The sequence below is a fragment of the Rhizophagus irregularis genome, chromosome 17 (genome assembly GCF_026210795.1).
Source record: "Rhizophagus irregularis chromosome 17, complete sequence".
NCBI classification, from domain to species: domain Eukaryota; kingdom Fungi; phylum Glomeromycota; class Glomeromycetes; order Glomerales; family Glomeraceae; genus Rhizophagus; species Rhizophagus irregularis.
Genome location: NC_089445.1, coordinates 142,883 through 203,830, shown reverse-complemented (window position 1 = coordinate 203,830; position 60,948 = coordinate 142,883). Strand labels below are relative to the sequence as shown.

Sequence of the window (60,948 nt, the reverse complement as noted above, 5' to 3'; positions counted from 1 at the left end):
TAGGAATTCGGCTCCAACGTGGACACTGATATTCCAGTTAAGTTTTGAAACTAAAGTTTCGAAACTTTAATAAAACGTTTTTTAATAAAAAATGTTTTTTTTTATTAATTTTTGTAGGAAATCAGTTCCGGCGTAGATACTAATATTTTAGGTAAGTTTCAAAACAAATGTTTTGAAACTTCTTTAAAAACGTTTTTTTATATTAAAAAATGTTATTTTTTATTTTATTGTATAGGAATTTGGCTTCAGCGTGGACGCTAATATTCCAGATAAGTTTTGAACCATTTTCGAAACTTCTTTAAAAAAAAAACGTTTTTAATGTTTTTTTTATACTTAATTGTAGAGCTATCAGTTCCAGTGTGAATACTAAATCCCAAAGATAAGTTTCGAAAAATTTCAAAACTATAATAAAAAATGTTAAAAATTAACATTTTTTTTTATTTTTTTGTAGGGATATCAGTTCTGACGTGAATACCAAAATCCTAAAGGTAAGTTTTGAAAAAAAATTTCAAAACTTTTTTTAATAAAACGTTTTTAATAAAACATTTTTTTATGTTTGTATAGGAAATCGGCTCCTACTTGGATACTGAATTACAAAGGTAAGTTTCGAAATAAAGTTTTGAAACTTTAAAACATTTTTTAATATTAAAAATGTTTTTTTTTTTACTCTTGTATAGGAATTCGGCTCCAGTGTGAACGTCGATATTCCAGTTAAGTTTTATTTTCAAAACTTTTTTGAAAAAAACGTTTTTAACGTTTTTTTAAATATTATTGTAGGGATACCGTAAAGTTTCGAATTTTCAAAACTTTTTGACAAAAATTAATAAAAAACGTTTAATTTAACATTTTTTTATTATTTTTATTAATTTTTTTGCAGGAAAATCGGCTCCAATTCGGATACCGGAATCCTGCAGGTAAAGTTTCAAATTTTTGAAACTTTACGAAACTTAATAAAAAAAACGTTAAAGTAACATTTTTTTTATTATTTTTTATTATTTTTTTTGCAGGAAAATCGGCTCCAAATTGGATACCAGAATCCCGCAGGTAAAGTTTTGAATTTTCGAAAATTTTTGAAACTTTATGAAACTTAATAAAAAAACGTTTAATTTTAACATTTTTTTATTATTTTTTTATATTTTTTTTTGTAGGGAATTGGCTCTGATTTGGATACCAATCCTACAAGTAAAATTTCGAAGTTTTTTTTTCGAAACTTAATAAAAAACGTTTATTTTAAACGTTTTTTTTATTTTTTTTGTAGGAAATCAGCTCTAATATGGACGCCAAAATCTTTTCGGTCAGGTTTCGGGATGAGTTCAACATGGCATTTCGAAGGTAGAACTTCAAAATATTTCATTAATTTATCTAACGAACGTTACTAACATTTGTTCGTATTTAAAAATTTTTTTTTTCTTTTTTTATTTGAACGAAACGTTTGCTAACGTTTTCGTTCTTTTTTTTGTAGATTCAAGACGCCCTCAAAGTATAATAGGGGTTTAGGGTATGGAATGGTTGATGGTAAGTTTCAAAGTTAGTTTAATTTCGAAACTTTAAAAGAAATGATTTATTAATCTTTTCTTTCTTTTTTTTGTAGGCTTTCATTTCGGGCTGATAGATCAGGTAAGTTTTGAACTATTTCAAAACTTTTCGAAATTTTTTTTTTATAAAAGAATTAGTTTGCTAACTGTTTCTTTTTTTTTTTGTAAATTTTCCCCTTCGACTTTTTATTGAATGGGTAAGTTTTTCGAAACTTCATTTTTTATTATTATTAAAGAAACAAATTAACTGTTTCTTTTTTTTGTAGGTTTCCATTAACGAATTGGGAGTAAGTTTCGAGTATCGAAATTTTAACCTTTTTTATCGAAGAAACATTAAACTAATTGTTTCTTCTTTTTTTTTTGTAGGTTTCCCACCCTTCAGACTTTATTGAATGGGCGGATAAGTTTCAAATTTTTTCAAAACTTTATTTTTTTTATTGAAGAAACGTAAACTAATTGTTTCTTCTTTTTTTTTGTAGATTTTCTTCTTCGGACTTTATTGGATGGGCTGATAAGTTTCAAATTTTTCGAAACTTTATTTTTAATTATTATTAAAGAAACGAACTAACCATTTCTTTACTTTTTTTTTGTAGGTTTCCCCTTTGGATTTTATTAGATCGGGTAAGTTTCTTTTAAAACTTTAACTTTTTTTATTTAAAAAATAGGTTACTAACCATTTCCTCCTTTTTTTTTGTAGGTTTTCTATGGATTTTTATCAGGTTAGGTGAAGATGATGGGTGGATGATGGATGGTGGATGGTGATAGATAGCTATATATTAATTTAATATGTAATTTAAATTTAATTAATAAATTATTATAAAATTAAAATCAGTAATCAGTTAAATGTACAAAAATCGGTAATAAATTATTAGTAGGGTTCCGATCGGTACGGTTCGGTTTCGGTTTGAGTCATACCGAAACCGAAACCGAATTTCGGTATCGGTAATCGGTAATTTACCGAAGTTTCGATATCGGTAAACTGTATAACCGAAACCGGCCGGTAATTACCGATTACCGATACCGATTTACCGAATTTACTACTCCTCGATGTATTTATTACAAAACCTATATAAAAAATAACTAGCAAATAAACAAATATAAGATTGAGATCTTTGGATTTAATATACGCTAGGTGTTTATATAAAATTATAATCTATTATATGATTGTTATCAATTAATAATAAACGCGTTACTATTTAAAAAAAAAAAATTAAAAAAAACTATATATATATGGACTAAAAAAGATTATCAGTTTGCCAATCACAAAATAAAAAGTCAGATCGGTAAATCGGTTCGATAAATGATAAAACCGATACCGAAAACCGAAATTACCGAACCGATCGGTAAATTACCGAAGTGTTAGGTCGGTAATTTTTGATGTAATTACCGACCGAAAACCGAAAACCGATCGGTTCGGTTCGGTAATTACCGAAACCGATCGGAACCCTAATTATTAGGTTTATTAACAATCGTCAATTTGATTTTACCGATTTGTTGCCAATTTTTACTGATCGATTTGTTGACAAATGGCAGGCATTATAGTGCAAATCGTCTATATAATTAGTTGCCAATTTTTTTGGTACTGATCGGCTAAGGTCAGACCGAATTTCGTCCAACATTCGGCAATTTAAAATTTTGCTGAAATAGACTATTTTGACCAGTGGTAGTAACCAGATTATACATGAAGTCAAAATTAAAGCCCAAAAGTAGAAATATTTCGACTTGGGAAGGTCAAAAGTTGAAATTAAAGTCGAAATGGTCAAAATTACATCATAGTCATGTGATTTTTATAATTATAATTTAATATAAAATTTTAAACGTGAATAACTCCGTCAATATTGATGCTACAGATATGAAATACATATTATTGGAATCCTCTCAATGAGCTGAATCCAATTGCGTAAAGATCATAAAATCTAATCACTGGATGCAGAAATCGTTAACTTTGAATTTTAATATTATTGTTTACTATAAAAATTATAAAACTATTTAATACCAAATTTTAAACGTGAATAACTCCGTCAATATTAATGCTACAAATATAAATTACATATCATTGGAATCCTCTCGATGAGCTGAATCCAACCGTATAAAGATCATAAAAATCGAATCACTGGATGCGGAGTTCGTTAATTTTGAATTTTAATATTATTGTTTACTATAAAATCCAGTGTTCAGAAATGACCTGGTCATTTGACCATTTTTTGGATTAGAAGTTATTTGGTCAAATGAGGACCGGGAAAACTACTAATAAAGGTCACCGGTTTTCTTGGTTCGAACCCATATTTAATTTTCAAAAAGGTCACCGTAAAAATAATTAATAAAAGTCACGTGTTGGTTCACAAGAATAAGAAAATTTGAGTAAAGATCTTTCCTTTTTCTGTTTTTGGAGCGAAAACATGTGAATAAATAGCCAATTGACCAATCATAAGATGGTTCGCATATATATGATTTTCTGATTTTTTTCCGGTGACCTTTATATATAGTTTTCCCGGTCCTGTCAAATGACACCCCATCATTTGGCATATGGTATTTGAATTATTCACGAAATGACAAATAACAAATGATTGGGTATCATTTGACTGTCATTTGCATCCTTTGTCATTTGGTCATTTGTCATTAAAATATTTAAAGATTATTAGACAATTTATAATCACGTGATGTACAAAAAAGGAAGGACGTAATCGAAATAATCATAAACAGAATCAATTTTACTGTAATCTGAAAATAATAAATAATATAACCATAATCATTAAAGTGATAATAATATCTGATATGTTATTTATTATATATAAATTTATTATATAATTATATGCATAAATAAATGTTATGGCCATCTTATGATTAAATAAAGACAACAATTATATATAAAAATGGTGAAAAATGGGATCAACTACATGTATTACAATTAAATATTTTATTGCAAAATTAATTAACTTTTATTTGTGTGGAGAAAATGATCATTAGTGAAATAATTATAAGTGAAATAATACTGTCTAAAATAATATTATTAACAAATAATAACCTGTAAAAATAATAATAAATCACGTGATTAAAAAATCTTTACTACTATTGGAACTTTTTTGATTATATATATTAAAACCAATTTTGTTTTAATATTTTTGTTTTCTTAATTAAAATAAACAGAATAATTAATAAAAATTCTCAGAATATTTAATATTTTTCAAATGACTTAAATGACAGGTCATTTGAGTTGCAAATGACAAATGACAAATGACAAATGACTTGTCATTTGAGTCATTTGTTCATTTCAAGTAGTCATTTGCCAAACACTGATAAAATCATATGACTATAACGTAATTTTGACCATTTTGACTTTTGGAGGGGCTTAAGTCGAAATTATTTTAACCATTTTGACCATTTTAGAGGTCAAAATTAACCAATTTCAGTTTCATGTATAATCCAGATAACCCAGATTATTTAACCCAAAAGGCAAATTAGCAAACTCTTTTTATAATACATTTATTGAATACAATCTTTACTTTGATCCATCATCAGGAAATTTGTTTAGGCGTAATTTAGTGTAATATTTCGAAGGTGGTGTAAAATTTCGAAATATTACACTAAAAACGTAATATTACAAAAGTTTACGCTCTTAAATTTGAATAATTATAGTAATTTAAGAATATCTTGCTATCTACTGATCCAATCAAGACGATCTATAGCTCATTGGAATCAGCTCATCAAGACGAATCAAATGGTAGTAAAATCGCATTTCTACAGTTAATAGAACGCTCTATAGTATGCAGTAAAGTTTTAAATTAATAGAAAATCATTTATCGAACGTAAAGATATGATTTTACTACCATTTGATTCGTCTTGATGAGCTGATTCCAATGAGCTATAGATCGTCTTGATTGGATCAGTAGATAGCGAGATATTCTTAAATTACTATAATTATTCAAATTTAAGAGCGTAAATTTTTGTAATATTACGTTTTTAGTGTAATATTTCGAAATTTTACACCACCTTCGAAATATTACACTAAATTACGCCTAAACAAATTTTCTGATGATGGAATTTTTATATGGTCTTAAATGATTCATAAAAAATAGTCCAAAATTTTTTATTTTTATTATTTTCATTTATTAAAATTACTTATTTTTGATCTATATTCCATAATATCACTTTATATAATTGTTAAATCTGTAGGTAGAAATTTATTTTACTTCAGTTTGAGTTATAAAAGTTTATACTAGAAAATGGAACAGGACCTTCGGAAAATGCTTATATATGTAAGGTACCAAGGTGCTTAGCCAACATAGAAAAGTTTTATGATGTAAGAATTTTATAATGCTTAATTTTAAGAAAATTTTATACTATGTAAGATAATTAAATTGCATATTTTTGGTATTATTTTAAAATACTAAGAGTTTTTAGTTGCTTATTTTTCATATTTATATAACTTTTTAAAATGTTATATATTGAATTTATAATTAATTTTTATTTTATTTTTACTAACGGTGAGTGTTAATTTTGTACTACATTTCCCAATTTTATATAAATATATAAACAAAAAATTTTTTTTGATGAAATTTCATTTTTTTTTTCAATGTTTTATTAATTATCTGTTAATAGTATCTTTTTAATTTTTATTAAACTCAGTGTATTATTTTTAATATAAAATTACTATATTATACATGTTTATTTTGTTAAATAACATCGGGAAATTTTTTAGGGAGTAGATCAGGACCCTGAACAATATATATAAAGGTAGGTTTTGAGTTTGCTTAACCAACATATAAAAATTTTTCCTATATGAGATTTATTATTGCTTATTTGATAACATAATTTTTAAATAGTCAGATATAATTATGCGTAAAGATATAATATTTAGTAGTCGGATATATATTTGCGTAGCAGGATAGAATTTTTTAATATATATATATAATATAATATATATTTACATTTTCACATTAAAAAAATCTAATAAAATATGTAAACAAAGTTATAAACATGTTTGTATAAAAAAAATTTACTATTTTTATTACAAAGAATAAGTTAATTGTATATGTAATACAGGAAACATTTTTAAATGTGATCATGTAACATGTTTTTGATAAAACAAATACGTGTCTACGTATACATGCCACCCAAATTATTTTGGATTGCCGTAATTATAAGTAAAATCCCAAATTCAATTATGGCATCCCAAATTATTTTAGCACTTTACATAGTAAATTATATATAAACCAAATGAATTATGGCATCCCAAATTATAATTATGGCATCCCAAAATAATTTGGGCAGCATGTATACGTCTGCGTAACATTAAAATCATAAATCATATACGCGTCCGTATAACATGTAAAAAATATATATTTAAAATGAGAGCAACGGGTGGGTGAGAAGAGAAAAATAAGTGTTTTTCTGTTTTTTTATAATTCTACACTATAATTTTTGTAATAATCAATAAAAGTTATTTCATTTTTACTTAGAAAATTTTTTAAAAATATTTTTTTTGACAAATTTTACAGTAAATTTTAAAAATAAAAATTCCGCGTATTGGTGGCGTTACAAAAAACATGAATAAATCCATAAATATCTATTCAATTATGATAAAAATTTATATGTAAGTGGATTTGAACCTGCTGAACAACTTTACTTAAGAAGGTTTTGGATTTGGATGTTTCCTTTGACTAAAGTGCCTAAATTACGCTCTGAATTCACAGAACAGATATACGAAATATTAATAAGAAACATTTATAAGTTGTAATATTACAAAAAAATAATAATAGCTTTATCCATACATTATTTCAAAAATTTTTGTTTTTTTAGTTTTTTTTATATACAGTCAACTCCCTCTATAGTCACTCCTGTTATAGTCACATTCTACTATGTAGTCACACCAGTTGAATATTCAAAACACTTTATTATTAAAATCTATCCTATATAGTCACAATCTATCTATAGTCACTATCACACCTATCCTCAAAAATCTTATATTAAAAAGAACCGTTTATAATCACAGTTATATAAAGAATATATTAAATAACTTGGCATCTAATAATCGTACAAAGATGTAACATAGCTTGTTAGAATCGTCTCACTGAGACGAATCGAATGGTGGTAGTTTTATCCTTTTCCTTTGCAAGTATTTACGGCCAGACCACCCATTGCCTCTTATGAGACTAATCTCGGGTCTGCGTCCTATCATCTTTAACGGGCAACCATTAAACCGAGATCTAATTCCTCGTAACAGCACCACTATAAGAAACATCCCCTATCGGGCCATTTTAAAGTCCGATCTGAAGCAGTACACGCCGCCTACTCATCCTATACCCATTGCATGATACTGATCTTTCAATTTATTTTACGACCTTTAGAGAGCATCTACTTTCATGGAGGACTTTCGACAGGTAACATCAACTATCTAGTACCCTTCCATACCACCATTTTAGGTACTAAGTCTCACTCAAAGGCCACTATAGCCCGCGATTACCCAGCACCGATAGTACAGTTGTTTACCCCAAGTGGTATACTTTGTAGTGACCACTGCATATGAAGGTAAGTAACAGGCATCTGTCCAGGATCACCTTATAGTGGGTATCACCACCTTGGGGATCGCAAGGGGCTGAGTAGGGAATCGAAGCACTATAGCCATGCTACCTGTTCTGTGCACGAAGCAACTTTGGTTGTCAAGGCCACAACAGAAAGTCAACTACCACTAAGACATTGCACCTCAGCTTTACCATCTAGGACGACCATCTAGCCATTACTGACCCCAAGTGGTATCGTAGACGACCACCGAACAGGGAAGTCCCCCCAGTGATAGTAGTGACCTCAGACAGGACTGCGTACATACCAATGGCCTCATAGGGAACGCTAGAAGGACACTACGACCCTATTGAAATGTACGGCCTAACCGTACACACTAATTCACCATGATGCAGTCCAACTACACTAATCCCTGTACCTTCACGCTATTGGTTGTAGCGTCCGCAGTAAAATTCTTTTTATTTCCGTGGTCAAAAGTTTTATCCTTTTCCTTTGCTATTGTTTACGGCCAGACCACCCATTACCTCTTATGAGACTAATCTCGGGTCTGTGTCCTATCATCTTCAATAGGCAACCATTAAACCGAGTACTTAATTCCTCAGGTAACAGCACCATGTAGAAGACATCCCCCATCGAGCCATTTTCGATCTCAGTTTGCAGACACGCCGCCTACTCATCCTTAATCCATTGCATGATACTGGTACTCAATTTATTTTACGACCTTTAGAAAGCACCTACTTTTAGCTGGAGACTTTCGACAGGTAACATCAACCATCTAAGATCCTTCCATACCACCATTTGAGACGCGTCTCACTCAGCGCCACTACAGCCCGCGATTACCTAGCACCGATAGTACAGTTGTTTACCCCTGTGGTTGGTATACTTATTGCAGTGACCACTTCGGACAGGAAGTAGCAGGCTTCTGTCCAGGATCGCCCCTTATGGTGGGTATCGACCAAGGGATCACCACCAGGGACCCAAGAAAGTGGGGAATCGAAGCATCGCCAATGCTACCTGTTACGTGCACGAACATCTTGGTTGGCCTAAGACCTAACAGAAGGTCTAACTACCACTAAGACATTGCACCCTCAGCTTTACCATCTAGGACGACCATCTAGCCATTACTGACCCCAAGTGGTATCGTGGAGTGACCAGCCCAGACAGGGAAGTCCCCCCCCCCGAGGTATAGTAGTGACCTCAAGGACAGGACTGCGCACATGCCAATGACCTCATAGGGAACGTTAGAAGGACACCATGACCCTTAGTTGAAATGTGCGGCCTAACTGTACACACTAATTCACCATGATGCAGTCCAACTACACTAATCCCTGTACCTTCACGCTATTGGTTGTAGCATCCGCAGTAAAATTCTTTTTATTTCCGTGGTCATAGGAATCGAACCTGCGACCTCACCATACTCAGGCTTAATGAGGGTCTCAGTGACTAACCACCGAGATAGGGTGACCAACCAGTTTTATCCTTTTCCTTTGCAAGTGTTTACGGCCAGACCACCCATTGCCTCTTATGAGACTAATCTCGGGTCTGTGTCCTATCATCTTCAATGGGCAACCATTAAACCGAGTACTTAATTCCTCAGGTAACAGCACCACTATAGAAGACATCCCCCATCGGGCCATTTAGGCTGATCTGAAGCTAGTTTTATCCTTTTCCGATCACTGGCTGACGAGTTATTCAACAAAATGTTAAACATCGGCATTATAATATTTTTTGATTTACGTTTACTGCGCCATTTAACATTTTGCTAGATTTCTCGGTACCTAGTGATTGTAAAAAGACGATTTATAGCTCGTTGGAATCGCCTCATCGAGACGAATCGAATGGTAGTAAGCTCATCTCTCTGTGATTAATATTGACGGAGTTATTACTTAAAAACCATTTAATATTTTTTAATTTCGGAAATTGATCTAGTGATTGGATTTCGATGTATCTTATACCATTAGATTCGTCTCATCAAGACGAATCGAATGGTAGTAAGATCGTCTTTCTAGGATCAATATTGGCAGAGTTATTACACAAAAACCATTAATATTTTTTTAATTTCGGAAATTAATCTAGTGATTGGATTTCGACGTATTTTATACCATTAGAACCGTCTCATCAAGACGAATCGAATGGCGGTAAGATCAACTCTCTACGATTAATATTGGCGAAGTTACGATACAATAAAGTTTTAAGTATAATTCTGGCTAAAATTATGTTAATTTTTGGCCGGAATTATGATATATAAATATAAGAAATTTTTTATATAGTCACATCTCTTTATAATCACCAAATATGGACTGTTCCAAATGTGTGACTATAAAGAGAGTTGACTGTACATATTTTATAAAAAAAATCATATATAAATATATATATGTCATAAAATAAGTTGTTTAGCAGTGTAAAAAATTTATGGGTTAGATAAAAGTTTGCTTAGCAGACATGAAAAATATTTGCTTATTGACCTTAGTAAATTTTGAATTTTTTATCTGACCTATATATATATTGTTCGGGGTCCTAGCAGATCTGTGCAGATTTTCAGAAATTATTTCTGCGCAGATCTTATACCCTGGCGCAAAACATTAGAGGAAAAATCCAATAAAAAACTGCACAGATTTTATAAATAATAAAATTCTGCGCAGATTTTTAAATGAAAAACCTTCGAAATACCTCAGCAATTTTTTTCAGTAAAAATCTGCATCACAATAATACAAATTAATTTATTGCATTAATTACTAATTTATTTATATAATCAAAATTACTTTTTTATTATATATTAACAAGTTTACAAATACAATTGAAATCTATTACTAGTCATTACTATTCATTATCTCTTTACTGTACATTTACATGATGTTAATGGTTTGGAACATTGTTCCAGTTGGTTCAATTCTAACAAACAACGGAAACCTACAAATGAAAAAAATTTTTTGAAGCAAGCAGCTTCAAAATTTATAATCCAGCAGTCCAGGATCTAAACATAAAAGAAACGATCATTAGTATAACGATCATTAAAAAATAGAACTTTAAAGCATTTACCTTTGAAGTTCTTAAATACTTTAAAGTTCTTCATAATGGAAAACTGTAACCTAAAATAAAAGAAAAAAATGAACATTGGTATAACATTCGTTAAAAAAAGCAAAACAAAAAAAGAACTTCAAAGTGTTTACCTTCGAAGTTCTTCACTATTACAGTTCACTGTCCTAAGGACTTTCAGCCAAATGTAAACCTGAAACCTAAAATAAAAGAAGAATGAACGTTAGTTCACGTTCGCTAAATAAAATTAATAAAAAAAAATTTTATTTGAAGGAATACCTTCGAATTCCGTCTAAGAAGCGTCCAGAAAGCCGAGAATCTACAAAAAAAAAATGAAACGTTAGCTAACGTCTCGTTAAATAAAATAAAAAAAATACAGAATTTCAAAGTTTTACCTTCAAAATTCTGTCAAGAAGGCGCCCAGAAAGCCATGGACTTATAAAAGATAAAAAATCAAAACGTTAGCCAACGTTTCATTTAATTTTTTTAAAAAAAATATAAAAAAAATTAAAAAAATTTGAAGGTACCTGTATTTACCTTTGAAATTCTGTCCAATCCAGATGACGATCAGAAAACCTTAAATTACAAAAAAAAGATAAACAAAACGTTAGTAAACGTTTCGTTAAACAAAAAAAAAATATAAATATAATTTCGAAGATATTTACCTTTGAAATCCCTCCTCTTATTCCTTACATTCCAAGTCCGGTTCATCCAAAAAAGCCCGGCAACCTATAAAATGAATAAAGAACGTTAGAAACATTCTTTTATAAGAAAAAAAAATTATAAAGTTTCACAACAAAATGTTGCGAAATTTACCCTTTATCCGTTTTAGGAACCTTCGAAGTACCAAAACTACAAAAAAAAAGAAAAAGAAAAATGAAACATTAGCTACGTTTCGTTTAAATAAAAACAATGAAAAAAAACAGAATTTCGAAGTTTACCTTTGAAATTCTGTCCAAAAGGAGTCCAAAATGCCGTGTTCCTACAAAATACAAAAACAAAATGTTAGAAACGTTTCATTAAATAAAACAATAAAAATTTTCAAAGTTTACCTTCGATATAGAAGTCCAGAATTCATTTACAGCTTCCTTTAACTAAAACAAAAGGAAATGAACGTTAGTACATTCATTATATTAATTTAAAAAAAAATAATTTTTTTTTTCAAAGGTTTATCTTCGATATGGAAGTCCGGAATTCATTTTCGACTTCCTTTAACTAAAACAAAAATAAATGAACGTTAGTTTAACGTTCATTATATTAATTTAAAAAAAAATAATTTTTTTTTTCAAAGGTTTACCTTCGATATGGAAGTTCGGCTTGTAATCGGCTTCCTTTAACTAAAACAAAAATAAATGAACGTTAGTTTAACGTTCTAAAAAAAAAATTAATTTTTTTTTTTCGAAGGTTTATTTTACCTTTGATATAGGAGCCCGGAACTCAGTTTCAGCTTCCTTTATCTAAAAAAAATAAGACGAAATGTTAGTTAATGTTCGTCAATAAAGTTAATAAAAAAAAATATTTTTTTTTTCGAAGGTTTTACCTTCAAAGTAAAGTCCAGAGCCATTCTTTGGCATCCAGGACCTAAAAAATAATAGAAATGAACGTTTGTAACGTTCGTTGAAATAAAATTAAAAAAATATTTTGAAGGTAAACTTTACCTTTGAAATAAACATCCAGAGCCATTCTTTGGTGTCCAGGACCTATAAAATATAAAAACGAACGTTTAGTAACGTTCGCTAAATAATAATTAAAAAAAAATCGAAGGTAAAGATTTTACCTTTGAAATTAACGTCCAGAGCTATTCTTTGGCGTCCAGAACCTATAAAATATAAAAACAAACGTAAATTAACGTTCGTAGGTATAAATAAAATAAAAAAAATTTGGAGGTAAATTTTACCTTCAAAATAAATGTCCGGAGCCGTACTTTGGCGTCTAGGACTTAAAAAAAAATAAAAAATGAACGTTTGCAATGTTCGTTAAATAAATAAAGTTATTCAAAAGTCTTTACCTTTGAAATAAATGTCCAGAGTCATTTTTCAATGTCAGGACCTAAAAACATGAAAAATGAACGTTAGCGACGTTCATTAAACAAAAAGATAAAAAAAAAATTCAAAGGTAAAGGTTTTACCTTCAAAATAAGAGTCTGGAACCATTCTTCGGTGTCCAGAACAAGAAAATAATAAAACCGAACGTTAGACAACGTTCAGTATATAAAAAATATTAGTTTCGAAGTTTTACCTTCGAAATAAAGTCTGGAACTGGTACTTTCAGCGCTCTGGACTTACAAAAAAAAATGAAACGAACTTTAGCTAATGTTTTATTAAATTTTTTTTTTTTAAAAATGGAGTCCAGGATGTACCTTTTGTGTTCTAGACTAATAAAACTAATAAAACGAACATTTTCTAACATTCGTTAAATAATATTAATATTAAAGTAATAAATACCTTCAAAATAGAGTACTTTTGGCGTTTTGTAAAATGTATTTTTTGAAAGGAGATAAAAGAGTCTGACATCTTTTTAATCCAAAACTCCTGCATGTTGCAGATTATGTACCGAATGTTAGACGAATTTGCCTTAAAGATTCCGAACCTTACAAATAAATTTTTTTTTTAAAAAAAAATTTCTCTGATAAGCTTCGAAGCTTAAAAAATAATAGAAATATTTTTTTTTTGGAATCTTTAACAGATTATTTCCTAAAAGGTGTTGTAGAAAAAATTATTTCACAAAGTTTTTTTCTTTAGTAATAAGTATTATAGAAAAAATTATTTTTTTAAAGTCTTGTAAAGTTTTTTTTTAAAGAGTATTTATTGTAGAAAAAATCATTTAGGTATTAAATCAAGTTAGAGTTAATCAAAGTTTAAATATTGAATCAATGATAAAATTGCAGATTGAACTGATATTTTAATGAAAAAAAAGCAAAAATCTGCAAAATTGCAGACTTCCGCATAAATTTCACATAAAAAAAAGCAGAAATCTGCAAAATCACAGATTACCGTAAAAATTTATACATAAAAAATAAGAAACTTGCAAAATTGCACAACTTTGTAAAAAATAAAAAGCAAAAATCTGCAAAATCGCAGACTTCCGCATAAATTCACAAAAAAAATGCAGAGATCTGCTAATTTTACAGATCTCTGCAGTTCTGCATCTTAAAAAATTTCCCGATGAAAATTACTATAAATATGTTTTACTTTAAAATATAATTTCACTACTCAATATATATATATATATATATATATATATATATATATCTTTTATGTTTAAGTAAGTTTGTTCAGCAAGTTAAATCTACTTGTATTTTAATTTTCATAAGGCTAAGTATGATATTTATATAGAAAAGCATATTTTTTTTAATGGTAATAACTTTTAAATTTTTCACTTTTCCGTTTATAACTTCAGAGTGTAATTACACCACTTTAGTCAAATAAAATTGACTTTCTAAATTAATTGAAAGTTGTTCAGCCAGGTCAAAATACTTATATATTAATTTTCATGAGTGTGAGTATAATACTTATGGAAAAAAGTGCATTTTTCATAACGGTACTAACTTCTGAATTTTTTATTTCTCCGTTACAACTTCAAAGCGTAATTACACCTTTTTGGTTAAATGAAATCAACTTTCTAAATTAATTGAAAATTGTTTAGCAAGGTCAAAACTACCTAGATATTAATTTTTATGGGTGTAGGTATAATACTTATAGAGAAATTTACATTTTTTGTAATAGTATTAATTTCAAATTTTTTTTTTACTGTTTATTAACTTTATTAATTAAATATTGTTAATCTACTTGTATATTATGTTTAGTTTAGCTTCACAACATATTTAAAATTGGATTTAATAAAATATATTAATTAATAAATATATTTTATAAATTATATGTGTTATAATAAAAATTTAATTAGGTTAGAAGATTGATTTGCTTATTTTTATATAATTTTTAAGGTTAGATATCAACAATGCTTAGCGATCATAGTAAAAACCTATGCTTAAAGTTACTAATAAAAATATTTTGGGACTTTACCTATATAAGTATTTTCTGGGGTCCTAATGGAACCATTGTAAGTTTAAAGCGAAAAACTAAAACTTGCGAGTTGCGATTTCATTAGGTAACGATCATGTGGTAGACAAAGAAATTCACGTGATTTATTTTTTTCCCAAGTGTATAGACATATATTGTCCTTCGCTTCGCTCTGGACAATTATTGTGACAGCCACCATAAGAGACCAGAAATGATGTAATTTCCTAAGGGGGATTAGGGAGGAGGTTACAAAGTCCTTTTTCCGGAAGTCATTTAAAGCAGGGCAAATCACGTAATATGATTTTGAAATTAGTTGGAAATGTCAGTTTAATTCATGTTACCATTACAACATCATGCATTTATTTATTTATTTTTTTTTCAAAAAAAAAACATTTTTCAAATTTTTTCACTAGCCATGTCCGTCTCAGCTTCTTCTCCTCTAATAATAATATCAGCATTAAACCTTACACCAGACAAAAAGTGGGATCTTCTTTTTGATGTAGACCGCGCTTTAGAAATTCCAATAGAGGTTTTTAACGAAGATTGGTGGCCATCAGTTTCAAATATTTGGACAAAATAGGATTCGTATAAATATGTAAATGGTGATATTTGGAAAACCTTCGCCTGTTATTTTATGAAGCACCGCAAGTTAAGTACCCAACAAAAAGAAAATGTTCTGAATGAAAAATGCTGAATAACCAGGATACGGTCATCTAATATATATTCTGTGATAATTAAAGTTTTTTGGATAGCTTCTTCAAATGTAGTTCAAGTAGAAAGACATAAAAATTCCTCTAACCACACTCATTCTTTATCAGAAATTGATAGGTTAAAATGGCCAAAAGCTATTAGAAGTTTAGTTGAAATAGAAGCGGCTAAAAATTATTCAGCTCCAACAATCACATCTGCTGTCAAGAAATACGCAATATTGGAGTTAGATACGATTGGCATCTATTTACTCTTTACGTCCAGGATATCTATAGATGTTGGAGCATAGGCACCCATTTTTTCATAAGCAGTGAGAATGCAGATACAATTGTTGAAGCTTTAATAATAATCTGCAATAAGTATTGTCATTAGTCCCTGTTACATACTTTTAGATCATAGTAATATCGAAGCCAAGAGCATTAAAAGACATTTCCTAGCATAGCTGCTGGTGAACAAGAGTGCTAAGTTCTCCTTTGCATTATCCATGTTATGAGAACATGGATGCAAAAAATTCATGAAAAAAAAACCTGAGACATCATGATCACGGTGATGCATAAAAAAACAAAGATTGAATGCGAAAGCCTTGTTCAAGATGCTATTAATTCTTATCCTGTTTCTTCTATACAAAATTATATTAAAAGGAACTATACGAAAAATACTGAGAAATGGGCTTATGAGCTCGGCAACATTCTTCTCTGCTTTTTTACAAGTCACTTCAACGAATTCGCTAAAATCTTTTCATAGTGAATTAAAGAAAACGACATCTTTATCATATAAATTGATCAGTACATGATGATTTTTATTTGGCTATTTTGCCCATATGCCCAACTCAAAACTTTTATATTTTAGATGCCGTTCACAAAGTTATCAATGTTGATTGCAAAAAAAGATCTGAAGCCAAAAGTGCATCTTTTGATTTTTGTATCAAGAAAATATCCGCGTATGGTGTTGATATTGATATTCTTGAAAAAATCCAAAAGTTCCCATTCCCATTTCAACAATTAATCATTAGAGAAGCCTGTGTTGTAATGAATAGACTTAAAAAAGGAAAAAGTACACTAGGTCTTACTTCTCTCGATTGTTTCTGCTTATTTCGCCATTGATTTTGCAAGCATATTTTTCACAAATATATATACGGCAATAAATTATTAACTACTGACGTATGGCAAATGTTTCGCAAAATTTTGAAGAAAGCGGGTTTGAAGTGTATGAAAGTCAAGAATCATTTATAGAATATGTTTAGACAGAGCAACAGAAAAACGCCGAGAATCAAAGAATTGCTGTAGGAGAATTAACTGAAAGAATGCGTAATAGGTATTGGCGTGTTGAAGAGATGGGTGATGTTAAGAAGATGCAATCTTTTATTTCTATGTTAGAAGCTCTGTGAATCTGATTATTTTGCAATTTAATAATAATTTAAGCGGAAAAACTTAGAAATTAGAATTACTTATTAGTATTTTGATACTAATAAATGTACAAGGTTGTATTGGGTTCTGATTATTGTGCGGACTTGGTTTCTTAAATTATTACGAATTTTTTTTTATGTAGATAAAAGCTTTATGAATTTTTTTTTATGTAGATAAAACTATGAATTTTTTTTTACGAATTTTTATTAGAAATTTTTACAAATTTTTTATAAGAAAAATTACATTTTAAATTCAAATAAAACAATAAAATCAATAAATAGTGTGGGACTTTTTTATTTTAATTAATTCTTTTAAAAATTTTTAATTTTTTTATTAATTTATTGATATTTTTAAGAAATTTTACTTTACTGAAACACATTTTTTTAGCCAGCTATCATTTGGTATTTTAACGAAAAATCACGTGACCCTTCTGGTTAATCGCATTTACCCCAGTATCACCGACACTTTTATCCACCTCCACATGACCGGTGACATTTAAAGGGATGTGAAAAAAATAATTTTGTGAAGCAAAAAAATCTAAGTCCCTCAGATAAATATAAACAATGAAAACGCGGTGGGGTGTGATGCCGGTGATGAATTTTACAAAATCACGTGGGGTGGAAAAAGTGACGGTGATACTGGGGAAGCTGGTTAATCGCGATAATGTCACTTCCTGTTCTTCTTTCGGTAGTGGAGGGAGATCAGGCTGGTTCCAACGTTTTTAAAGAAGTTCGGGTCCGTCCTGGTGATGGATGATAGCTAGAAGTAGGATAACTCACGTGTGGTATATGTCCTGTTTAATAGTCTGTCCGGCTTCACATAAAATAAATAAAAATAAATATCGCGATAATGTCACGTGATTTGCCGCTTTAGACGACCTCTTTTCCCGGATATCCCGGATATAATATAATATTCGGGCCACCATATTTGGTGAGACACACGTGCCGTGCAACCGAAGGTGGTGTGATAAGATGTAATAAATCAGACATCGTTATCGTTATGAAAATTTTTTTTTGTACAATGTCTAAGCGCAAAAAATCATCGTCCTGGAAACATTTCATAAAAATATTGGAAAAACCTAACGTAACAAATCATCATCTGGAATACTTAAAAATAAACGCAAGACCTTTGACAAAAAAATGACGCATAGAGATTGGATAGAAGCCTTTACAATAATTCAAAAAAACACGAATCTGTTCAGATTCGGAAACTTGCAGTTGAAGCAGTCAAAAATTTAAGGTGATGATTTCGCTTTTTTTGAATTCTTTGTATAAGATTGAGCAGAAGCTGGTGTGCTTCCTCTGCGTTCATCCACTGCTTTGAATTCAGGGAAAGATCCACTGCTTTCGCCTCGTGGTATAATACTTACATTTCTGGGATTCTATCCTCTGTTGGACCATCCACTGCTTTGGTACCACAGCCGATCGAGTCCCTTGCGTTTCTTGCTCAACTTTGTGATTTTGTGATATTTTTTTGATTGCCTTCAACTTCCACCTTTTCACTCAATAGACTCAATAGAAAGAATGCCGATCCCAAATAGTTGTCAATTTTTGGCAAAATGTTGATGACCAGCGGAAGAGAGAGAATATCGGCAAAGATTTATTTTTCATGCACTTTGAAGGATTTACTGAGTTGGTAACATTTCTTTGATCAATAATTTATACTGTATTGTCGGAGTGGATTAATCATATGCATGTCGCCTTTTCTGAGAAGACCTTCACTTAAATAATTCTATTTTGCGCCAGGTCCAAAACAGAAATAATGATTCAATTCATAAGTCCGGAGATGATGAGTCCAAAGAAGAAGATGATGATGAGTCCGAAGATGAAGTAGATTATTCTCAAAAGGAGGATGATGTGAAATCCGAAAGTGATGAAAGTGAACTTGAAGAGTGAGTATTGGTGGTTTTTTGTAATTCTCCAATCGACTTCATTTCATATTTATTCCATTTTTCTGTTGGGCAGAGAATATTACGCTCATATAATTGACCTGGACAATGTAACGGAGCAACGCAGACCTCCATTCTGTTTTGCTAAGGAATGGTCCGTAATTATTTCTATATCAAAGCCATCAGTGGACCTACCTTCTTCAGTAGACTTAACAATTATTTGAAAAATCCCGAGATTAAAAAAATAAGGGAATCATTTGATTCCTATGAAGAAGTAACCACTGATGAAGATAAGTATGCTCGTAGAATCATCGATCATTAGTAAGTACTGTTGGTATGAGATTATTAAGAACCGAACTTATCATTGACTATATAATATCAATATAACAGTATTTTTTGTCTTGAAAACCGGCCGGAATACTTTGCTAAACGACCACAAACCGAGGCTACATTTCGTGTAAGGTTTATTGAACCAATTATAGAGCCGTTCATTTTCATTTTCAAAGACTTAATAGATATGACTTGGTAAGTAAGCACCCTTTTTTGACGGATCTTTTGTATTATTGGCTGTTTGTTACATAACAACAAAATATCGTACTGTAGGGGTGAAATCACGAGTTTATCATCGGCTAATCGTCGAAACCACCGACTTGCGAAGGGAACTGGATCAAAGCAGATGGTATTGGTTCACTTGTAGATGCCGACAATAAAGAACTTGTGATAATTGAATTATCCGGAGCACCAACTCGACTTCCGACTAGGCAGGCATCCGGAAGGGGACAAGTGTAAACTAGATCGTTGTTTGGTAGACGTACTTAATAATCTATTTTATGACTATAATGTATGTGAATTTGAATTGGCTAAAAAACTTAAAGTATTTGGGCTACAAACAAAAGGTAATATTTTACCTTCGTTATGCAATTAATGTAATTTTGTTTCAACAATATGATTTTCATAATTTGAAATTTACTATAATTTATACTTTTTATAGGATACAATTGTATCATCTCTGAACTATATATATTTGGTCGCGGGATTTATTGTATAAGAAAGTTGTCTCAGTTCCCTTTACCGACAAGAATATCTGATTTATGTTATTTGTACGAACTACTCAGAGCCATGTTTCTTCTTAGAGATGAATTGATCAAGTCATTGAGAGTTATTCAAGATCTTAAAATAGCAAAAGCCCGTAAACTTGAGGTTATTAAACCATTCAGTTCTTATATATTGCGAATACCACCGAGCTAAATCTGACTACATATTATATGAAAATTGTTGCATCATGAGCATGAGTGAGTTAAGGGAGGCGTGTAATAGACGTATCAAAAATTAGATATCAATAAAATAATAGTTGGGTGGAATTTGCTAAACATAAACATGTTCCCTTTACCCTTTATTGTGGTATAAACAAAGTGGATTGATTTTTCATCAAATCGCGTGAACTTTAATTATATACATGTGCTCTACATTTTAAGAGAATACGGTACCATTAATAAAAAAATTTGAATTTTTATTTTGAGTTATTAGTTATTCTTAATTAATTATTAGATAGAGAATGATTTAAACTTCTACAATTTTGCAAAAAAAAAAGGAAAAACTAATTATAAAACTTGTAAAGTCCTATCTCAAATTAATATAAACTTTCCTTTTTTAAAAAAATAATTAGCAAAAAACTTTTGGAATTATATTATATAAAAAATAAAACAAATTTGAAGTGTAAAAAATCGTATATTTTATTAATTTTTAGTTTAATTTTTTAGCTTCGGCCAGAATTTGAACAAAGTTTTGAATTTAGATTTAGCCGTGATTTGGAAATATTTTAAAATAATAATATTTTTAGTAAACCCTGTACTTAAAATACTTTCTATAGAGATAGGATTCTTCAGAAAAGACTGATAAAATTATTTATATTTGATATCGGTTTTCTTTACATCCCAAAGATTTTTTACACATTTGATTGACGTATTTATTTGCTCTAGTACATTTTGCGTCTGAATCTTGTTTCCAAGATAAGCAAAATATATAATATTCATAATGTCTTATATGTAGATCAATTATATTTTTCCGAACATTTATCTAAGATACTACTAGATTTGGCCGAGATTTTAAATTTTGGGCAAACCTTTAACCAATTGACAACATTTCTTTTGAAGTAAAAAATGAATCAATCGCGAAATGCAATTACAATTTTCACATGATTATACATGAAAAAAAAACGCCCTTTTGCTACGGATTATTTAAAAATAATAATTTGCAAGATTGTTGCAGATCCTTATTCGATTTTAAATTGTTGCATTTGCATTTGTAAATTGTTGCGAGATCCAATCTGATTCTTTTGTGAAGTTTCACTGCATTACTTTTCGTTATTTCTTTTCTTGTGAATTTTAAGGTTCTTTGAAAGAAGTTAGCTAGTTTCATCTCCAATTTGTATTAATGAAAATTATTAGTTTTTAATATGTCGGAGAAAAGTTACTTAACTAAGCTATTCTATATTTAAATAGTTCTCATCAATGATAATCATATTTTTATTGATAATGTTTGTTGTTTAAAATATCCGGCATAATAGGCATAATAGGCGTCCTTTTCAAACTTCCTTCAACATATAAGGTTTGTTTGTGTGGCGTTTCTTCGGCGTAAACAAATATATTACCATTCTTGTATGGAGAGTATACAGTTGAAAATACGTAATAAACTATTTAAACACAATTTTTACCTAAACTTGCAGTGCTTTTTTATAATTGCTGACTTTTTTTACTTGTCCGTATAATATTTATTTAGTATATTATGAAATTTGGTCATCACCTAAAAACTTCTCTTTATCCTGAATGGACTTTCTACTATTTAAGCTACGATGAGCTAAAACGAGAGCTAAAAACTCGAACTCGTGGTAATCAATGGAGTGAAGAAGACGAAACCATTTTCTTTGAATTACTCGAGAAAGAACTCGAAAAAGTATTTACTTTCCAAGACGTTAAGTCTGGGGAGATAAATAGGAGAATTCAAAATTGTGAGAAGGAAATTCATGACATAATGGAAGCAAATTCTGCAAACGAGGATGATTTTCTTGCGATTGAAGAAGAATTATCCATGATAATCGCTGACGTTCATGACCTTGCCAAGTTTACCCGTTTGAATTATACGGGTTTCTTAAAGATTATTAAGAAACATGATAAACAAACTAGATGGGTTTTAAAGCCCATGTTTATGGCACGGTTGAATGCAAAACCATTTTATAAAGAAAATTATGACGCGTTAATCGTAAAATTATCACGTAATTATGATATTGTTCGTACTCGTGGGAATCCGGTTAAGGGTAACGCCGCTGCCGGTGGCCAACAACAAAATTTTGTTCGTAATACCACAAAATATTGGGTTCATCCGGATAACATTACAGAGTTAAAACTTCTTATTCTTAAACACCTTCCGGTATTAGTATTTAATCCTAATAAGGAATTTGAACCAGCTGATTCCGCTATCACTTCAATTTATTTTGATAATGATAGTTTCGATCTTTATCTTGGCCGATTGGAAAAGTCCGAGGGGGCTGAAGCCATTCGATTAAGATGGTATGGAGGGATGGACAACAACGAAATCTTCGTTGAACGTAAAACACACCGAGAGGATTGGACCGGCGAAAAATCTGTGAAGGCGCGTTTCGGCATTAAGGAAAAAGATGTGAACAAGTATCTACGTGGAGAATATAAAAAGACATTTGAAAAATTGAAACAAAAAGGAAAGGGTGATAAAGAAATTGAAAGTCTTGAACAATTAGCTTCTGAAGTGCAATATCGTGTCCTTACCAAAAAATTAAGACCAGGTGCGTACACTTTCTATAGGAATCTTACACGTAATGGTGCAGAATTAATTCTCGTATAACATAAATTTAGTCGTTCGAAGTTTTTATAACCGTACTGCTTTTCAATTACCTGGTGATGCTCGTGTTCGTATTTCACTTGATACGGAGCTAAGTATGATACGTGAAGATAATTTCGAAAATAATCCGAGACTTCGATCCGGTAATAACTGGCGTCGAATGGATATTGGGATAGATTATCCATTTTCAAAGTTACCTGATGGAGAGATTGAAAGATTCCCTTATGCAATTCTGGAAGTTAAGTTACAGACTCAGTACGGCCAAGAGCCACCCGAATGGGTTCAAGAATTAGTGCAAAGTCATTTGGTACGTTGATAATTTAATAGTCACTTTACTCGCGCATTAGGAATTCTAATAAAATTAATCATACTTCAGGTTGAAGCTGTTCCAAAATTCTCAAAATTTATTCATGGTGTCGCAACACTTATGGATAGCCGTCAAATCCCACTTTTTCCTTTCTGGCTTCCACAAATGGATATTGATATTCGCAAACCTCCAAGTAATTTTAGACTTGAACGTCCTTCTGCAAGTAATCCAACTACACCAGCCAATGAAAGGGGTAATCCGTTTTCTGGAACTGAGGATATCGAAGTTCTAGTTGATAGTCTAGAAGATGACGAAGATGAGGAAGATGCATCTGAAAATACACCATTACTAAGTGAATCAAGCCAAAATACAAATACCCAACTACGAAGTACACCGCATATTTCTTCACTTGAAGAACTAGAAGAATATTTAGCGACAGTTACACCTGCTGGGAAGGTTCCTAAAACTTACCATGGGAAAAAAATTGCCATTCCTGTGCGTGTTGAACCTAAAGTATTTTTTGCCAATGAAAGGACTTTCTTGTCTTGGCTCAATTTCAGTGTGGTCCTGGGCGGCTTTGCAATTGGATTATTGAATTTTGGTGATAAAATTACCGTTACCGCAGCTTCTTTTTTGGTTTTTGTCACAATGATGGTCATGTTATACGCCCTTGGGACTTATCTTTGGCGTGTTAAAAAGATTAGAAAAAGAGAATCTGGGCCGTATGAGGATAGATACGGTCCCACATTCATTTGCATAATGTTGTTAATTTCTGTAACTATCAACTTTTGGTTACGATTACATGAGAAATCCTAAAATTTTTGTAATATTATATCACATCAAACCCTTTTATCACATATTCTATCATAAGACTGTGTGTTAAAAAATATGGCGAGAATTTAAATCTGATTGGTTATTAGGTTAATTTAAAAGTATTCTTCTACATATAGCACAGATTAGATTTTTTATTTAGCAGAATTCAGAGAATGAATTACAAAAAGGGTAGAGTAACCGGTTATTGACAGTGTTGCTTTGTAAGGATATAGTATTATTGTACAAAAGAAAACCCGCCATTATTTTATTGTTTTATTGTAACATAAAAAATCATACTTTATGATTGTACAGAATAGAATATAACGCGAGTGACACGTTTAGATTCGTGCAAGATATAAAAAAAATAAAGTTTTTTTATGTTGCACTATACTTATTAATCAGACTTACGCCAATTGACGGAATTACTTTTCTCAAAGGACGTCAAAAAAATTAAAAATTGTTTCTTATACACGATATTTCGGTCGTAGTACCAAAAAAATTAAAAATTTAATTTAAAATTTACCATATATATACAGATAAACATCTGCTCATTTAAATGTGGCTGTTGTTATATTAAAAACCGGTTATATGTAATTCCCTTTAACACGTTTTTTCCTGTTGAAATTCAACAATCGATGCAATCTAAAAAACTTGTATGTAACAGTAACGTTTAGATTAACCTATATTAGTACTAAAATTTTTTTTCAAATTCTCTATCACCAAATTGTACAATTTCTAAATATGTTTTATTAATGATAATTATAATTGATTTTTTGCTCATGACGTAATATTTTGACAGTGATTTTTAATTTTAATTTTACTGGTAAAACTATATTAAAGTTTATTAAAAAGTTGATAAAATTCTGAAGGAAAGTGAAACTTGATAAAACCTATAAATGCTAAAACTTTGCTGAAACTATAAGTCCTTCGCGTTGCTAATCTACGTGTCATATAGTGCCATATTTCAGGCGGCAGTCACGTGAACGTGACAATTAGCAGTATTTATTATTTATTAATAAAATAATATATGCATGCATTACATAAAATTAATTACATAAATTACTCCAGTTGGTTCGATTCTAACAAAAAACTATTTCTAAGTTTTTTCTGCCAACTTTACTGAAGAATTTCTTCTAAAGTAAAAGAAAAATAAACATTAGCAGTCAGTGGTCATGTCATTTCTCTTATTAAATTTTTTGTAGCGCTATTTATTAATTAAGATAGTAAAGATATCATGAATTTAAGTTTTGTGTAATATCACAAGATCTAGCTAATAAAAATGCGTACACTTGTGTCAAACAATTATATAATTCAGAATTATAATACCTAACAGATTTTGCAATTTTATTTTTATATAACATTTCATTAAAATTATTTTTTTTAATGGAAAATGAAAGTGATTGGTAAAATGATCGGCAAAGTGATAATATATAGAAAGCATGCTATGTTGTTATCATATAAAATCTTGTAAATAGGGATGCCAACGGTCGGTTCAGTTCAGTTTCGGTTTTAAAACTGCAGGTTTCAGCTGAAACTGAACTGACCGCAAAACCGACCGATAAAACCGAATTGCAAAACCGATCGCAAAATTACTGCAAAATTGAATGAACTAATGTTAGAAAGTGTTAATTATAATTTTATTTGATAATATTCCTTAAAATTATAATTTTTTTTACGATAATAATGTCAATTTTGCGATTTTTTTCAGCAGAACGAAAAATCATGTGATCGACTCATAAAAAATTTTCTTATTATTTCAAAAATAAGAATACTATATATATAAATAAACACCAAAATCATAATTTTTAATAGTATTCTCAATATAATAAACATTCTTTTCTTTTGGAATATATGATTAACTGATCAGTTTTTTTGTCAGTTTTTTTATATATAAAACCGACGGTTAACCGATCGGTCTTGGACTGAAACTGAACTGTAACCGAACCGATAAAAACCGGTTATAATCGGTTATAACCGAACTTTTGGCATCCCTACTTGTAAATAGATGTACTGAAATTGAGAATCAGTGGTCTGTTGCATTGAATAATGCCGGCTGAAACTAAGTTAATTCTGACCGGAATTAGTAAAGCTGCCACCTGAAATTATTTCCTAATTCCAAAATAATTTCAGCCAGAATTTTATTTTCAAAACTAATTCTGAAATCCCAAAATTCTTCCAAAATCCCAAAATCTTTCCAAAACTCCTGAAATTGTCCAAAACTTCTGATTGGCCTATTACAAAATCACATGACTTTATAAATTTGCTAAAATTTTATCTGTATTCTAATTTCATAATTCTGGTAACAGCTAGTACGTGTAATTTCATTTTAAGCATATGTTTACTTTGTGTAATATTAGTACATAAAGATGCATAATTTCCTTATATAGTATATATATTACACAAAGCAAACATAGGCTTAAATCGAAGCTACACGTATCAGAAAGATCACCACAGAGCCAAAATTATGGTATTAGAATACAGTTATAATTTTGGTAAAAATTTTAATTTTGGTCACATGATATTATAACAGCCAATCAGAATTTTGGAATAGTTTCAGCATTTCAAAATTAAGTATTTTTCCTAAATTAATTTTACCATTTCAGTTTCACCTAATTTTAGGTGGCAGCTTTAAGAATTAGTATAAATAAGTATGACTGGTTTTATGATTAACTTTATTATATGTAATATTGTAAAATTTATAACAAAGTTGATATATAGTGATTAGGGATGGCAATGATTACGGTCATAACCGGTCATAACCGGTTAATAACTATAACCGATATCGGTCAGTCAAAGGCTCTGACCGACCGTTTAACTGACTAGTTTTGACCAATCGTTTGACCGACCATTTAACTAACCGTTTAACTGATTGTTAACCGACCATTTAACCAACCCTATTAATTTAACACTTTTTTTATGAGCTGAATCAATAAAAAAAAGTTGTATAATGTTTTTGTTAGCAGATTTAATCAAAAAAAAACTTTTTAATATTTTTTCTTAATTAAATTCACTAAAAAAAAATGGTTAAATGGTCGGTTAAATGGTCAGTCAAATGGTCAGTTAAACGATCAGAAAAACAGTCAGCAAAAATAGTCAGTCGGTCAAAAATCTATAACCGGTTATGACCGACCGATAACCAACCGTGACTGACCGTTGCCATCCCTAATAGTGATATAATTGATTATATACAGTAAAATTTGATAAACTGAATCCACTAAAAATATTCAGTTTATCAGAATATCTGGTATAGAGAAAAAATTTTGATACATTGGAAATCTATTATACTGAATTTTTTTAGAGAATTCATGCTAATAAAATTAACATACACTATATCATTTTAATTTTTCATTTTAGTTTTAAGTTAAAAATGAATATAAACTATTTTTAATTGAATATATAAGTAATATATAATTTCAGCCAGAATTAAGATTTTTATAATTCTGGCCAAAATTAAGATTTACCGCATCACATTACTTAAATTTTATTGATTAATGATCATGTGATCCAGTTTATCAAATCATTTTTACTATAGTTAGTTGGAAAATTGATTCTTTATATCAAATATCAAACTTTTACTAGTAAACTTTGGTATATTGAAACTATTTTAATATACTGAATTTGATTCCAGCAAAAAGTTCAATTTAGGGTCAAATCTGGTTTATCAAAAATCTGATTTATCAAATTTCACTGTATAGATAGTTTTGATTTATGAAAAAAGTTTGTTATACTGTAGGTCAAAATTGGTTTATCCTGAATTATTATATCAAATTATGTTATAATAAAATAATATTTTAAATATAAAAAAAACTAGTCATCACACAGGTGATTTTACCTGATTATATGAATTATTATTATGACATCATTTGATTAAACTATTAATAAACTTTTTTTTTCACGAATTGCCTTTTTTAATTTTTTTTTCTTTTTTATTAACCTACCTCCTTTTCTTTCATTACACATTTTAATAATGGACTATTGTGAATATGTTAATGAAAATTCCACTTCTAATGATGAGAAAAATGAACTTCATATTATATTGGTTTTAGGTGTAAAGTTTCAGATATGGGAAGAACTAGAAGGTCATCTGGCATGATATGCTTTGCAAAAAGAATTTTCCTATAAAAAAACAAGAGTTGAGTATTACTTAAGTCCAAATGGAATGAAAGGTTTAACAATAAAGCAAAATAAGCATAAAATTAAACAAAAAATTTAGGGTATGGATTAGGGTAAGGATTAGAGTGTAAATTAGAGTATGGATTAAGGTAAAGATTAGGATAAGGATTAGGGTGTAGATAAAGCTCTGAACGGGTCAGTTTGGTCCGGATTATAGACGGTTCGGATTAGAGCTGAAATCCGTAAGAACTGAACCGAAAAACTGGCAGTTCGGTTTGGTTTAATCCGATTTTTATAAAAATGCGAAAAATCAAATAGCCTGCCATCTAGTGATCATATAAAGTCAAGCCATATATCATTGGATTCGTCTTGACGAGACGCATCGAATGGTAGTAAGATTATGTCTCTAGTATCGATAGAACACCCGTTAATCCACGCTAAATGATTTATCAATAATTGGAATTAGCAAGCTATCTATCAGTGCTAGAGACATGATTTTAGCACCATTCGACGCGTCTCATTGAGACGAATCCAATGAATATAAATTCGTTCGTGTATGACTACTAGATGGCGAATAATATCAAGTTTCGCATTTTTAAAAATTTTCGAGCGTTAAAAATTAAAAATTCCAATACATGAATTTATTCGTCATCCAATGGTCGTACAAATATGAATTAGGACTCATTGGATTCGTCTCAATGAGAATGACAAATAAATTCATGTATCAGAATTTTTAATTTTTAATGCTCAAAAATTTTAAAAAAATGCGAAGCTTGATATTATTCGCCATCCAGTGGTCGTACACGAACGAATTTATATTCATTGGATTTGTCTCACTGAGACGCGTCGAATGGTGCTAAGATCACGTCTCTAGCATGATAGATAGCTTGCTAATTCCAATTATTTATAAATCATTTAGCGTAGATTAACGTGTGATCTATCGATGCTAGAGACATGATCTTACCACCATTCGACGCGTCTCATCGAGAGGAATCCAATGATATATAGCCAGCACGGAAAAAAACCTTAGAAAAATTTCAGAAAAATTCTGGTTAAATATAAAAATTCCGGAAATTTATTTTTTCAACCGGTATGGAATTATGGAATTAAAAAAAATTCTGGTTTTAGATATATATAATAATCTTTTCTTTTTTTTATTCGTGCATATACAATATGGAGTAACCAGAAAAGACGTACTGGCTTTAAATAATCATATTGTAATAAACTACTGAAATAATAATTAATAAAATTAAAGATAAAAAACTTTTTTGCGATATCTGATATAAATTTATTAAATGAAATTTCCGGTATTTACAAAATATTCCAGAAATTTGCTACGCCACGACCAGAACAATTCCGGGATTATAAGATTTTACCGGTTTTATCAGAAATTTACCAGAAAAACTGGTTAAATTATAATGGATTTTCCGCGCTGTATATGGCTCGACTTTGTACGATCACTAGATGGCCGGCTATTCGATTTTTAACATTTTTATAAAAAATCAGATTAAACCGAACTGAACCGCCGGTTTTTCAGTTCTAATAGGATCGGGAAAACTATATATAAAGGTCACCGGAAAAAAATCAGAAAATCATATATATGCGAACCATCTTATGATTGGTTAATTGGCTATTTATTCACATGTTTTCGCTCCAAAAACAGAAAAAGGAAAGATCTTCACTCAAATTTTCTTATTCTTGCGAACCAACACGTGACTTTTATTAATTATTTTTATGGTGACCTTTTTGAAAATTAAATATGGGTTCGAACCAAGAAAACCGGTGACCTTTATTAGTAGTTTTCCCGGTCCTGTTCTAATACCCAAACCGAACCGAACTGAATTTTGAGCTAGTTTCAGATCAGTTCCCCAGTTTAGCCCGAACCGTTTAGAGCTTTAGGTGTGGATTAGGGTATGAATTATTGTATGGATTTCTTTGTTAAATATCACTAATACTTTTTTGCTTTTCACATTATTATAATACAAATTATGATGATCATAAGAAGAATTTCCGTGAAGATGATTATGAGGACCACAAACTTTACTCCAACTTATGATTAGAAATGTACAAAATGAAATGTTTATTGAAATTTCAAATGTTTATAGACGAAAAATAGCAAGAATTACTCCAAAAGGATCAAACTATTAATAAAGAAAATAGTAACAATCATCAAAGAAATGATGAATCTAATATTATTTGTTCTAATCCAGTAACTTAAAGAAGATATGGACATCCTTCAAATTGATATCTGAGTGAAGAAACAAAAAATGACTATAGATTTGAAATTACAATGTATTCTAGAAAATAATAATAATGAAAATAACAAGAAACAAGGGAAATGTAAGAGGTGTGAGGGTTTAGTTATGATTTACGTAATTGTAAAAGTAAGATTTTTAGTGAAAGAAATTAATATTGTATTTAGATAGTTACAGTTAACCCTCTATAATTGCATGCCCTTGGGACTAGGCATAAATGTGCATTTAGAGAGAGTGTGTATTTATAGAAATCACATGATTATATATAAACTAATTATATTATAATATTTATTAAGAATTATAGAAATTATAAAATAATAATTATCATTATAAAAAACCAAATAACTATTTAAAATATTGATCTATAGTAGTTTGTTGCATTGAATTGATTTGTTTATTTTTAATAAATTTTTCAATTTTACTTACCAGTTTAATTTGTTCATTCGCGTGCATTTTCCTGTTAAAGTAAAAATGAATTCACAATTTTTAAACCTTATAATGCTTTATTAACGCAAATAATTTCTATATCAGCACTATCATCTATTTCATTTGGATGATTTGTAGGGCCATTTTTAAATATATCTGCAAATTCTGAAATGTCATCAGGAATCTCATAAACTATATTTTCTTCAGGAATAGTTAAAAGTTCTTTCATCTCCATCATATTTGGTAAATAAAGAGTTTTAATGGCCTTGTTAAGTTCGTCATCAAGTATTAGTTTATCAGGCATTAGTTCATCATCTTCATCATCAATCATTCGTTCATCATCAATCATTCATTTATCATCAGTATTAGAAAGAATTTTGATATAATTCCAGTAATTTCTGATAGTATTAGCTGTAACTTCTTGAATAATATATTAAATTGCTTGCAAAACATTCATTTTCAGATCTTGTATGAACTGTCCAAAGTCCATCTTCAACTTATTCTAGTAACCATTTAATTTAAAAAAAAAAATGTATTTAAAAAGTTGTAAAATAATAAAATTAAAATCTTACTTACTTGATATGATGATATTGATAATGCTTTTTAAAGGACATAATTATTCTAGAATCCATTGGTTGAAGTTTTAAAGTTGTATTAGGAGGTAAAAAACAAACTTCAACATTTTTAAGAACTAAATTATTTATCTTATGGCTTTTACAATTATCAAGAAGTAGCAAAACACGTTGATTATTGTATTTTATACTGACTTGATAATTAAATTCCTGAAGCCTACTTGTTAAAAGAAAAGAGTTGTTAACATCCAGGCTTTAGCATTATTCCTATAAGTTATTGGTAAATTGCCGATATTAATATTCTTAAAGCACTGCAGATTTGCATATTTACTAATTACTAAAGACGGCAGCTTATTTGACCCATCAGAATTCGTACATAAAGCAACTGAAAGCCATTCTTTATTTTTTTTTCATCCAGAAAGCCGCTTTGTAACTAATGTTCGATCTAGTTCTAACTTAAAAAAGAAGATTATGATTATCAAATGCAATTTATTCAAATCATAAGAATATGCTAAAAAAGTACTGATAAAATAATCCAGTTTCATCCATGTTATAAATTTGATCAAAAGGATATTTTTTTAATGCAAATTAATATACTAATTTCAATTATTAGTATTAAATCATTATTTTTGGTGATAATTAGAAAAATTTTTAAAATTAATTTTAATAGTTTAATAAAAGATTTATTGCTTTTATAAAATTTATTGAATTTTTTTTTGTATTAATATTTTTAAAGAAAATTAAATAAATTTTTTTTTTTTGCAAAATAGTGCAAATCACTAGTCAAAATCAAAACTTTTGGTCATGTGACTTTCAGCTAAGTTTTGGCCAAAGTTTGGCTGTGTGAAGTTTCAACCAAAATTTTGACATATGATATCTTTACGAATATTATTTCTTAATGATCATCATATATATAACTTAAATTAATTTTTTCACAATGAAACTTTTTTTTTTCTTTTCAAAGTTTCGTTGTGAAACTATAAAAAAATTATTTTTATTTTAATTTTTTAAATTATTATTTTTTATTTAAAACTCTAAGTTTTACAACGAAACTTCAAAAAAAGATTTTTTTCTTTTTAAAGTTTCATTGCAAAACTATAAAAAAATTATTTTTATTTTAATTTTTTAAATTATTATTTTTTATTTAAAACTCTTTTAAAGTTTCACAACGAAACTTTAAAAAAATTTTTTTTTTTAATTTCACAGGTCGAAAAGTGAAAAATCAGACACCAATTGGTCACCAATCAGGTAGCTAATTGGTGACTGATTGGTGACCGATTGGTGACTGATTGATGCCTGATTTTTCACTTTTCGACCTGTGTTTTATTAATTTGTTTTTTTTATTTTAATTTTTTTCAAAGTTTCATTTCGAAACTATTATTTTTTTTTATTAATTTTTTTCTACTATTTTGATATTGGCTTCAATTCGGTAAATTTTGAAAGCTTTTGAAACTTAAAAAAAATTTTTTTTTCTTATTTTGTAAGTTTTGACTTCTGATTCTTGGGCTTTGTCAGGTGAGTTTTGAAGAAAACGCTTTGAAACTTTTTTTTTGTAGGTTTTGGCTTCTGATACTTGGTCTTTATTAGGTAAATTTTGTTTCGCTTGAAAACTTTTTTTAAAGTTTTTTTTTTAATTTTATTAATTTTTTTTTATTTTGTAAGTTTCGGCTTCTGATACTTGGTTTTTGTTAGGTGAGTTTTGAAGCTTTGCTTTTGCTTCGAAACTTTTAAAATAATTTTTTTTTTAATTTTATTAATTTGTTTTTTTTTTATTTTATAGGTTTCATTTTCCAATTTTTGGGCTTTGTTAGGTAAGTTTTGAAGTTTCGCTTTCACTTCAAAACTTTTAAAATAATTTTTTTTTAATTTCTTTCTTCTATTTTTAGGTTTTGGGTTTTGATTCATGGATTTTTGATGGGTGAGTTTCAAAGCTAAAAGCTTTGAGGTTTTTTTTTAAAAATATTTGTTTTTTTTTTAATTAATTTCTTTTTCTTTTATTTTGTAAGTCTTGGGTTTCAGATCATAGACTTTGAATGGGTAAGTTTCGAAGCGAAAGCTTCAAAACTTTTATTTAATATATATTTTTTTTAATAAACTTTTTTTTTGTTTATTTGTAGGTATTAGCGTCAATTCATGAGCTCTGATAGGTGAATTTCGAAGTAAACACTTTGAAATTCTTTTTTTTTAAAATAATTTTTTTTAAAAAAATTATATAGATTTTTTTTTTGTTTTGTAGATATTAACTTCGGTTCTTGGGCTTTGATAGGTGAGTTTTGAAGCAAAAGCTTTGTGTCTTTTTTTTAAAAAATTTTATTTATTTAATTAATTATTTTCTTTTATTTGGTAGGTTTCAGCTTCAGTTCTTGGACTTTGGATAGGTAAGTTTATTTTGAACACACTTCGAAACTTTATATTTTTTTAAAAAATAATTATTTTTTTCTATTTTGTAGGTTTTGGCTTCTGTCCTCAAGCATTCAATAGGTAAGTTTTGTTTCAAAACTTATTGTTTTTTAAAAAAAAATGAATTATTTTTTAATTTTTTTCTTTTATTTTGTAGGTTTCAGCTTCCTATAGTTTTTGGGATACAGGATAAATGTGTGGAGATCAATTCTTTTAAAGTTTACTTTGAAGAAATGTACTAACATTTCATTATTTTATAGGAAGTGAACTTTCTAAAGTATACTAACATTTACTATCTATTATTGGTATATTTTTTCATTTTTTTTATTCTTTTATTATTTTTTTTTTATTTTCACAAACAGCTTCTAATGATTCTTTTTTTACCTTATTAGGTGGTTTTTTCAGTCTCCTTGGATGTGATAATTCGGTAAATTTTCAACTTTTTATATCTTTAATTGTTATTACTTTAATAATAAATGATTTTTAATGGTTTATTTTTCTTAATTTTTTAGACAGCTCAGTTCTTTAGACATTTAGACGTGTGAGTCTATGGCAGAAAGTTTTTTTATTTATTTTACACAATAACAAAAAATTTTCTAATCTTTAAGACAGCTGTATATTATGTAGGCTGAAAATAGTACATACATTATTGTTAGTATTATATATATATACACATAGGCAAAATATAGTATATTATATAATAAAATTGTTAGTATTAAACAAAATACAATTTTATGAATTACAAAATGTTTGGTATAAAAATACTATTTGAAACTTATGCGAATTGTAAATCAAAACTTAACCGAAATTTAGATAAGTGGCAGTCTGAATGATAACATTCGATATAAACTTTCGGTTAGAAGATTCGTCCAACTTTGACCAGATTTCAGCCATAATTCAGGCCAAATTTGCCTATACGAAATCTGGCTGAATTGGACTATTTCGACTAGTGAATATGCAATTTATGAGTTTATTAGTTATATAAAAATACAGAAGTATCTGTTATGTATATAACTAATCTATTAAAACTCTAAACCAGTTTCCTATTCTATAAATTACTTCTGTACCCTATCATCATTAATATAAAATTTACCTATATCTTCCTAGTTATTAGATTATATAGGATCATTATTTCATATAGTTTTAGTATGTGCTTTCACTAATCACTACCCTCTAAACAAAAAGAAAAATTATATTTGTATTTGTACATCTTGATATTATTATATACCTTTCAAATTATCCTATTCTCTGATAAACTGATCTATATATTGTCTTATTTTTTCAAGAGTAATTGACCATTGTTCATTATATTAAAGAATTTTTCTTCTCTTTAGATTATATATATCACCTTCTATTTGTTGAGTTGGAATTCATTTATATGCAATATGTTGATGTGTTACTATCTTTTTCCTTAAATCTTGCTTTTTGATTCCTTTTGTACATTCTCATTCTATTATTAGGTTGCAATATAGTTGCAAATTAAATAAAATTTGCCTATAAAATAAATAATTTTATTATTTAAATTTTAAATTTTTTTACTTTTTAAATAAGTTTTAGTTAATAATACTTGTTTAAATTATTTTTGCAATAACTATATATTTCATTAAATTTTAAATTTGATTAAATATTTGTATTCTAAATTAATAAATAATTAAAATTTTAGTAATAATTAAAAATTTAAAATTTAAATTATTAATTAAAAATTATATATTTTTTTATTTATCTTTATTTTTTTTCAAATTTATATAAATAATATATTAGTTATTAATAATTTTGATAATATCAAATATTTGTTAAAATTTTTTAATTATTTATTATTAATTAAATTTATTTAATATAATTAAATCCATAGAAAATCCATGAAAAATTTATAGAAAATTAAGTTTTAGCATTTCATCTTTTAATTATAAATGATTAAATTAAGTAAAAATCAAAGAGATACTCAAAATTATAATATTGTATCAGGATTTTGACTCATCAGTAACTTGAACTTTTAGGAAATTTAAATTCTGGAGTTTAGGCCATCCAGGATATGATACTTTTGGGATTTTGATCATTCAGTATATTATCTCTATCAGAAATATGTGTCTTGGGATTTTATCATATTGGAATTGTGCTTATTAGGATTTCATAGTAAACCCATATAAATAAATATAATAAAATTGAATGTAGTATTTTATTTCCTTTTTAATGATAGTTAGTAGTGTATTTTATATATTTATTAAGAATATATTGAAAATGTATAATAATGATGGATTTTATTTTTTGGTTTTAATATATAGTAAAAGAGGTTATAGCTATTTAAAAATATTAATGGTTTTCTTGATTATAGCTTTATTAGATTTGTTTTATTAAGATAAATCCAATAATAGTAACTACATTTCTTTTGATTTAATAATTCATCTACAAATTATTTTATATATTTTTATCAAATAATACTACTCTGTTGACATTTATTACACTTAGACATATAATTGCTATTATTGGATTGTTATAATAAGATGATTTTAATAAGCTGTATTTAAAATTGCTTGTCAAAATAAAAAGATTATTGCTGAAATGGTAAAAATAATTTTTACAATTTAACATGAGAAATGGCAAAATTATTTTATTATTCAACAATTTCAACATAACAAAATCCACTAATTTCAACAAGCAACTTTAGCTTATTTTATCTTTCCATAATTATTGGATGCCTAAAAATTTTGCTTAGGAGTTAGCAGGCAAATTTGCCTGCAATGATATTTGTGATACAAATGATTTACTTATTACATTTTTGTCAAATTTTGCTGTCAAACTTGATACATTAGGCTCGTAGTGCAACATTATGACAATTTTTTCTATACTTAACACACTTATTATATAATTAGGTAAATATAACCTTTTGTGTTAATGGCATTAGCCTTTATGCACCTTATTGTTCTTCGCCAAAATGCTTCCAATAATCCTATTTGCCTGCTTTACAAATGAAAGGATAATTAATTAATTAAACTAAAGTGATAAAAAATTCCAAAGATATTCAACCAGTGATAACTTCATTTTTTCTGTAAAGAAATATCAATATGAGTTCTTGAAAAATCATCTAATTGGAAAAGAGAATCCTGTAATGCCTTATAAATTAAGGAAAATAAATTGTTAATCCTTAGCAATAAGCAATGATATTAAAAAATTATAGAACAATAAATATTATTTCTTACTTTACGTGCAGTCATTCTATCCATTGTAGGATATCTTAAGAATCCTGCAATAAAATCTACAATTTTTTGATTTGCGCGAGGTAAATGTTTAATTGTCAATCCCACTGAATCACTTTCGGCAAATTTAAATTTTCCATAATCGGAATATTCAACAACTTCCTATAGTATTTCAAATTGTTAAGTATAAGCTACAATCTTTTAGGTCTAATATTTACTTACTGGCCAATTCGATTCGTTTGCAACACCAAGTATTTGAAATATTTTGCACAATTGTTCAATATCACTTCCACCATCAAACAATGGATACCCTATATATTTGGTAAAAAATTCAGCAAATATACATCCAAGGGACCATAAATCAACTGCATAGGAATAATTTCTCGAAGAAAAAAGGAGTTCCGGCGCACGATAAATTCTTTAATAGAAAGAAACAAGGTTCAATTAAACAATGAATTACAACAAAAATGCAATAAAATACAAACCTTGTTCCTACTTCGAATCTCATTTCCCCCCTTTTTTCATCGCCATTATCTGATTCCATCCATGCATCATCAAAGTCGCCAATTTTAATTATTCCTAAATCGCTTATTAAAATATTCTTTGGTGATATATCCCGATGTATTACTTCACAATCATGTATATATGCAACTCCATTTAGTATCATCCACATGCACGATTTAATTTCTGATAAGGTCAATATATATTCATCAAGCAAAGTTCTTAACGTAAGGGGGCAAAAGGGAAATATTAGAGAATTTATATTAAGTTGTACGTTAAAACGAGATAATGTCGGCGATAATGAATGTGAAGTTTCGTCACAATAAATAAGGGATATAACCTAGCAAGTCGAGAAAGCTATTAAATATGATAAAATAAAAGATTATAAAGAAATTGATATTTCTACTTACATTTTCGTGTTTTACTTTATTCAAAACACGACGCTCATTTTCAAGTCTTTCGCGAGCTGGTCTTTCATATCTGACTTCAATACTTTTCTTTATTGCTACTAAGTCTCCCGATGGCTTCTGTCTTGCTTTGTAAACAACACCGAAAGTACCTTCTCCGTAATTGGACAATATTTCGTAAGAGCATCGTTCCATCTTATAATCAATTAGATGGTAATAGGCGTATCATTTCATCAATTGATAATCTGATTTGCAAAATATATATAATTAGATCACTAGATCATCAAATCTTTCAGCCTATCTCGTCTCCTTTCGATATTTTAATTTTACCTTAGAAATATACAAATGGACGAAAATCAGGCATTTCAAATTAACGCCGCGGCAGTAACAAGAAACTATTCAGTCACACCCCGTATAGGTTGGTCTTAATATTTGTTTTATTTCTCCTTTGCTTTTCTTTAAAAACTAAGGTTAATTATGCCTTTGGCCGTATATTCAAGTTTCTGTTTATTTTGCTGGAAGTCTTAGTACCAGCCTCATCATAAGAAAGTAGTCACTCAATAATTTTATTATTAAAAAATACTCAGATTATCGAACGGTTGCCAGTATAAATGGTCCTCTTGTAGTTTTGGACAATGTTAAAGTAACTTTTTTTTTTATTATAGAAAAATTTATTTTGTTTTTTTTTATATCTAACCCTTTTATGTTCATGAAAGTTTCCAAAATATGCTGAAATTGTAAATTTGACATTACCTGATGGTTCTCGTCGTGCTGGTCAAGTTTTAGAGGTTCAGGGAAAGAGGGCTGTTGTTCAGGTTATTTAAGAATATTTTATTTATAAAATGTATAATAACCTGATTTTATAACTAATATTTGTTAAATATTTCAATTCATTTTGTAGGTTTTTGAAGGGACATCTGGTGTTGATGCCAAAGCAACACATGTAGAGTTTACCGGTGATACTCTTAAGATTCCGGTTTCTGAAGACATGTTGGGTCGTATATTCAATGGATCTGGTAAAGCTATTGACAAAGGCCCAAAGGTGTTTGCTGAAGAATTTTTAGATATTAATGGTAAGAACAATAAATATTAACTTATGCGTGCTATCGGTTGAACAGTAAATTGATTCAGAGTTTTTCTAGGATCTCCAATCAATCCATTTTCGCGTATTTATCCGGAAGAAATGATTCAAACCGGTATTTCAGCTATAGATACTATGAATTCAATTGCCCGTGGTCAAAAAATTCCGATCTTTTCTGCAGCAGGTTTACCACATAATGAAGTAACGAATTGAAATTTCTTATTATCTAAGCTGCCTTCGAATTATTTGATCTATTTTAATAAAACTAGTGGCTTCCTTATAATTTAGATTGCCGCTCAAATTTGTCGTCAAGCTGGCCTTGTTAAAAAAATCGCCGACAAGGGAATATATGATGATCATGAAGATAATTTTTCGATCGTATTTGCGGCTATGGGTGTCAATATGGAAACTGCACGTTTCTTTAAACAAGATTTTGAAGAAAATGGTTCCATTGAAAGGGTCACTTTATTTTTAAATTTGGCTAATGATCCAACGTATGTACCTTGTTTGTTATAGTCAAATAAGAAAATTTTATTATTAACATATATTTAAATAACGAACTCTTAGTATCGAACGTATTGTTACACCACGGTTGGCTCTTACTACTGCCGAATACTATGCTTACCAACTTGAAAAACACGTCTTAGTCATCTTGACTGATATGAGTTCATATGCTGATGCGTTACGTGAGGTAAATATTTTGGGTTATATCTTATCATTGTGAAGAATCTACTTTTTCATGAAAAAGTTCGGGATGTTTATTAATTTTTTTTTTTGATTACCTTAGGTTTCTGCTGCACGTGAAGAAGTACCAGGTCGTCGTGGTTATCCGGGTTATATGTATACCGATTTATCTACAATTTATGAACGTGCGGGACGTGTCGAAGGAAGGAATGGTAGTATTACGCAGATTCCCATCTTGACTATGCCAAACGATGGTAATTATTATAATCTATATTTATCCTCGAGTTATTCTATGAATTTATATTCTAATCTATTATATTCTTTTTAAATTATTATAGATATTACTCATCCCATTCCAGATTTGACAGGTTATATTACAGAGGGTCAAATTTTCGTTGACCGTCAATTACATAATCGTCAAATCTATCCGCCTATTAATGTCTTACCTTCTCTCTCTCGACTGATGAAATCCGCTATTGGTGAAGGAATGACAAGGAAAGATCACGGCGATGTCTCGAATCAGTTGGTAATTGATTTTAACGAAATTTATATCTTTCAGTTATATTAAGGAAATATTTTAATATAAATTAAAAATTATATCTGTTAGTATGCTAAATATGCTATTGGTCGTGATGCTGCGGCCATGAAAGCTGTAGTAGGTGAAGAAGCTTTGAATCAAGAAGATAAACTTTCTCTCGAATTTTTGGAGAAGTTTGAGAAGACGTATATTTCTCAAGGTAACGAATGATTGATTATTTTTTTTTTCTTTGGTAAACCATATTAATTTTTCTTTTTTTTACAGGTGCATACGAATCGAGAACAATCTACGAATCTCTAGATCATGCTTGGTCAATTCTTCGTATATTCCCGAAAGAAATGTTGAATCGTATACCACAAAAAGTATTGCAAGAATTTTATCAACGTGACAGAAAAGCAAAGGCTACACAGAAAAATAAAGCTGTGGTTGATACAACTGAAGCGTGAATTTTATTAATAATTTATAAATCTGAAAATTTAATTATTAATATATTTAATTGTTAGGTTATTATATTTTATCTAGACATTATTTATTCAAGAATTTTAAAATAGCATCAATTTTCCTTTAATAAAATATGAAATAAACTACATAATATACATGTTAACGAACACCTACATAAATGACTTTCTCTTGTAGAATTTATTACTAAGTTAGATTTCCAATATACGATTTAGTAATGATCAGACAATCAAATTGTACTTGAAAAACGGATACAGTCTATATCAAGATGCTCTACACGTAAAAAGAGATATTTGCATATGAACAATTCGAAGCGAAATTAAATTATATAAACAAACAGTCAACGCCCAAATATAGATTGACTTTTTCATTTTTTCAGTTCGATAAATCCTTGTGATTTATGCATGATATCAAATTAATACGCCGTGAAAGAAGCATGATCGACAATATTTCGATTAAGAGATAAATCACGTGATACGTGTAAATTACCGTATTTTATTTATTTATTTACTTTCCTTTTACAATAGACAACAATTACCTAGTGAGCTTCATTGAATTCTCACCTATATTCCTACTACTGAAACCCTCAAAACATAAATATTACACTCGCCATTCATCTAATAAATAAAGGTTATACAAGCGACAGAACAATGAGCAATGGATATTATGGCCGACGGTCAATAATTTCCCCGAATGGTGGTAATGGTGTTAATGGACGTTATAATGGCAATAATAGTGGTGGTGGTGGTGGTGGTGGTGGTGATGATTATGACAACGGTGGTTTTTTCGTACGAAAAAATTGGCCTCCTCGGGAATGGAAAAGTTTTGCTGATATGACATTCAAAGTTAGTAACGTTCATCCTAAGGCTGAAGTACTTGAATTAAAAGAACATTTTGAGTCTTATGGAAGTGTTTACAGAGTGCAAATTGAGACAAAGGATTTTGAAAGTGGTGAACGTCCAACCGGCGTTGTTTATATTACTTTCAAGTTTGTATAATAACTTTATATCATTTAATTTGTTATTTAAATTTTTAATGAATTGTCGTTGTGTTAAATTACTATTTTTAATAGGCCTGTTCCTAAATATCCATTTTGGAAGAGTACAGTAAGCTTTCATGGGAAACATTTGAAAGTGGATTATCAGCAGAAAGACGATAATAGTTTAGACATGTTTATTGATCAAACAGATGCGAGACAGAGATTAAAGTTTCATTCGTTTCAAGCAGAAAGCCTTGAAATGGGTGTTTATCTACAACCGGACACTTTTGTCTCCGAGATTAAATATACCGACTCGGTAAAATTTACCATAGATTATCAAAAACGCAGCATCAGTGTTGAATTTGGTTTCAGGTCAGATCAGTCAGCTCAACAAATTCATATGTTTAAGTTGGAAATTGATTTTAAGAATATAGAAGATGAAATTCATGTTGAACTTGACGCTCCACAAAGATCACGTGGGTCAATTACTATAGCGAATAAGTATCCAGCCAAATATTGGGTACTAGATAGTAGATTGCAACCTAAAGACAAGTTTAATTGGTGTTTAGATGATTCATGGAAACGTAAAACCGAAATTCGTATATTACCAAAAAGAAAAGAGGAAAAAGAAATCCCTCTTCAACCGCATATGCCAGACAATAGTGAACAACTCGGTAAATGGGTTGTTTATAGAATAACTTTTGACCTAGATCGACTGGGAAGTACATCTGCAGAAGGTCTTCATCGGTTTAAAAAAATGATTGAGGAAGCAGGGGAATTTAATTTAGTGAAGTTTTCAAACATTAATTATAGATCATTAAACATAATTTGTGGGACCAATTTACGTAAATATGTGGAACGTTCAATGTTAGATTTTGATGTTCTTTATATGACCGAATGTAATATTTCTTTTAATTACCTTCACGATTATAACCTTAATGAAGATTTCTTTTTTTCATTGGCCCGACTGCCAACTCAGTCTGCAATTTATATATTAGAGACAATTTTTGCAGGAAAAAAACGTATTTATGATCCATTATCGTATTTACGTTTAGAAGTCATGAAACTTGACGTCGAAGAGAAGTCTAATCATGTACCATCCGATTGTGTAATGATACGCAAAGTAGTTATTACTCCTACCACTATGTACATATTGATGCCGACGATGGAAACATCTAATCGTGTTATTCGCCATTTTCGCGATAAGAAAGATAATTTCTTGCGTGTTCAATTCATAGATGAGGCATCCAGTAAAATTTGTTCCTCTAATGGAACTCATAATTATGCCTTGTATAACAAAATTTATAATACCCTACATAATGGCATCAAGATCGGTGATAGACAATACGAGTTCTTGACCTTTTCATCTAGCCAATTGAAGGAACATTCTTGTTGGTTTTTTGCATCAACTTACGATTTAACTGCAGGTGATATTAGAAGTTGGATGGGTGATTTCTCTATCAATAAAAGTGTTGCTAAATACGCTGTTCGTATGGGACAATGTCTTTCAAGTACCCGCGTCGTCCTGCCAGTGAATAATGACATTAGAGTGATAGTGATTCCCGATGTTGTTAGAAATCGGTATACATTTTCTGATGGGATAGGGAACATATCGGTTTCATTGGCAAAGAAAGCAGCCGAGAAATTAGAGTTAAAAAATATTCCCAGTGCTTTCCAATTTAGACTTGCTGGTTATAAAGGGATATTGTGTCAATCACGTTTTTTGCGAGATAATCAGATTCAAGTGCGCCATAGTCAATGCAAATTTGAATCGAAACATTTAGAGTTAGAATTTATTAGAGGATCAACTTTTATTCCTGCATATCTTAATCACCATGCTATTACGTTATTATCTTCATTAGGAGTACCTGATAGTGTATTCATCGAAATGAAAGATGCACAAGTTAGTGATTTGAATAGAATTTTTATGAATGAAACCACGGCTATAAATGTTTTACATCAAAATATTGATGAACACGGTATTTCCAAGTCTCTAGCAGATCTTGTAAAAGTCGGATTTTTACAAAAACGTGATAAATATCTAATGAATTTATTATCGTTGTTTCGTATAATGATGTTAAGAGATTTAAAGAAAAAGGCGAAAATTCGTGTGGATGAAGGTGCATTTTTGTTAGGTGTTTTGGATGAAACAGAAACATTAAGGGAGGACCAAGTTTATTGTTGTGTCTCTGATCAATATAATCCATCTAATAGAAGAGTAATTACCGGAACATGTATTGTATACCGTAATCCTTGTTTTCATCCTGGCGACATACGAGTTGTAACAGCCGTAAACTGTAAGAAATTGGATCATCTGGTAGATGTAATAGTATTCCCAGCAATTGGTTATCGAGATATTCCTAGCCAATGTAGTGGTGGTGATTTAGATGGAGACAATTTTACGTATGTATTTAATTTTAATAAATTTATTGTTTGGAAAAAAAATTTTTAAATTTATAAATTTTTTTTTTTTCGTAGTATAATTTATGATGAACGGTTAATCCCCCAAAAAAAGAATTTGGGGCCTATGAACTATGAGGCTCAAAACCCCGAAATGGTCGAGAACGTAACGATGGACCATGTTAAGAAGTTCTTTGTTAATTATATGTTATCCGATGAGATTGACATGATTGCCAACGCTCATATGGCAAAGGCAGATACTTCAGATGTTGGCGCATTCCACGGGCAATGTATACGTCTTGCGCAATTGCATTCTGAGGCCGTAGATTACCCCAAAACCGGGAGGCCGGCAATATTTCCACCAGAACTTCGAGCTCATAAGTTTCCAGACTTTATGGAAATAACAGACAAAGCTACCTACCAATCAGAAAAAGTTCTCGGTCGTTTGTACCGTTCTATTGAGGTTGATGAGTTTGTACTTTGCGATAATTTTGAGTTTGATAATAGATTATATGTTGAAGGATATCAAGCTTATTTAGAGGATGCACGAATACTTAAAAGTGCATACGATGCAGACATAAGAGGATTGATGAATCAGTTTGGTATCGCAACCGAATTTGAGGTTACAAGTGGATACATAGTTAATACTATTACAAATGTCGATAGAAAAAAGCCTCATAACATAACTAAATCTATAATGGACGCAGTAATTCCTATTAAACGACATTATCGGAAATTATTTGAAGGAGAGTTTTATGGTGAAGGAACGAGAGTTGTTTCGCCAGGAGCTCGTAACAGAATGGAAGCTAAAGCATGTGCTTGGTACTATGTGACCTATCATCCATCTGAATTAGGTGATGATCCTTCTGAAAATATGATATCATTTCCTTGGATAATATATGAATTTTTATGTGAAATTGCAATTAGAAATAATAATAAAGCTAATACGATTCGAGATTATCACAAACAAAGTGGGCCCATTGGAGCATCAAAATATCATCAAAAAGCTATTCAACCAGAAGATGATATTAGATCAAAACAGGAAATGTTTAATAATGGTAATCTTGATTATACTAAATATAATCGACATCTATTGGACAACAATAATGATGATGAAATGAGTAAATTGGGGAAAAACATATCTACACAATACAAAAATCGTAATCCTGATTATATTAGTTATAATCAATATCCTTTTATTGACGAAAATGATGACGATATGGATATATTGAAACAAAAAATATTTATGCAGAACAAACATATTAATCACTATAGGCATTAATGGTATTCTTAACTTTTTTGCATTTGTTACTTAACGAAATTTTTGAAAATTATCATTTTTAGTAACATTTGCTTTTACTTTTGTCTAGAGCTATTCCAATTTGTAATATTGGCACAAATATTTTAACAAATATATAACATTTATATATATTTGGTAATAGTTTTTTACATTGAATTTGTTTTGGTTAAATTTCTTTAAATTGTACATTATATTTCTTAGTTAAAATACATGAATATTTATTTACAGTTAAAACACAAGAATATTATATTTTGTCTTTTCTTTTCTTTTCTTTTTTTTTTATATATATATTTTTAGTCTATTAAATTAAAATTATTGATATATTAAAATAAAGAGCCAATTTAATATTTTGAACTAAACGATTCCCTAAAGATCCATATTTGTTATATTGCCGTTAAATATCGTACTACCCGCATTCGGTAAAATCCGTCAATCCAGATTTTATTTATGTAATATCATCAATCTTATATTAAACATCTCATCTTAGGAAATTGAGATCAGATCAATACAGTAAGTTATAAATAGTTGTAAAATCCTGATTCGAAATGTTCGGCGAAAAAAAAAAATAATAACTTTTTCTTAATATTACCAAAATTAAATATGACATCGGCAAAGTTATGGGGCGGTCGTTTCAGTGGAAAAACTGATCCATTGATGGATAAATTTAACGCATCAATAAATTTTGATAAAAGATTATATGAAGCAGATTTATTAGGTTCTCAAGCATATGCAAAAGCACTATCTCTCCGTAATATTATTACCACTGAAGAAAAAGATATTTTAGTTAATGGACTTGAAGATGTACTTAAAGAATGGAGGGAGGGCACCTTTATTATTAAAGAAGGCGATGAAGATATTCATACCGCTAATGAAAGAAGACTAGGTGAATTAGTTGGTAGTGTAGCCGGAAAATTACATACGGGAAGAAGTAGAAATGATCAAGTTGCAACTGATTTCAGAATATGGGCAAGAGAAGAAACAAAGAAATTACTTGTTTATCTAAAACAATTAATTGCCGCAGCTGTTGAACGAGCCGAAAAAGAAATCGATGTGATCATGCCTGGTTACACACATCTCCAGGTACGATTTTTGTATTATATACCCTTAAAAGAGGTAATTTTGTAAGTTCATTCCTTTTCTTTTTTTTCTTTAAATAAAACAGAGAGCACAACCAATTAGATGGAGTCATTGGTTATTGGCATATGCATGGAATTGGAAAGAAGATGCGGAACGCTTAACTCAAATAATTGACAGATTAAACGTACTTCCATTAGGTAGTGGAGCATTGGCAGGAAATCCTTTTAACATTGACAGAGAATTTTTGGCAAAAGAACTAGGCTTCAAAGGCGTTATTCACAATAGTTTGCTTGGAGTTAGTGATAGAGATTTTGTTGCCGAAATATTATTTTGGTCTTCTTTGACTATGATACATATTAGTAGATTTTCCGAAGATCTAATTTTATATTCTACAAGTGAATTCGGTTTTGTTACTTTAGCCGATGCTTATAGTACCGGTAGTAGTTTAATGCCTCAAAAAAAAAATCCCGATAGTCTTGAATTATTACGTGGTAAATCTGGTCGTGTTTTTGGTCAGGTAACATATCACATAAGAGTAGTATTATTTTAAAACATTTCATTTAACATGACCAACGTGACCTAAACTAATAATATTTCTTGACACTTATATAAACTAATTTCTTACCATAGCTGTCAGGATTTCTAATGACATATAAGGGACTTCCAAGCACTTATAATAAGGATTTACAAGAGGATAAAGAGCCAATTTTTGATGCTACGGATACACTGTCTGGTTCTTTACAAATTACCACTGGTGTCTTATCAACTCTTACTGTAAGTAAAAATCCCAAAGTTTTATATTTATTGGAATTAAGTCTCAATACCTTTTTTTTTTTATTTTTAGATTTATCCTGAAAGGATGAAACAAAGTCTAAGTACTGATATGTTGGCTACGGACTTGGCTGAATATTTGGTTCGCAAAGGAGTAATTATCACGATTTATTATTTATCTTCAACTCATTTTAAAATAAGAAGCAGCATCCTTCACTGATTATCATTCTCATTCTCTTATTTATTATTCTAAGGTCCCATTCCGTGAAACTCATCATATTGCAGGGGCTGCAGTCCGTTTAGCAGAGGATCGTAATACATCAATGTCCAACTTAACTTTAGAAGATTTTAAACAACTTCATCAAGCCTTTGAAGATGATGTCAAATTAATTTGGGATTATGAAAAAAGTATTGAAAATAGATGTAGTCTAGGTGGTACTAGTAAACAAACTGTAAAAGAACAAATTATTAAATTATCTAAATGGTTAAATGAGTGAAAATTGAATTAAGAGATCGAGATAATAGATTTATAATGTCATATAAATTGTTTAATTTTTATGAGTTAAAGGTAGTAAATTAGAATTCGCATATAATTATTATTTTTAATTTATTTAATATTATTTAGTTCTACAAATAAAATCTTTTTAATCACCACTAGTGATCGAATATATTATATAGACTTCCGCCCTTTATACAGTATATCATTCTTTTCATTTATCATTAAGTTTCTTGCTATACTTGAAAACTAAAAAATCCAATAAATAGAAGTTTATACGCTATTTTTCATTTTTGCTGATCATGTACAGATCATTCTTACACGTGGTCTTAAATTGTCTCTGTAATGTACATCAAAACGTAGATGAAAAAATTTCTCCCTCCGTACATATGAGCCAAGGTATTTTATAACCTTTTTTTCAAAAATATATTCGTTTCTTTATTAAATAATTTTGGGTTATGGCCAAATTATTAACAGGTTATGAACATAAACCTCAAAATCAGTCGCCGATAGCCGAACAGGCTGTTGCTGCTTCACAACTTTCTTCGATAGAAATTGGTATTTGTGGAGCAGTTGCGGGAATGGTTTCAAGGTCTGTTATAATTGACACCGTTTAATTTGATTCATCATTCTAGCATTATTTAATTTTTATAATGTTGATAGATTCGTTGCTTCTCCATTAGACGTTGTTAAAATTCGATTACAAGTAAATATTATTTATTACTTTTCTTTTATCATAAGTTTTCCATTCTTAATATAATTTTTAAAAATTATTAGCTTCAACCGGGAAGACCAATCAATCCTCTATCGTCGAGACATCATAATTCTGGCACACTAAAAAAATACAACGGGATGTCACATGCAATTAAATTAATTATTCGAGAAGAAGGCATTCGAGTAAATCTTTAAAAATGAAGAATTATTTCTCTAAATGAAATTTTATTAATTCTGATTATTTGATATTTATAGGGATTATGGAATGGTAATCTTTCCGCAGAATATTTATATCTATCATACGGCGCTGTTCAATTTTTAACTTATCATCAGATGCAAAATCTTTTCAAACGCATTGATTCAAATCAAAATGAGAAATTTGGTATTAATAAAACATTACAACCATTTTTGAGTGGAGCCATAAGTGGAAGTACTGCAACTATTGTTACATATCCTTTTGATTTATTGAGGACACGTTTTGCTGCGCAAGGTGAAAAGAGGGTGATTATTAATCTTTACTTTAAGAGAGAATAAATCCATAGACAAAATTATTAATTTAAAAAAAATTAATGTGTAGATTTATATAGGATTAAGGAATGCAGTACAGCAAATTTATGTGCAAGAAGGATATCGCGGGTTCTATCGAGGAGTTACTGCGTCTGTTGTACAAATCATTCCTTACATGGGATTAGTGTTTGGAAGTTATGAATTCTTAAAAAAATTATTCAGGAAGTTAGAGGTAATGAAATACTTCATTTTTATTCTATTATTCTAATTCTAATATTATTTTATAATATCAGGATAAGCATATTTGGTTTCATAATTTAAGAGCTACAGAGGATTTATTAAGCGGAGCAATTGCAGGAATAGTGAGTAAAGCCGGCGTATTTCCACTCGATTTAGTAAGGAAAAGATTACAAGTGCAAGGCCCAAATAGAAAAGATTATTTTATATCAAATGTACCATTATATTCGAGTTCAATATTTATATGCATAAAACAAATATTAAGAAGTGATGGAATTTTCGGTTTATATAAGGGCCTTATGCCAGCTTTAATTAAATCTGCTCCTGTAAGTGCTGTAACATTTTTTGTCTACGGATACACTAAAAGGCTGTTAGAAAAATTACATTCATCAAGGGATAAATAATAATTTAATTTATTGAATTTTGATTAATAATTATTATAAAAGTATCTTTAATAAAATAGTATTCTAAAGATCTCGATCAAAAAACCAAAATCATAATACTATTAAATTATTTTTTTTAATTTGATATATGAAGTACTAATTCAGAAATATAAATCTCAACTTTTTTTTAAAAAAAAATCTATTTACTTAAAAGTCTATCAATATTATCTACTATTTAACCGAATCATTAGGTGTTACAAAAATCTGCATATTGCTAGAATAGTAAAACTGACCCAGAAGAATTAATTGTGAAACTAGCCAGTAATTTTATGGCGAATACCCAGTTGAGTTGTACAATATAACCCAACAGCACCCAGAAAAATTCTTCGATCACGTGATCTGTTTTTATTTATCACATCGTCACACCCTGTCCGAGTTTCACTGTTTATATTTATCTGAGGGACAGAGATTTTTCAAGTAGATGAAATTCTATTTGTCACGTTTTATTCATCACATCCTAAATTCTTCGATCACGTGTCAGTGCATAACGCCGGCCGAGTTCGAAGAATTTTCTGGGGTAGTTGAGTTGTACAGGTTGGTGACGTGATCAATTGATTTTTTTATTTTATTTATTTTTTTATTTATTGCGCATAAAAATATAATGACATTTTTCATGTAAAATTCATGCAAATAAAGTATTTTAATGAATTTATTTGTAAGTTAAATAAAAGGTAGAAACAGAGACAGTTTTTTGTTAATTGTTTATGAGAGAGAACATATGGGAGTGGTAAGTCTGAATGACATTAGGATCGACCATAAATGCTGATCTGTGAAATATGATGACACGTATGCTTGACCAGAAGAGAAGATGTACCGTCTAATGCGAGTGTGACTTTCAGTAGGGTCAATCCTTGGGTCTTGTGGACAGTGAGCGTGAAGCAATTTTGCGATGGGAACTGGATGCATCGAGCTTTATTTCCGTTAACATTGAAATAATGAGTATGTTTGTAAACATCAACGTTTATTATTGATCCTCTAACAGAAAATGCAACTCAGATACACAGTTCAGGTAGGTTACGTTGGTAACTATTCCTATGGTACTGTTATATATACGAATATACCGTACTTGATCAAGGAATTATTTAGGTATATGCCCGTACATCACGTGAGCTCTTGGTTGCAAACGAACAAATTTGTTTTGGTTTGAGCATGTGGTGTAAATGTGAGGGTTCCATTGGTCAAAATTTACAAATCGGACACTTGTAATAGTAAGAAATTGTTTGGAGGAACAGGGAGTAAGTTACAGATAGGAGTGTTGATTTGTTGGGCAGTTTCTTTAAATCTGTCGATATGGGTGGTATTGAGGAATGTGTTTGTGGAAAGATATTATTTATTCATACCTCTTCTAAAAGTTGGTAGAAAGTCATATCACCATGCATTATGCTTTGCCTCAATCCAAAATTTATTTAGTTCTCGGTCACCTTCGATGTAGAAATTTAGGGTTGATTGACCATTGATGTTTGTGACCGTTCTGGTGGTTAATCCTACCACCATTACATTTATGTCGACGGAGGGCATAATGTTAAAATCTTGGCTTGGCATTAACTTAATTGAAGTAGTGAAAAAAGAATCTCTTAGTTTACATACAAAAAATATAAATAAAATATAATAATAAATAGTACCAGATACAAAAAAAATAGCTTTTTTTTTAGAAAATGAGGATTACATACGGTGTACCATCACAGCTTCCCCTTTAAGAAGATTACCTGACTGACTTCAAAATCTTCAATTTTCGTTTTAATATTCTGATCTGAAGGTATAAACATCTTGATTTTTAAATAGATAACCTTAGCTGGATAATCACCATCAGTTCTTAGAGTCGTGAACATAACAAAAAGTTGCAAGTTTTGCGGGCATTATTATTTTTTTTTAGATTTAAAATTTTTTATTTATCAAAGATGGTTATATGTAAATACAAGTAAAATAAATTTCTCATCCTGTGTACGTGAACTTTTATTATTCTTTATTCTTTCTCAGACTAAATAATAATATTTTTTTCGTACTATTCACTTTTTTTTCCCAAACTAAATAAGCAGAGGTAATTTATATACTGTACAAGTTATTTTCGCGTAAATAATTATGAAAAATTACAGATTATTTACATAGTTACCGTTGTGTTATTAAAGAAGTGCGAATAAAGGTCAAACGTGAAAAGTTCTTCACGCGTGAGATATTCAGGAAATATTACGTATATATCTCATGTGAGAGAGCTCATTGTGTCATGATTTGTAATTTTTGTATATTACGAAATTTTATTTTTTATTTCTTACTTTTTTAATTTTAATTAATTTTATTATTTACTAATTAAAAATTTTTTAAAAAATAGAATTTGCCAGAAAGGTGGAGTACAATTAGGATTGATTAGGATTATTAAATAGATTAATTAAATAGATTACTAAATAGATTAAAAATTTAAATTAAATAATATCATTTTGCACATACTATTTTTATTTAGAGCATATTTTAATAAAGTAATAATTATATAATGTTTTGTAACATAAAATATGTGATTCACAAAAAAAATAATCCAATTGCAGCTTTAGCGCCATTTACTAATTTATTTACTATCTGATAAACAATATAACAGCATAATTTTTTGTTTTAAAGCTTTTTATTTTTGTCTTTAGTCCTAAATAAATATCAAAAAATTCCTAAAGCTTAGTAGAATTCCAAATTCAATAGACTCATTGATCGTCCATTTTACCGAATTAATCATTCATTGATGTTTGTGTAACCTTAAGTTGGCAGACTAACAAATAAATATTTTTTCCGCTGTGGAACATGACATGCTAGCAAATAAAAAAAGATCTGTAGTTAACTTGGGCCAAGAGAAGGACTAAATAATAAAGAAGGTATAGGAATGAGAGCAATTACCAGCCTGATTCATCTTTGCTATCTGATTTCAAATAATAAGAAAAACATAAATGTGGACTTGTTTTATATTGCTATACAAAGCCTCCTCATGTACCTTAATTAACATCAGAAAGTTTTAAGAAGTTTCCTATAACAAGCGAGTATTGATAGAAAATGCCATCACTATTATAGTACGTAAACGGTTATTATTAAAGAATTTTTGTAATTAAAAATATTTATCTGAGTCTCGACAAACAGAATTAAAAGAGATTAATGGCATGATATTCGGCTCGAATCTAAGAGTCGTTGTTTCATTGCCGGTAAAAATGTACATTTTATATTAGATACGGAATTTCCTATATAAAACTTACATCATTCCCTAGCACATCAACTTATCAGATATTAATAAACAATAAACTTACTGTCGTTCACTTTCCTTTTTCCACCAATTCGCACTTCATGGATGTCAACGTTCTAGGAATGGAATACTTGGAATCCTCAATCTCAGCATAACCCACACCAACGATTACGAAAGTGTTTCTTTACAATTTGATTATGAAAAAAGAGGCAATTACGGAATACTTTTCAAGTGGATTACAATTGTTGCGATTGTTATTTAAAAAGAAGACCCAGTTTCTTTTTTTTTTGATCCCAACTATCTTTTTATCATACCATATATGCAAAGTTATTTTTAGTAATTTATAAAAATTACGGTATCTGCTTATATTTTCATTTGCAAATTACTCACATCAATTACTATTATTAGTTGGCAAACAAAAAAAACCAGAATTCTCGATTAGCTTGTTCTATTTCAAGTTTTAAACTAGTTAAACCTTCTCACCTCTTATCTTAACTTACTATTTACTTCTCACTACTTAATTTTCTAATTTCTTCCTTCAAGAGTACTAGCCTTAGCTTTGTAATATAAAATGCTAATAAATAAAATTTAATCATAATGCATTCAGTTTGAGAATTACCAAGAAGATATCTGTGTGACTGTGTCTCAGAAAATCTTTGCAAATAAGCATATTTCTATGATATAAAAATGATGAACCGCAAATCATCTGTGGCTCAAATGCGTAAATAATAAGCTTACAAAAAAGCAGTTAAGGGTGCATGTCAATAAAGCCATAAAAAAAGCCATAAAAGACGCAACACAAATGTTCTACCTGTAGTAAGACAGGATACAATTCTTGCAATTGTCCTCGAAAGAAGAAAAAGAGCAAATCTGAGATTAATCTCGCATAAAAATATTTCAATTTTTTTCTCTTTAGCAGAATAGCGCCTATTGAAATGTGCATTTACTTCGGAGCTACGACTATTTTTGGGCGATGGGCCGTCATTGAAACTTCCCAAATTTTTTCCGGCTTCGAATATATGGGAAAGTTGGACAATCGAGAAGTACGAGTGAAATAAAAAAAGTCCGTATGCATTGTCCTTATAAATGTCAAGATCTCCAGATCTCCAATGCATATTCCACATGCCGAACACAAAACTTTGACAACTTTGACGTAAAAGTCACGATTTTCTAACACCAAGTTTTTTATAAAATATGTCTACTGAATTATACCAAAAGGTCCATGACTTTCTCGCTGATTTCCCCTCAGAGCATATAACCGCTTCTTCTATTATTTTCAAATTATAGAAGAAGAGTCTTGGATCTCCAAAGAAGCTGTTAATGCCTCGTTAAATATCAATTTTAATGATACATCTGCGCAGAATAAACCTCAATTCTAACGGGTTTGGTACGAAATCCCGAAACTCGAAAACCCGACAGTACATTATCCCGAACTCTAAATCTCGAAATGCCATAATCCCGACATTTCATAAGCCCGACACTTCATAATCCTGAAATTCAAAATACCGAAACGAAAAATCTTAAAATTTATTACAGCTGTTTTCATAATTTTAGCCGAATTCATAATTCCAGACGAATCCGTAATTCCAGCCGAAAATCATAATTCCGGCCGAATATTTTAGCGATAGCCGTTTCACAAAAATTGATGTCAAAATGATCAACACTCCGATCATCAAGTGAAATCAATTTCCGCAAATCCGAAATATTTCGGTTTCGGGACCATCTTTGTTTTTAGGTTTAGTTTATTTATCATTATCATTATTATATTAGTTTGTAAAGTTTATTTTCGTATATGTAACAAATATTGATTTATTGATTTAATAGTTATTCCGTGCCGCTTCTAAAAATAGATTTTACTAATTAAACCCGTCCCAACCAGTGACCGTGGAAAACAGCAGACTTAAAATCTATTTTTAGAAGCGGGCGGGATGACTGATCCGATCGCAAAATTTTTTTGACTACTTGATCGACCGTCAATCTTTCATTTTTTCACACGATGTGGTCAATTGAATGCATTTGTGAGACTTTGTTCCTGATTAACGTTTGGCTGATATTCTGTTTAACAAAATCCCCCTCAAAAATTTTAAATTTAGATGACACCAAAAAAAAAAAAATTTATCAATATAATATTCCCTTCACCATGGAAATCTTTTTTTTTACTTTTTCCTCCTCCCTCATATTTTCAAAATTTAATAGTAAAAAAATTTTTTGTAAATTATTTTTAACCCCTCTTTTTTCAATAAAAACTTTTGTTAACTCCTGGACTTAATAAAATGCAAATTGGAACTAACACTGGTAAGTCAGTAATACCGTTATTTCTGTAAAAACTCCGTAAAAATGAGCCTTTCACGGATCAATTTGATAAATTCTGTGATATAAGGTTATTAATTCCGGAAATATGGCTTTTTACGGAAAAAAGATGGAATGTAAAAAACAGGGATATAATATTAAAGTTTGATCCCGCACGTTTAACCTAATATTTTTATGAAATATAGAATTTCCTAATATAGGAGACATTCCAGAATCTGTCAAGGTTCCGGATGGGAATGTCTTCAAATTCGCCTTATACGGAATCGGAGTATTAGACTATAAGTTTGATGCAAGTGACTCTACTTGGAAGATTTGTATGTATTCTATTCTTTGGTTATTGACTTTACATTGTCCACGTGATATTCGCACCGTCGCACGTAATTAAACTAGAACTCCTTGATAGGTAAGGGCGAGACATTTCTTGTTAACCGTCCTGAAGATTTTTCTTCTTTTAATGCAAGCTCAATTGTGGCCATAACATCAAGTTCCGCATTGGATAAATGTATGAAATCTTATTTAATATATATTAATCTTTATAATATTCTAACCTGATCAATTTTATTAATTTACCTACAGTTGGTAATAGTCATAATGGAGCTTTAAAATCTGTTATTCCAGGAGATACGTCATTTGCCACTGGTCAATCTATGGCTTTCGAATATGATACTCAATCAAAGATTGTTCGTTGGTCTTTAGGTAAAATTAAGGTATGCTTTTTTCCTTTTACATCTTGTAATAGTTTTATGAACATACTAATGTAAAGTATTATTGTATTATTGTAATTAATAGGCCTCTGAAGGAGCATTTTCTGATATTACTCATATATTAGGTTATCACAATTCAAAACATGACCTTTCTGAGGGTTCTCGTATGTTACTTTACATTGAATTATCAATATATCAGTAGTGCCAAATAGTTGATTAATTATTATATTTATTTTTATAGATCCCGATGGATACGTCCGTAGCATTACCGTCGATGTTACTGCTTTATATTATTGTAAGGAATAGATTTATTCAATACCATGTGACAAATGTAAAAATTTACCCTGTCCACTCACACAATTCGGTTTTTTGTTGATCATTTTTGAAGCATAATAAATGAAATAATTATTTTATTGGCTTAAGTTTCTCTCAATTATTTTTCGAATGATATTGCATTATATGGTCTAGGATTGCGCCATATATTATGTTTAATAGACTGTAAAAAGAAATAATAAAAGTTTCGCCTTTTTAATTTTATTATTTTATTTCAGTCTGTGTATTATAGGTTTTAATTTTCGTATCTAATAAGTAAATATCTTTGATTTGTTGGAGTACGTCACTATAGAACTGCGGATGCGTTACAAGTGATAGTGTAGATTTTTTTTAAATTATCTCCATTAATGATAATTGTGTTTTCTTATTTAACATATTATTAACAAGATTTCCTACATCTCTCCAAATCACGACAACTAAGTAAAGATCATTTACGATCATTTTTAAGTTTTCGTTTTCCTACAGCAGACTTGTCATAAATTTAACATGCATGAGATATCTACCTTTTATATGTTCATATTTTTCCAATATTTCTTTACTTTCTAATGTTGTTTTTCTTGTCTGGGTAAGAAAACTTGCATTCAATATTAATTGCAATAATCATGTCAAAACCACTATTATTTGACTTTCCAGGAATAAATACATAATCAACAAGGCTTTCAAAAGTTTTATGATATGTATTATATATTTCATTATTTGAAGGAAATTCTATTTCATTATTTTTTTCCATTGCAGTTGTATTTCAGTTCTTATCAGGTAAACAATAAATATTATAAAGATTTACATTCTTCCCATTTTCTTGAAGTGCATAATAGAGCAAATTTCAATTGGCATAAAATATTTCAATGGTTTGCTATCCATTACTTATTATATATGCAAAAATATTGGAGAGTAATGAAAATAAGGTTGGAATGACTTTGAATATTTCTTTATTATTAGTAAGCAAATTAATATATATTCCTGATCTCTTAAAATTAATTTCCTATAGTAATTTCTATTTCATCTGTTAAGAATTTTTCATTTTCTATTAATACTATTTTAACAGTTGATTGCCAACTTTAAATAAGAGAACTATAATTATCAATATTTAAGATTGTATCATTACCATTTTTGATATTTATTATAATTTGATAAAATTTCTCTAAAATTCTTGGATATTTATTATAATTAGAGATACATTTGTTAATATATATTTATTTAAATCATTTACTAATATATAAAATAAATTTGCCAATTTTGAAAGAATAAATCTTTTTAATGGTATTTAATAATAAATTGGTTTTTGTAAATCAATTTATTAATTGTATTAATAGTAAATATAATAAAATAAAATTTATTGATTGTTTTTAGAAAAAATCCAATAAAATCTATAAAGTCCATCTAGTAAATTTTTAATATTTTTGAAATTCTTATACAGTCAACTCCCTCTATAGTCACTCCAGGACCCCGGACATCACATATATAACTCATAACTGATCTGCATGAATTTAGCACTTTTTGCTCCTGCTAAAATAGACCTAATTTGCTAAAAATCAAATTATCACATTTTAAATCTATACTAATTTGCTAAAACTCAAAATATGAGTGTAACTTTTTAGCAAATTGGCCTAAATTTCAAAAAAAAATCACGTTTTTTGCGATTATCTCGGCATCCAGTGGTCCAATTTATGCAACCATTTTTTTGTTTTGTAGCCCTCATCGAGCTCTACAAATTAAAAAAAAATCCGCATAAATCGGATCACTGGATGCCGAGATAATCGCAAAAAAACTGAAAATAAAAAAATGTTGCGAAACTAATCGGACGGGTTTGGGCCTGCATTATGCTTAATTTTGGCCGGAATTATACTTAATTTTGGCCAAAATATAACCCGGACCCCGAAACTAATATTTTTAAAAATATTATCAATAAAAGTTAAAAAAAAAGGATAAGTTAACTTCAAAAAAAAGTACCAATTTGCTCAAATATAAAATATGACTTTGTAAAATCAACACAATTTGCTAAAACTCATAATTATGACTATTAATTAATTTTCAATCAATTTGCTCTATCTAAAATTATGAGTTTAACCTAATTTTGATTGAATTTGCTAAAGAGTCTTGTCACTCCCGTTATAGTCACATTCTACTATATAGTCACACCAGTTGAATGTTCAAAACACTTTATTATTAAAAACTATCCTATATAGTCACAATCTATCTATAGTCACTATCACATTTATCCTCAAAAATCTTATATTAAAAAGAACCGTTTATAATCACAATTATATAAAGAATATATTAAATAACTTGGCATCTAATAATCGTACAAAGATGTATCATAGCTTGTTAGAATCGTCTCACTGATATGAATCGAATGGTGGTAGTTTTATCCTTTTGTTGTACAAACAGTCTTATGACTTTATCTTTTATTTATACTTTGAACTTCGAAAATATAATCGAACAATATTACAAAAATAAGAAAATAAACTAATAAAAAATAAAAAGAGTAGCTTCACGATTCATACAAGTAAAGAAATCTAAACTAAAATAAAATTAAAGCAAAGAAAAACTGAACTATTACAGAATCGCATACCCCAACTTTACCCAAAGGCCAGTGTGAGTCAACTATCCAATATCCAAAAATCCAGTCCGTTACCAGAAAGAAATCCTAAGAGGTTGAACTGTTAAGCGGCGCAGAAAATCCAAGTGCGAGATCCAAGATCCACCCCGAATTATAGAAGAGGATATCCAAGAAATCCAGGAATCCTGAGAGACTGACGCCAAAGAAGAGTTGTGTTGTTGCGGAGAAGTAGTATTAGGAGAAGAATTTGTAGATGGGCCACGTAATTTGGAAGCAGCCGAGATACCCTGCGACTCTTCCCAAGCATGGAAAAGAACATTTCAACACAGCCAAATTTCACCATATAATTCGACTTGGAAGTCATTAAGAAGGGGAGAAATAATCTTGTATATAACAGAGAGAGGAAAGTGTCGATTCAAAAATGCCGTTAAATGCGCAGGCAACAATCCTCCATCAGCAAGTTTGAAAAGCGTTGATTCACACCAGTATACGCGTTGATCAACACCAGCTAGTTGTTCAACATGATTAACAATATTAATCAACACCCATATATTGGAGTATATCAGCGCATAATGTTAATATACGCGTCGTTCAACTCTAATTTGTAGTGCAACACATTATGCATTGTTGTTCAACGCACTGTATATTAACGCATATATATGATTACATGTGTATATTTTAATTAAATTATATTTATTTATTTATTTTTACTCACCTCAGGAACCGAACCGGTTACCTCAACTTACAATATCATATCTCACGATCTAACCACTGTACTATTTAATTTAAGTATAATATACATTTATTAAAATTAGTATTTAAAAAAAAATCATTTCGTCAATACTATAATGGCCGTACTCTATATCACATGTATCACGTGATACTGGATTACCGCTGCGGACTGCGGTATAGCAAAAAAAGAAATTAAGCTTTTTTTAGCAAAGCTTAATTTTTTTTTGCTTTTCTTCGTTCTCCCCTTCCCTTTCGTTTTCCCATTACCCCTTCGTTCTTCCCTTCCCTTTCGTTTCATTCTTTTCCCTTTCGTTCTCCCCTTTCTCCCCTTTCCTTTATAAAAGTTTTATCCGTTATTTCTATAAAAACTCCGTAAAAATGAGCCTTCACGGATCCATTCACAGAAAATGTAATAAGTGGATAAATTCCGTAATATAAGGTCATTAATTCCGGAGATATGAGCCTTTTACGGAAAAAAGTTTGGTGAGTTCACTTAGCAAAGGCGTTGCGAAACTATTTATTCATTTTTTAACGAAACGTTTTTTAACGTTTCAAAATATTTTTTAAAAATTTTTTTTAATCGGAACGTTGGCTAACGTTCCGATTATTTTTTTTATTTCATTTTTAATCAGAACGTTGAAAAACGTTCCGAAATATTATTTTTTTTTTAAATTCTTTTAAATCGAACGTTGGCTAACGTTCCGATTAATTTTTTTACTTCATTTTTAATCGGAACGTTGAAAACGTTCTGAAATATTGTTTTTTAAAAAATTCTTTGTCGGAGCGTTGGCTAGCGTTCGATTTTTCATTAAAAATATTTTTGAAAGCGTTTTTAACGTTTGAAATATTTGTTTTATTTTTTTTAATCGGAGCGTTGTCTGCGTTCCGAAATATTTGTTTTTTCATTTTTTTAATCGGAGCATTGGCTAAGCGTTCCGATTTTTCATTAAAATTATTTTCGAAATGTTTTTTAACGTTTCAAAATATTTGTTTTATTTTTTTTTTAATCGGAACGTTGGTTAACGTTCCGATTTTTCATTTTTAACGAAACGTTTTTTAACGTTTCGAAAATATTTTTTTTCTTTTTTTTTAATCGGAACATTTTTTAACGTTCGAAACAATTTTTTTAATTTTTTAATCGAACATTCGCGTTCGATTATTTTTTATTTTACTTTTTAACGAAAGCGTTGAAAAGCGTTTCATTTATTCTTTTTTTTAACTTCTTTAATCGGAGCGTTGTCTAGCGTTCGATTTTTTTATTTTTCATTTTTTTTAACGCGTTTTTTAACATTTTGAAAATACATTTTTTTTTATTTTTTTCTTAATCGACGTTGGCTAACGTTCCGATTTTTTTTGTATTTCATTTTTAACGAAACGTTTTTTAACGTTTCGAAACTTTTTTTTTTGATTTTTTTTCAATCGGAACGTTGGCTAACGTTC

At 29.4% G+C, this 60,948-nt stretch overlaps 10 protein-coding genes across 10 annotated transcripts; 8 read left to right on the top strand and 2 right to left on the bottom strand.

The window, feature by feature from the left end:
- Nucleotides 1–318: 318 nt before the first annotated feature.
- Nucleotides 319–1,379, top strand: OCT59_008764 (uncharacterized protein; the record flags this gene model as incomplete). Its single annotated transcript, XM_066133120.1, has 7 exons — nucleotides 319–359; nucleotides 452–488; nucleotides 565–599; nucleotides 778–784; nucleotides 878–914; nucleotides 1,008–1,044; nucleotides 1,259–1,379. 7 exons carry the CDS (start codon nucleotides 319–321, stop codon nucleotides 1,377–1,379), a joined length of 315 nt encoding a protein of 104 aa, XP_065999599.1.
- A 10,003-nt stretch (nucleotides 1,380–11,382) lies between these two features.
- On the bottom strand, nucleotides 11,383–13,603 carry OCT59_008763 (uncharacterized protein; the record flags this gene model as incomplete). The annotated part of the gene is made up of 14 exons (XM_066133119.1): nucleotides 11,383–11,409; nucleotides 11,486–11,525; nucleotides 11,618–11,666; nucleotides 11,756–11,819; nucleotides 11,927–11,942; nucleotides 12,032–12,072; nucleotides 12,143–12,184; nucleotides 12,506–12,547; nucleotides 12,631–12,671; nucleotides 12,749–12,790; nucleotides 12,868–12,909; nucleotides 12,988–13,028; nucleotides 13,099–13,139; nucleotides 13,535–13,603. 14 exons carry the CDS (start codon nucleotides 13,601–13,603, stop codon nucleotides 11,383–11,385), a joined length of 597 nt encoding a protein of 198 aa, XP_065999598.1.
- Nucleotides 13,604–18,831: 5,228 nt separating this feature from the next.
- Nucleotides 18,832–20,359, top strand: OCT59_008762 (uncharacterized protein; the record flags this gene model as incomplete). Its single annotated transcript, XM_066133118.1, has 8 exons — nucleotides 18,832–18,858; nucleotides 18,969–19,114; nucleotides 19,188–19,265; nucleotides 19,361–19,432; nucleotides 19,502–19,636; nucleotides 19,715–19,804; nucleotides 19,877–20,007; nucleotides 20,103–20,359. The coding sequence occupies 8 exons, from the start codon at nucleotides 18,832–18,834 to the stop codon at nucleotides 20,357–20,359; spliced, it is 936 nt and encodes a 311-aa protein (XP_065999597.1).
- Nucleotides 20,360–21,837: 1,478 nt separating this feature from the next.
- OCT59_008761 (uncharacterized protein) lies at nucleotides 21,838–24,494 on the top strand. The gene is made up of 3 exons (XM_025316206.2): nucleotides 21,838–22,928; nucleotides 22,999–23,291; nucleotides 23,361–24,494. The coding sequence occupies exons 1-3, from the start codon at nucleotides 21,896–21,898 to the stop codon at nucleotides 24,105–24,107; spliced, it is 2,073 nt and encodes a 690-aa protein (XP_025181021.1). The 5' UTR covers nucleotides 21,838–21,895; the 3' UTR covers nucleotides 24,108–24,494.
- Nucleotides 24,495–36,453: 11,959 nt separating this feature from the next.
- Nucleotides 36,454–38,199, bottom strand: OCT59_008760 (uncharacterized protein). Its single transcript, XM_025316205.2, has 5 exons — nucleotides 37,976–38,199; nucleotides 37,550–37,905; nucleotides 37,287–37,482; nucleotides 37,068–37,226; nucleotides 36,454–36,980 (listed from the first exon to the last, which is right to left on the bottom strand). Exons 1-5 carry the CDS (start codon nucleotides 38,165–38,167, stop codon nucleotides 36,906–36,908), a joined length of 978 nt encoding a protein of 325 aa, XP_025181019.1. The 5' UTR covers nucleotides 38,168–38,199; the 3' UTR covers nucleotides 36,454–36,905.
- A 67-nt stretch (nucleotides 38,200–38,266) lies between these two features.
- On the top strand, nucleotides 38,267–40,888 carry OCT59_008759 (Vacuolar ATP synthase subunit B). The gene is made up of 11 exons (XM_025316204.2): nucleotides 38,267–38,390; nucleotides 38,560–38,615; nucleotides 38,689–38,787; nucleotides 38,874–39,045; nucleotides 39,115–39,254; nucleotides 39,342–39,547; nucleotides 39,621–39,744; nucleotides 39,841–39,991; nucleotides 40,076–40,263; nucleotides 40,345–40,474; nucleotides 40,540–40,888. Exons 1-11 carry the CDS (start codon nucleotides 38,318–38,320, stop codon nucleotides 40,719–40,721), a joined length of 1,521 nt encoding a protein of 506 aa, XP_025181018.1. The 5' UTR covers nucleotides 38,267–38,317; the 3' UTR covers nucleotides 40,722–40,888.
- A 371-nt stretch (nucleotides 40,889–41,259) lies between these two features.
- Nucleotides 41,260–45,521, top strand: OCT59_008758 (uncharacterized protein; the record flags this gene model as incomplete). Its single annotated transcript, XM_066133117.1, has 5 exons — nucleotides 41,260–41,722; nucleotides 41,807–44,116; nucleotides 44,192–45,234; nucleotides 45,389–45,397; nucleotides 45,484–45,521. The coding sequence occupies exons 1-5, from the start codon at nucleotides 41,385–41,387 to the stop codon at nucleotides 45,519–45,521; spliced, it is 3,738 nt and encodes a 1,245-aa protein (XP_065999596.1). The 5' UTR covers nucleotides 41,260–41,384.
- Nucleotides 45,522–45,972: 451 nt separating this feature from the next.
- OCT59_008757 (uncharacterized protein) lies at nucleotides 45,973–47,929 on the top strand. The gene is made up of 5 exons (XM_025308354.2): nucleotides 45,973–46,493; nucleotides 46,576–47,007; nucleotides 47,121–47,264; nucleotides 47,335–47,415; nucleotides 47,516–47,929. Exons 1-5 carry the CDS (start codon nucleotides 46,014–46,016, stop codon nucleotides 47,756–47,758), a joined length of 1,380 nt encoding a protein of 459 aa, XP_025181016.1. The 5' UTR covers nucleotides 45,973–46,013; the 3' UTR covers nucleotides 47,759–47,929.
- Nucleotides 47,930–48,116: 187 nt separating this feature from the next.
- Nucleotides 48,117–49,702, top strand: OCT59_008756 (uncharacterized protein). Its single transcript, XM_025323453.2, has 7 exons — nucleotides 48,117–48,156; nucleotides 48,235–48,349; nucleotides 48,421–48,463; nucleotides 48,535–48,654; nucleotides 48,727–48,972; nucleotides 49,049–49,210; nucleotides 49,272–49,702. The coding sequence occupies exons 1-7, from the start codon at nucleotides 48,147–48,149 to the stop codon at nucleotides 49,617–49,619; spliced, it is 1,044 nt and encodes a 347-aa protein (XP_025181015.1). The 5' UTR covers nucleotides 48,117–48,146; the 3' UTR covers nucleotides 49,620–49,702.
- A 5,326-nt stretch (nucleotides 49,703–55,028) lies between these two features.
- On the top strand, nucleotides 55,029–56,303 carry OCT59_008755 (uncharacterized protein). Its single transcript, XM_066133116.1, has 6 exons — nucleotides 55,029–55,164; nucleotides 55,365–55,493; nucleotides 55,583–55,681; nucleotides 55,756–55,886; nucleotides 55,969–56,047; nucleotides 56,125–56,303. Exons 1-6 carry the CDS (start codon nucleotides 55,143–55,145, stop codon nucleotides 56,187–56,189), a joined length of 525 nt encoding a protein of 174 aa, XP_065999595.1. The 5' UTR covers nucleotides 55,029–55,142; the 3' UTR covers nucleotides 56,190–56,303.
- Nucleotides 56,304–60,948: the final 4,645 nt, after the last annotated feature.

Coding starts and splice junctions, on each gene's coding strand:
- OCT59_008761 (XM_025316206.2), top strand. CDS start 21,896: ATGAAATTTGGTCATCACCTAAAAACTTCTCTTTATCCTGAATGGACT. Junction 22,929..22,998: donor TACCAAAAAATTAAGACCAG/GTGCGTACACTT, acceptor ACATAAATTTAG/TCGTTCGAAGTTTTTATAAC. Junction 23,292..23,360: donor AATTAGTGCAAAGTCATTTG/GTACGTTGATAA, acceptor ATCATACTTCAG/GTTGAAGCTGTTCCAAAATT.
- OCT59_008760 (XM_025316205.2), bottom strand. CDS start 38,167: ATGGAACGATGCTCTTACGAAATATTGTCCAATTACGGAGAAGGTACT. Junction 37,227..37,286: donor CAAACGAATCGAATTGGCCA/GTAAGTAAATAT, acceptor GAAATACTATAG/GAAGTTGTTGAATATTCCGA. Junction 36,981..37,067: donor ATAGAATGACTGCACGTAAA/GTAAGAAATAAT, acceptor TTAATTTATAAG/GCATTACAGGATTCTCTTTT.
- OCT59_008759 (XM_025316204.2), top strand. CDS start 38,318: ATGGACGAAAATCAGGCATTTCAAATTAACGCCGCGGCAGTAACAAGA. Junction 39,255..39,341: donor CAGGTTTACCACATAATGAA/GTAACGAATTGA, acceptor CTTATAATTTAG/ATTGCCGCTCAAATTTGTCG. Junction 39,745..39,840: donor ATGCTGATGCGTTACGTGAG/GTAAATATTTTG, acceptor TGATTACCTTAG/GTTTCTGCTGCACGTGAAGA.
- OCT59_008757 (XM_025308354.2), top strand. CDS start 46,014: ATGACATCGGCAAAGTTATGGGGCGGTCGTTTCAGTGGAAAAACTGAT. Junction 46,494..46,575: donor CTGGTTACACACATCTCCAG/GTACGATTTTTG, acceptor TAAATAAAACAG/AGAGCACAACCAATTAGATG. Junction 47,265..47,334: donor GTGTCTTATCAACTCTTACT/GTAAGTAAAAAT, acceptor TTTTATTTTTAG/ATTTATCCTGAAAGGATGAA.
- OCT59_008756 (XM_025323453.2), top strand. Junction 48,973..49,048: donor CTGCGCAAGGTGAAAAGAGG/GTGATTATTAAT, acceptor ATTAATGTGTAG/ATTTATATAGGATTAAGGAA. Junction 49,211..49,271: donor AATTATTCAGGAAGTTAGAG/GTAATGAAATAC, acceptor TTATAATATCAG/GATAAGCATATTTGGTTTCA.
- OCT59_008755 (XM_066133116.1), top strand. CDS start 55,143: ATGCAAATTGGAACTAACACTG. Junction 55,887..55,968: donor GGTCTTTAGGTAAAATTAAG/GTATGCTTTTTT, acceptor TGTAATTAATAG/GCCTCTGAAGGAGCATTTTC. Junction 56,048..56,124: donor TGACCTTTCTGAGGGTTCTC/GTATGTTACTTT, acceptor TTATTTTTATAG/ATCCCGATGGATACGTCCGT.